Below are 72,089 nucleotides of genomic sequence, written 5' to 3'. Positions count from 1 at the left end.
ATTATGCTCTTGGTATCTACTGCAGCCTTCTAAAGATTTGGAATCTGAACGAGTTCACTGGAGTGATGGGAGTATTCAACTGCCAGGGGGCAGGGTGGTGTAGAGTCGGAAAAACCAATGTCATTCATGATAAACAACCTGATACAATTACAGGATATGTGAGGGCTAGAGATGTAGATTATTTGCCTAAAGTAGCCGGTGATGAATGGAATGGAGATTCTATCATATATTCCCATCTTGGTGGTATGTCTATCATGTTAATTTTATGTTCTTTTTAACCTATTGTTAATAAGATACAAGTATCTGTTGGACATGGATATGTGCAACAATATTTAAGTTTCCCTGAACAAACTTCACTGATTCCAAATGCAGGAGAATTGACTTACCTTCCAAATGATGCAACAATGCCGATCACTTTAAAGGCACGACAATATGAAGTTTTCACAGTGGTACCTGTAAAGATATTAAGCAATGGGTGTAAATTTGCTCCCATTGGCTTAATAAAGATGTTCAATTCAGGGGGAGCCATCAAGGATTTCAGATATCATCATGCAAACATAGACATGAAAATCCGAGGGTGTGGCGTGTTCGGAGCCTATTCGTCAACTCGACCGAAGAGAATAACTGTTGAAACGGAAGAAGTGAGTTTTGAATACGAAGATGCGTCAGGTTTAGTGACACTTTCATTGAGAGTTCCTGAGGAAGAGTTGTATGTTTGGAGCATAGCCATTGAAGTGTGATGATAACAAAAAACCCTTTCAAACGAAAAACAAAGGCAATGTGGGTCTCACGAAGAGCATTGTGTTAGGTGGCTGGGTAGAAAATGTAAAGAAGTTTGTATTTAGGAATTTCTGGGGAAACTGTGAGGCATGGCATGGGATGGGGCTATTCATTATTCAACGTGTTGGCTATTGAAAACAGGGACGTGGGGTTGATCTTGCCATGAGCCAGATATATCAATGAAATGTTTCCACCAATCAATAATAGAAAAAAAAATTATAATGTTTATAAAAAATAAAAACCATGAATTTTATCTTATACATAAAACACTTTTTATTTATTTTTTTACACCATAAATGTCTTGGAATTAAATAAACTTATAAAATTAAATCAATAAGCATTAAGTGTACTGGTAAGTTATATTGCATTTTCAAGGGGAGATATAGTTTTAAATTTTGAAGATATATTATTAAGAAGGATAATCATGATTTCGAACATGAACCGCAAAAATAAACATAAACGATATAAAAAAATATTTATATAATTATACTAAAATATAAAAATTAACTGCCAATGAGGTAGGGCATGCATGTTTGAGTATTTAAGTTCAAACCCTCCATGATTATGTGTGTCTTTGAATTTCGTCATGTACCAATGATAAGTTTTAATTTGGTCCCATTATGTACTGTTGATAAATGTATATTTTTGTGTTATAAAATAAATATACATATTTGATCAAATAATGTTTTACTTTTTAAATAGATCATTTGTCAATACGAAAATTTGCCTGTAAACTTTTTTTATATAAAAGAATAATCTCAAATTTTTCCGAAGTAATTATATGTAAATTATGTTGGAACAAACTTATCCACATAAAAATAAAATTGAGAATCAGGTTCAAAAATTTTATTTATCTATTAATAAAATACTTGAGTAATAATATAAAATTTTATTTAAGTAAATTATATTAATTATCTCTAAACTTTGTTTAAAATTATATTTCAGTTATCTAACTTTTAAAAGTTATATAATAATCACTAACGTTATCAAATTGTTACACTTTTGTCACTTAGCTATTAACTTTAGCTATCAACTTCTGTTAAAAAGTAACGTAGCACCTTTAGACTAATAGCTAATTTGGTCCCTAAGCTATAGTTAAAAATCATTTTGATATTTTAAAATTTTATTAACAATAATTGTAAAGAATTAAAACAAATCTTTAAAATAAAATAAAAAAATCAATTGCAACAAGGAAAAGCCAAGAATTTTGCAATTAAATTTTCCATATTCAATCTCATAAAAAGCAAAGTCTTTGAACTTTCACAAAAAAAAAATAATAAATACCCATTCACTTTTTTTATTTGCTTTGTTGTTTTATGCTCTCTTAATTATCATATTTCTTTCCTTTTTTTCCTTTTTTTTCATGCATGTCAAGATCAGTTCTGCTCTTCCCATATCATTAAAAATAATATATATGTTTTACTTGTAACTGAAATTAAAATCTTAACTTGAAATTTGAGAGAGAAAATGATGGGTTTAGAGAAGAAGAATAACACTTTGTATTATAAATTTTAAAACTGAAAGTTACTCAAAATCTCAATTAATATAATAATTGAAGTTACAGAAAAGAAATGATGGGTTTAATAAAGAAACAAGGTATTTTGTATTATAAATTAAAAGAAAAAATCACAAATTTCAAAAAATTGAAACTTACCATATAACATTTTTCTCTTCTCTCTTACCCTTTTCTTTCTTGCTTTTTTTTCTCCTTTCTTTTTTTTTCTTCATAATTATCAAGAAAATCTTGTAGATAGGTCGTTGATGGTAGAAGTTTTTACGATTCTCAAGAATGAATGCGGTGTTGCAAGCCTAGATTTTGTTTCTTGATAACTCGAGTAGCAATAATCGGTCTAATAGTGAAATTTGAATCTTGCATTGATATGTATTTTGTTAGGGCTTTTAGAAAAAAAAAATTTGCAAAGCAATTTCTAGGTAAAACAACATAAAGTTGTTGATGTGATTGAAGGTATTCATCAACGGTAGAAAATAAATGGAATTTGGTTTGAAAATTTTATGATGTTTTATATAATTAAAATTTGCAAGAAATGTTAGTTTAAAATTTTTTAGTTTTAATTTTAAGAAATTTTTAGATTTATACATATTTAAATATTTTTATATTTGAAAAACATGATTTTTTAATTATTTTTATATATTTTAATAATTTTTAGTCTAAGATTTTTATTTTATTTTTACAATTATTGTTAAGAAAATTTTAAAGATATCAAAATGATTTTTCACTATAGCTCAAGGACCATATTAGATATTAGCCCTTTGAATTAAGGTGCAACATTAATTTTTTAATGATTTGATAACGTTAGTGACTATTATGTAACTTTTGAAAGTTGGGTGACCGAAATGCAATTTTAGACATTTTAGGAACAATTGATGTAGTTTACCCTTTTATTGATTATTCGCTCTTTTGTAACCTTAATATCATGAGGTACCTCCACATCTTTCGGACTAAACAAGACGATGTGGTTAGAAGACGTTAATTGTACTATCGAAAGAAGATTATTTTTCATACTTAGGACATGATAGACATTTTGAAGCAATACCTCATCAACACTAGATTAGGGAGAGACAATTGTACAACCAACATGAACTATTGGTAACTTTGAGTTATTTGGTGTTACCACCACACGACTTTCCTTGTACTCTAATAGATTCTACAACCTTTTCATGTCACTTGTCATATGGTTTGAACAACTTGAGTCACACTCCAATCACTTTCTTAATTAATTCAATTGGATGTTAAAGCTACAAAGGCTGGTTGATTTTTCTAACACTTAATTTTTTTCATGGACTCTTCTCTTTCTTCTACACAAAGAATGCCTCAGCATCTCATTCCGTTTCAACAAAAAAGTAGCAGCATTGCTTTCCATGACATTTTTCTTTGACTTACAATTGTTGGACATACGTTCATTGTTCTTGCAATTAAAGCATTGCCTTTCAAACTTTTTTCACAACTTCGACCCTTCGAACCCCCTTACGTGAGCATTCTTTTTTTTCATCATTTTTTTTAGACCCACTTGTACCACGTTACTCAAAAAGGATTGTCATTTATGAGTTAAAGCTTCTTATCTCGATAGAAAATTCTTGAACTCTTGAAGTGATGGCTAGTTTTGCCATCCTTGTACTCTAACAATGAAGCTTCTTTATTTAGGCATTAGCTCATAGATGACAATCCTTTTCATTCTTATCTCTCCAATTGGATCTTGTGGATATAATTCTAAAATCTCCCAACATAACATATTCATTTTATGGAATTATTGTGTGACTATCATATCGTATTGCACTATCAAGATTCATTCACTCTCTAAAAGTTTAAGCCTTCTATCATTCTTGTTTGCAAATAGAGTAGTAAAAGTGTCCCAAGCCTATTTCGAGGTTGTGGTATCTCTAATGTACTTTATCACATCCTTTTCAATCGCCATCTTCAAAGCAAACATTCCTTGCTTCTTTTATCTTCCCATATTGCAACATGTCATTTTCATCTTTTGTTGTTTATCATATCACCTTACTACCATTAACAATCTACCAGTATCCCACATGTTTTATCCTTGCATGTAAGGCATCATGCAAGTTGACTACATATTATAGTTGTTATTGATGAGCTTTTCATTCTGTAGACAACTTGTAGGCCTGTCATCGTATTGATAATAAACTTTCACAAATCTATAATAAAAGTTTCCAAATAATAATATGGCTTTGAAATCAAAATTTTGAAAATAATAAAGTGACAAAATGGTAAAACATTAAAACTCATGAAGATAACAAAGCTTGTAAAAAGCAAAAGTAAAAAACAAAGAGACAATGAATAAAAAACACACACTATTAAAACTCATGAAGATAACAAAGCTTGTGTATTAATCTCTCAACTAAAAACTCTTGGTAATGATATCTCACAAAAATACAATGAATAGAAAACACACTTTAAATAATAGTGGGATAATTGTCTCTGAATTGATGATTTCATTCAATGCCCTAAGTGAGCTTTATGTAGCCAACAATTACAATTGTTCTCTTGTATTTTAGCAATAACAACGTTAAAAAAAACGACTTTTTTTTCTAATATTTTGATATAGCAAAACAATCCTTAACCAAATTTGATAATATTTCTCAAAGAAATTATTTTCAAGTTGTTTTAAACTCTTGGAAATAACTCAAAAGGTCAAAAAATTTATTTTGAGCCCTTTTAAGCCAAATTTCTACATGTTTTTAGCGCTGGTATCGATACCTTTATCCAAAGAATTGATACCCAAAGAGGCAGTAAGCAATTTACCTCAGGGGTATTAGATAATAAGCAGGGGTATCGAACCCAAACCCTGTATGGTCTAATACCTAGGTGCCAAAAATGTATCATCAATCTTCAAGGGTATCTGACCTTAATTAAAGAGGAATCAGACCCTTACTGATGAGGTATCGAACCACCTCCCTTTCAATTCGGTACTTATGATTATAACGAACATCTTTTTAACCCAAGAATCGGACCCCATAGACACAAGTATCAGAACTTAAGCCTCTGCAACAACATTTAATGCCTGAATTAATGTCTCCAACAATTCAATTTTCCCTTTAAATACTCCAAACGAATAGAAATAAAAATTAGGGTATAAATAAGGACAAAAAACATTAAGAAGAATACAAGAAAATAATGAACTTGATTGTTGTAAATTGGCCTTTTAGAGGCAATTTTTCTTTGATTACTCGTTTCTTAAAATTGTGAAGGTTTACTTAAGTTTTTAGGTAGAAAACCTTAAATGGAAGTGATTTTATCCTTCCTATTGAAAATATAGAGTTGTAAATATTAAACATTATCCTTAAAAGGTCTCAAATTAGTGAATTTGAGAAATTCTTAGTTTTGGTAAGCTAACGTAGTGGAGGTACGCCAATTGAGGCTGAACCACAATAAATCCTTATGTCAATTTTTATTGCCATCTTTCTTACAAAAATTTTAGACACCAATTCACCCATATTTTTGGTGTATATTAAGCTTTACAAACTCATTCCTAAACAAAATGAGTCATTTAAAGAATTTGTAAATAGATAATTAAAGAAATTTCTAAAACTAACAATTGAAGACTTAACCTAAGATACTAGTTTTACATGAATAACATATATAAGATTAAAAAGGACACGTGTCGACTTTTAAGACTTTCTTGTGGAGTTTTCTAATCTCATTCGATAATAATACTTTTCTATATACAAGTAATCATTTATCATTTTATTTATACTTAAGTTTTCAAGTAAAACTATCCACGACCATGATAGGGTATGGTTTGGGTTTATATATGGTATCAACATTATACAAAATTATTCAAGCTTAGTTTAACATTGATTTGAAATTGTATCTAAGCCCGCTATTATTGCATTTAGTTAATTCATTTAAGTTCTTCCATATTTTTTGGTAAAAGTTAAACCAAAAAAAAGTAATTATACTAGCTTAGGCCAAGAAACACATTACCTATCATCATGAAGTGCATGGATTACTTCTATAATTGAAAGCTCAAAAGTATGAAGTGTAAGGTCTCTGTTAAGTGCCAAAGCTACCATGTCGTCTATTTCTCTATTTCCCTCTCTTAACACATGAGTCATTGTTATCTTCCAGCTTTGTTGCATTATTGTTTGGATAGCTCAGACAATGATATTATGGTGGTTTTCTTCTAATCTTCTACATGTTACCTAAGTTGTTGTCAAACTGTCCATTTTTAGTATAATATGTCTAGCTCTTATACTCCAATCTTGACATAAGCCTTCACACATATCCCACAATTCCTTCTTCAATACTAAACAATGACCAATATTCCTAGAAATCCCAACTACCCATTCCTCGTTATGTTTTTTGATCACTTAGTTGCAAGAGGTAACTCCTTCCTCCCCTTTAAAAGCTCAATTGGTGTTAACTCTAGCCCATCCGAAGAGTGGCCTTTCCTAACCAACTTTTTGAATAACCCTATTATGCGTCGTGCAATAAGTGCTACTATACCCCTCATTAGCATAATGTATCTTATGAAGAAACAAAAACTCTTGTCCAAAATTTATCCTACTTCTAGTTATTCTTCATTGAGAATCCTATTATTTCTTCAAAGCAATGAGTTCCAACATATCCCACCAAAAAGAATATCATAGTCCCTTTCGTCCTTTGTAAAATAGAGGGGTTTGAGAAAACAATATGGAACCACATCATCATTTCCATTCCTAAAAACCCATGCATTCTATCACTTTTAACAAGCTTTTTCCACATTGAAATGGTTGTGAAACAACACTTCAACACGTAACTAAAAAATTCAACTTGGGCACCACAGAGTATACAACTTTGTTACCCCATTAAGTGTTTCCGCACTCTTTGTTCATTTGTCAACAACTTATTGTGACAAGCAAGCCACAAAAAGACTTTAATTCTTTGAGGTCCTTTAAAAGACTATATCCATTTTCATCATTTATTGCAACCGACAAATATTCTATCCTCAAAAACCATGTATGTTATTGTGTTTACGTTAAAGATCTGACGACATTATTTGGACAGTGAGAAATTCTATATTTACACCGACCATAAAAGTATTAAATATCTCTTCACGCAAAAAGATTTAAATTTGAGACAACGCAGGTGGATTGAGATACTGAAAGAATATAATTGCGTAATAGATTTTCATCCCGAAAAGGAGAATGTTGTTTTCGATTCCTTAAGCTAAAAATCTATAGTTGAATTACAATCTATGTTTAATCGTTTAAGCATGTGAGACGATGGAGGATTGTTAGCTACATTTTATTGAAATTTAATCTAATTGAGTATATTCGAGAGGCACAACTTTCAGATGTCAAACTAAATGACAAAAGAAGAATGGTTGAACAAGGTGAATTCAGGGATTTTAGAATCAATAATGATGGTTGTTTACGATTTCATAATTGGGCATGTGTGCCAATGATGATGATTTGAAGCATCAAATTCTCCGAGAAGCACATGATGGTTCTTTTTCTTTACACCCAAGAGGTATAAAAATGTATTTTGATTTATAAGAATTGTATTGGTGGTCGAGTATGAAGCAGGAAATTGTCGATTATTTTGCACGATGTTTGACTTGTTCGAGGGTCAAAGCCAAGCATCAGGTTTCTTCAAACTTTTTCAATTCCCGAATGAAAATGAGAGTAAGTAATGATGGACTTTATTTCAAGGTTACCTACTTCACCGAAGAAAAAGAACACCATCTAGGTGTTGGATTTGGTGCCCTTGTGTAGTATATTTGTTTGTAAACTTGTAATTTTTTTAAATAGATTGGTTAACAAAAAAAATTCATTGATTACATTAATATACTTTGTATAATTGTCCTCACATGGTTTATGTACGCAAATCAAAATGGAAGCAATTGTTGCTCATTGGTTGTTTAAATGTTTAACTAATACTAAGTGGTATTACATGATTGGGTCGTGTACAAAAAGTCAACTTGTATTAGTAGGCGAACATAAACATGTCATTAGTCTAATAAAAAGACTAATATTTCATCTATCAAGTCCAATTGGGGAGATGCTTTGTCTTGGGCATCGGAACAGATGACTACCAGAAGATAGAGACATAGATGTGGCTGACTGGATTGACAGTACATTGGATAGGACCCAAGTAGAATAGATCTTAAATTTGTTTATGGATTTATTCACTTGTGACGTTAATAGTGTGGCATACCTAAATCCTGAGAGGATGGTGGACTATGTATGCATGACTCGTTCATTTTAATGTAAGTAAAAGCCTGAGTTCAAATAGATAAGGAACCGAAAGCTGGTGCATTAGGTGTACGACTTCGGTAGTATGTAGCGTCATTCACAGTAGTGGAACTCATAGCCCAAAAAATGGGTAAATTATACTCTTTTATTGGCATTATAGGATTGATAAAAGTAAACGTAGCCACAGGTCGTCCGCCTTTATGATGGATGACTTGATCACTATTTGATAGGGATTGACTTTTCATGAAGGAAGATGTAATGGTTCCCTTGATATAAAATAGGATCATATTAGGAGAATGGATTTTATCCCAAAGATATCAAGGATATCCTTTGAGAGTAACATACTTATGACAAGGTCATTGGATGAGCACTGAGTAGTTTTTTCGTAATGGTATGTCGTTGGGGAGAGCTTAGTCATGATCTTATAGTTGTATGAATCCATGACTAAATGAGTTTATAATTAATAGATGAAAAGCTAGAACTTAATTATAAATCATTTGAGCCTCAACTAAATATGTTCAATCAGTCCCTCCACTAGCTCGTTGAAACCATAAATGAATTGCATGTTTGAATAGAAACGAACGAAATGAATAAGAAAAGAAAAATGAGAAACATTTAAGAATGATTATGGTTTTCTCTGAAATGGAGAAATGGAATCATTTGGAAATGAATGTAGGCTTCCAAAATGGAAATGGAAATGATCCATTTGCAATCTTATATGGATTATTTAAAAAATGATCGGAAGAATGTGTTTATGTTTTTAGACTGTTTTGAAACCCAAAAATAGAAATAAATCATTCTGTCATAGTGAACATATTGAGTTGTGAAATATTGAACATATTTTCTCAAAATTTTACCAGGAGAAAAATCATCAAAATTTTATTAGGGGTAAAATCGTTAAAATTTTACTGGGGGTAAATATAAATATTAAAGTTTATTTTGGGAAATAGAAAACTTGAATTGGGTTGGATCACATTACAGAGTACTGGGTCAAAAATGCCCAGGAAGTACTCGTAATTGGACCCGATGTGAGAGAGGCCCAAAAACCCCTCATGGACATGAAGGGGGTAGGAACCCTAGTTGGAATACTAGGGTGTGTCATCCACCCTAGTCCTATTCTAAGTAGGATGTTGTTTTTCTATTTAAAATAAACCACTACAACTCAACAAGGGTTCTACCTTTTCTTCCTATAAATAGATGGCACCGATAGAGCTATTAACACAACTTTGAGAAATTGTTATTCTACTGAAAAATAGAGAGAATTCACAATGTAATTCTTGTTTGTATCCTTCAAAGGTATTGGTAGAACTCGTCACATGTAAATCTTGTTGAATCAATAGAGGTTCAACCAAATTTATCCTTCGAGGAAAAATCAGTTGAGATTTTAGCTTAGGAAGTAAATGAATTACATAATAAGTGTGTATCACTAGTAAAAGTTCTGTGGCGAAGTTATAGTGTTGAAGATGCCATATGGAAACCTGAGGGATCTATGCGGTTGCAATATCCCCATCTCTTTTTAGGTAAATTTCGATGACGAAATTTCTTTAAAAAGGGGAGAAAGTTAATGATTCAATTTTTACCAACATCGAAAAATCTGATTTTAGGGTCGAATTTATTAAATCGATTTAATTGAAAATTAGAATCGAAAGATTACGTATGAGGATGGAAGTATAAGGATCCAATTATTAAGTGAACTTAAATTAGATCTATTGCTAATTATAGTACACTGGCTAATTTATAATGCATGTTAGAGTTGAGAACAATTATATCATCATTAATCAATACCTATTATCACTAAAGTGTAATTAGCTAATAAATTAATAAGTTAATTTAAGTAAACTAAAACTAAATATTAAGTTATTTATATATATATGAAATTTATTGGGAAAAACAAAAAAGCTATCTTCTCTTTTCTTCCCAATTTAACTAAGGCTAGTAAAAGAAAAAGAAGAAAAATCCCTCAAGCTTCCACCATTCTGAATTCTTAATAAAATTATTAGTAAGTTTTCTTCATAAATTAATGATGAACTTTTAATTGTTAAGGTTAAATTCTTTAAACCCGTTCATTTGATCATGGAATTAATGGAATTAAGATTCAATCCTATAGAAGCTTCAAGAACTTGAATGTTAAAAGATTAAAGGACATGCATGTTAAGGATTAGTTAGTTTATGGAAAATTTATGTTAAAAATGTGATTAAGTTGAATAAAATTTTAGTTACTTGATAAATTATTTGTAGTTAAGGACTAAATTATAAAGGATAAAAACTTTAAGGTTTTTAGTGAATAATAACATAATGAAGTCCTTGTACTATGTTTACAAAGTGAAACTTAAATTTGATCAAGTAAATTGTGAGATACGAGTGTTTCGGATATTAGTGTTTATATGGAGTAAAATGAATAAGTGCATTCATATGTTTATTATCATGTTTCTATGTCTGAATTATATAACTACTGAATTTCCTATATCCAAATTTATCATACGTAGCTAAAGACGACATCAGGACGTCGAAAAGCAAAGAGAAAGCTAAAGTTGCTAACAAATAAATATTTCGGTTTGTGCTTTCATAATTTGCTTTTGATGTATATACTTAGTTAGTTAATTGAATGGAAATGAAAAGATAAATATAGTGTGTAATGCCCCTTACCCAGTCCCGTTGTCGGACCCAAGTATCGAGATATTACAAACAATAATCGAACAAATTCATATAATTTATTTATAATAATTTGTAATAATATTAATTAATTGCATACAGACATGTATATAAACACAATAATCGAACAATTTCATGTAGATATTTAGAATACAGAAGCCTAAAACCAATTTGGTAATGAACAGGGATTAAATGGGATCAAAAAAATAAAATCTACCTATAGGGGTCACACGGCCATGTGCCAAGTTGTGTGAACCTAGAAAATGGCTTCCAAAATAAGTATTCATCCATGAAACACTTATGCCACAATCTACCAATTAGACCAAAATTTAACTCATTCAAAAGCATGTAATTTAATCCCAAATCATCATATAAAACAATCATCCTAAGAGTCTAACCAATATGTCATAATTGGCACCTCAAATCATAATTCAAAACTAGCAAAATGACCACATTCATCCATGTCAATATACCTTCAATGGTTTCTCAAGTATTCAATCTACACATGCATACATTCAACCATCATATATTTAAGTATCAAATTTACCAAATCATTCCCTAATATAACTTAAGCATTTAACTAAGGCAACCTATCAAAATATTACTCACAACTATTGCCATCAAACATATGCATGATTACACAATTTCAAAAAGGCTAACTAAATACAAAATGACCATTTAAAACCTTCAACATCCTAGGTACATGCCAAGACCAAAAAGAACAATTCACCAACATTTGAGTTCGGGATTGCCACTGGATGCTGAGTCGACAATCGAATCAATGAGTACCTAACCTGTACACATAGCACAAGAATAAATCATATGCTGAGTAAAACCCGGTGGTATTTTTTTAACCTGAATATTTAAACATATTACGAAGTAGCCAAGTACACAATTTAAATACAATAAGAGATATGCAGAGAAACATGTGGCTTTCATATTTTCAGAACTACATAAATGGGCATCTATATGAAATTAATACGATTGATCAATAATGGATCATTGGTTTAATGGTATACGTGCTAAAGATATTGAAAGTGAATTAATTGTTGATTCATATGTTTATGTTTGATATTTAGTTGTTTATATGATTTTTGTTATGCTATTTTTAAATTTGAATTATGTTAGCACTACTAAGTATACATTATTCAGCTTATAGATATTTTTTTTTCGTGCACAAGTTTCAGACAAGAGATATAGAAAACCAAAGGTCATAAAACATCCAACTTGACAACTAAGCTCAGAAATCAACTCGTTATCATTTTGTATGTATATATGTATTTTGGGTCATATGGCATGTACCTAGGTTGATTTTGGTTACGTTTTAAGCTAATGTTTTGGGTACTTCTATTATCATAACCTATAATGTTAGGTTGGTGAATTTCATCTCTTGATTTGGAGTTATTTATGCATGATTTTAGGTGTTTGGTTGCATAACTAGTTTGGTTATGCCTTGATGAAATGAATGTTAGGCTATGTTGGTAATTGAATGTGTTTATATATGTTGAATGGATGATTTTGCATTGGTGTTTGGTGTGAGTATGTTTTAGGTGCAGTTTGGTATGATTTCAATGTTTGAAAATATGCTTTTAAGGTAATTTTTCCTTTAAGTCTCGAGATAGCCAGAACATGTCCAGAGACCATTAGAACAAAATTTACCATATTGTAAATTCGATTGCTTGATGTCTCGAGACTTGTCATGCTAGTCTCGAGACAACCTTAACAAGCTTTCGAGACAAAGTGGTCTTTATTTCAAGGCAAGGACACATTGAATCTAAATAATTTTTTTCCCTACTCCAGGTTTTGAGGCATCTAAACATGAAAGTAAAAATAAGAAAACAGGAGAGGTTGGTCTCGAGACCTAGTCTTGGGACATAAGGGATTTTGCCTCAAAACACATCCTTTAGTGTCTTGAGACATGTTATCATTAAAGATAAATTTTCCAAAATAATTTATAGTCTATCTCGAGACATAGAGTCCCCTGTCTCAAGACATAATCTTGAATTTTTAAAAGTGAGTGTGGATTTGTGCCCTAACTTCATTTTTGACTTAGCATAACCTTGTAATTTGATAAAATAAGATCTTAAACCTTATGGATACTTGTTGATTTTATTAAATTATTTATTTTTTTACGCTAATGATAAAAGTGAATTAAAACTGGTGGAATTATGTTGAAATAGTCTGAGTTGTTTCGGCAATGTAATTTGATGTCCCACATTTGGATCCAGTGATCGGATCTAGTGTAGGGTATCACAAGAAAAGTTTTAGCTTATTAACAATGACTTTGGGAACAACCTTTTAGAGAATTTTATACAAACTAATAAGTCGAAATAGTTTGATTGTTTCCAGATAATCAATTTTTAGTATAAGCACTAACAATGTTCTATTGAGCCACAAATTAAGTTCATCACTAGCCATTATTTAAAATATATTGTAGATGATTTTCAGACCAATTAAAAAGTGTCACGTGTCGAGTCAAAATTACCATGGGTGAAAATAATGACATCATATACTATGTCATAATTATTTTTCTTTGATTAATTTAAATTAATTAAGAGATAAATAAAAAATTTAATTTATCAATAATTAAAATAAAATAATTAAGTGGAAATATTAAATGATCATTTTTCTAATTAATTAAATTAATAATAGATAAATAATAAAAAAGGGTTTAATTCTTGTAGAACATTCAAATAGAGAAGTTAAATTCTAGAATAACTTTCTTTTATTCATGTAATTGACAATATAAAATGGGGTCACCTACAAATCATTCTATACATGCACAAGTTTAAGAAGTTTAGAAATTCTTCGTAGAAAGCTATGAAAAAACTAAAAACTTAAAGAAATTCTGATGAGCATTATATCAGTTCTGAAGAAAAGTTGTCTTCAGGTCCAATTCAATTACGGAAAGGAGGTCAAAAGCCATTTATGAATAAATCGCCCTTTAATCATATTCAACCGGAAAAAAAAAGGAGGCTAAACCTATTTTTTCTTTCAAGATCAAGTCTAGAAGGCTTTTAAAGTGGAATCTTCCATCCAAGATCAAGTCTAAATGAACCTTAGATCAAAGCTCTCTCTAATTCAGTTTCTCCAACACAAAGGATACAAAACTTGTTTTCAAGATCAAGTCTTGATGATCTTTGAAGCGGACACCATTGATTTAGGATCAAGTCTCAAAGACCCTCAGATCCAATCAAATCAAATTCTCAAGCAAACTTCTCACTAAATGATGTCCACGAAACTAACTAAAAATTTGACTAAGGTAAGTGTCCCTATCAATTAATAGTATAACTACGGTGAGTAAATATATTGTTCCCACAAAGATTAAAAATACTAGTAATTACTGTCTTTCTATTATTTAACCGAATAAATCAAGTGATGGATTAAAAACTAAAATTAACTAAATTAATTAACTAACGAACACGACAAAGAAAAAACAAAAAATAACTTATTAACAACCAAGAAGCAAAACAGTACCTAAGAAAAAATTCACCTAGATTTCATCTGTCACTATCAATCTAAATTTAGCAACACTTAGCATCTTGATCCGTAGAAATCCCTGAATTATGCCAAGATCTCTTTTGATAGTAAGAGCAATTGACTCCAGGTTGATTAATAGAAATTTCTTTCTAATTAAAACTCATATTATCACATTAACTCATGTTATGAATTCCCCTATTAGATTTTACTCCAATCCAATAGATTTATGTCATCCTATTTCTAGAATTGCATGCAACTCCACTTAACTATGAAGGATCTACTTTTAAACAGGGTCTATTCAACCTCTGATTTAAGTACATCAAACATGGATCAATAGCCTAGAAATATTAAATCAAGAAATTAAGCACACTTAATTGAGAATAAGAAACTAAAAATTTATTGTATAAAATAAAAATCAAACGACAGAATCCATCATAAGGTTCACCTCCCTAAGTATTTATAAAATTAGTTCATACTTGAAAATAAAAACATCCAAGATCAAGTATAACCGAAAGAAAGAAAGATACTCATGATAATCTCGTGAGAAATCAACTGGGAGTCTTCAATCTTGACGGAAATCTACTTCAGAATCGGCTTCAATAGTGTTTTTCGAGTTGTTTTTTGAATATTCTATGACGATTCTCTCCTATCTTCTTATTTTTGTCATATATACGCTTAGAATGCCCGAAAAATATAAAAATTATGGTTTTCGCTCTTATGAGTGCAAATCCGCGCAATCAACACGGCCTACCACATGGTCATGTGGTAGCCCGTGCGGGTCAAACAACCGTGTGGCCAAGTTGTATGGAATGAGTCAGCTCATGTGGCTCCTGTATCTTGCTCCGATTTTCTGGTTTTCACTCATTTTTCGCTCATTTTGCTCACAAGTGCTCTATTAAGCATTAAAACATGAATTTAAAGGATAATGAGCATAAAATTCACAATTAATAATGAAGAATCAACAAAAAAATGCATTAAGAATGAGATTAAAATATGTTACTTTTAGAACTTATCGCTAAACTCAACTTGAAGATAAAATATTTACAACCCTTGAAGCAAACCACGTCCTTCCACGATCAAGTCTTGACGAACCTTGGGTAGAAGCTCCATCGAAGAGAAGAACCAAAGGAGTTTTCTTTGTAATCAAGAAATCTAGAGATTTTACTCTTTTCAAAGTTCATAAATAAAATATGACTCCAAATTTTCTAGTCAATTTACGACTCGAAATATGTACACACTGATTTCTAGCATGCTCGGTGGGACAATCTCTTCTTTTCATATCTTCTCTCCAAAAGTCAAAGTTCAAAGTTACAATGACATCTAAGAATATCATCATCAACAAACCAGCTCGTAAGCCTACTCAAGCTAACCCTATTACTCATTCAACTTCATTGACAAGCATAATTGTCATTTCCCATCCCTATGGTATTAGGTAGAAAACGAAAGCACTTTTTGAGTTATTTAGTTAAAATTCTTCGATGCTTAGTGAGAATCCACTCTATGATTCTTTTCCACCAAGTCGTGACTTAGAAGAAGTTTTTGTTCATAGATCAAGTGTAGCTCACTAATTATCATTCAAGGAGAAAGATAGTTACAAATCAACAATTTCATTCCAAGATCTCCCCCAAAACAAAATTTTTGAGTGATGAATGTCATGAAAACTGGTGCCACATCCTTAGAAGAACAAATGTAATCTCTAATAAAAATGATGGAGAGTCTTTCTACAAGCATCAAAGGAATAGATGATCAAATCGCTTTCATGATGGCTTAAATCAATCATCTAAGTGGAAGTAACAAAAATTATACAAATGAAATTCAACGAAAAGCTCTTCAAGAAGTTTCTGGAAATAAAGTTATTGAAGAAAGATTTCAAAGTGTTTCTTCAAACCAACTCAAGGAGCTCATCAAAGAAGCCATCAAAGATCAAGTCGAAAGTGTTGCTCCACCTTCATATACATACGCAAAGTCATACACTCAGAGTATTGATCATTTGAAGATTCTTAAAAATTATCAACCGCCAAAATTCCAATAGTTTGATGGTAAAGGAATCCACATCAAAATTTTTCTCACATCGTGAAAGCTTGTAATAACGTTGGAATTGCTGGAGATCTCATGGTGAAGTAGTTTATTCGTTCATTGAAAGTAAATGCTTTCAATTGGTAGATCAACCTTGAGTGAAATGATTGAAAGCTAGGAATAACTTGAGTAATAATTTCTTAATAGACTATATAACACTCATCGCATTGTCAGCATGATCGAGCTGACAAGCTTAAAACAACATAAAAATGAGTCAATTATTGATCGCATCCACCACTACAGAAATCTAAGTCTAAAATGCAAAAGGAAATTACCAGAATTATCTATCACCGACATGTGCATACAAGGCATGAAACATGACTTGATCTATATTCTCAAAGGCATCAAGCTAAATTCCTTTGAAGAATTAGCTACTCGAGCTCACAAAATAGAGTTAAGAATTAATATTGCTACAAATAAAGAGCCTCCTAAGCAAGTAATCCATAATGAGGGCAAAACTTTAGTTGATGATGAAAATGTTGATTAGTCTATAGCTATGAATGTGAAACCATTTCTGCTCAAGTTAAGTTAAAGAAAAATTTACTCTAATGGAAAGGCGAAAAATTAAGTATCATTTCCTTGATGTTGATGTTCCAAGCATGCTTGAAGAACCTTTAAAATCTAAGTTAATTCGGTTGTTCAAAAGGAAGTGACCAAAAAAAGTCAATCGAGTAGATGATCTCATCTATTGTAAATATCATATGTTGATTAGTCATCCTTTCGATAAATGCTTCATTTAAAAGACAAAATTATGCAACTCCATGAAGAAGGAAAAATCGAGTTTGAATAAGAAACAATTATTGGATCTGGTGCCCTAAGTTTAGTATTTTCGTCTATATACACTTGTATTTTTTTCGAACAGATTGGTTTAATAAAATTATTCATGAATTACATTAATACCCTATTTATATTGTTCTCACATGATTTTTGCATGTAAAGCAAAATAGAAGCAAATATTAGCTCACTGGTTGTCTAATGTTTAGACTAATACTAGGCGGTATTATGTGGTCGGATCATAATACAAAAACACAACTTATACTAGTAGATGAACCTAAACATGTCCTTAATCTAATCGAAAATGTGAAAACTGATTGAATGACTAGTATTTTGTCTATCAAGTCCAATTAAGAAGATGCTTTATCTTGGGCATCGAAGCAGATGACTTCTAGAAGATAGAGACATAGATGTGACTGACTGGATTGGTAATACATCGGATTGAACCCATGAATAATAAATCCTAAATCTTTTTATGGATCTATTTACTTATGACGTTCATAGTGCGGCATACCTTAATCCTAAGTAGATGATGGGCTATGTATGCATGATTCGTATAAATTGATGTAAGTAAAAGCCTAAGTTCAAATAGATAAGGAACCGAAAACTAGTTCGTTCATGAGTAAATGATATCCTCTCATTTGCATTACATGATTGATGAAAAATAAATATGGTCATGGGTCATTCATCTTTGTGATTAGCGACTTGATTACTATTTATATTAATTGACTTTTCATGAAGAAAGATGTAATGATTACCATGAGATAAAATAGAATCATATTGGGAGAACGAATTTATGCCAAAGAGATTAAGGATATCCTATTAGGGTACCACATTTATGATAAGGTCATTGGACGAGCACTGACCGAGTTGCTTTCGTAATGGTATGTCATTAGGGAGAGCTTAGTCATGATACTATAATGGAATGACTTCGTGACTAAATGAGTTTATAATTAATAGGCAAAAAGTTGGAACTTCATTATAAATCATTTGAGCCCTAATTATATATGTCCAATTAGTCCCTCTTTTATCTAGTTGAAACCAGAAATGAATTGCATGTTGAATCAAATCAACATAAATAAATAGAAATGATAAGTTGGAGAAATGGGAAACATTCGAAAATGAATGCAGTTTTCTCTCTAAATGGAAATAACCTAAAAAATTAATTTATGGTTTTCAAATTATTAATTAATTAATTAATTGAAGTTTAAAAATCAATTAAATTAATTGATCCTAGTGAATTCGTTGAATGTAGAAATATTAAATATATTTTCTCATATATTTTTACAGAAAGTTATCATGATTTTAACAAAATTAGAATTGGGTTGAGAAAATAATTTAATTGGGAGATTTATTTATTTATTTATTTAAATTAGCTTATAATGTTTATTTTGGAAAATAGAAAAACATGTATTGGGTTGGATTGAATTATAAAGTACTGGTTAAAAGTTCAGGAAGTATTTATAATTTGACCCGATACGGGAGAGGCCCAAAAGCCCTTCATGCTAATACTAGGGATGACAAACCCTAGTATATTTAAATAGGGTTGTCGCCCCTCTCTCTCCTAGTTAGATTAAGATTTTGTTTTTCAGTTGAAATAGACTTCTACTAATTCAACAATGATTTCACTTCTCTCTATAAATAGATGGCATTGACAGAGCTAAATATACAACTTTGATGTATTGTTATTCTGGCTAAAAAATAATGAGAATTTATTTTCTAATTATAAATTCTATTTTCCAAAATAACAATTCTACCAGTTTCTATTAAAGAGAGAATTTTACTTTCCCATTGAAAATAAAGTAAATAGTTTCTGGTTCTATGTTTGATTCAGATTTGTTCGAGCCTACACCCGAAGCAATTCATTGTATGAGAATAGTGGAGAAGGTCGTTTGGTGAAAGCCAAGAATGACAAGGATCTGTCTAGCTGAAAAAACATGTGTGATTTTGGTAAAGGGTTTATTGTTTTAAATATCACAAATCGACTCAATTTTTTAAATTTTAATCTTCCACTATGCAATAAAATCGTTTTTGAACCGGATTTTTTCTAACAATTGGTATCAGACCCAAGTTGTGTTATGTTTATAATATAAACCAATACCGAAATTTTCTCTCTTCTTCATGTGTGATTAATTTTGATAAAATGCGACATTCTTATAATTATATGCATGTTTGGAGGAATGTATGCGAATGAATATATGTTATTATTTTATTATTATGTATGATAAAGTAATTTTGCCAAAGTTGTGATTCCTGGAAAATTAAATGTAATTATTATTAATTTTTGAGTATGTATAATTAGATCATGGACTATTATCTCAACACAGGATTTATTTTTATTATTTTAGAATAAATTATGTGAGCTGAAAATAAAGATAAGACATCTGTATCCTATATTTTTTGACGAAACTCGAAGAACCTAGAGCATCCAGGCAAATCAACACGACACAAACTCGATCCAACTAAACTAGTAGTAGACTGACGATGGTCCAACAGCAAGAGGTTATCAGTGGTCCGACAGTGATGATCGATGGAAAGGGATACCGGTGGTGGCCGACGATGGTTGGCGGCATCCTTGCGATGGCGGCAACGCAGAAATGGTGACGGAAAAACAATGACGACATCAAGGTGAACAGGTACCATAGAGGAAGTCTATGGTGGCAAAATAGAATACCCAAAGTATGCTTTGGGGTAAATTTTATAATTTTATTGTTTTTCCAAGATGGAATAATAGAAACTTTGGTTGGTCAGGGTCATTTAAATTTTATGCTTTTATATGTGATAGCATGATGATATTTATTTGACTGCGAATGTATATTCATACATATGTATGATAAGCATGCCATATAGTTTAGGTAAAGAATGCCACATGTACTTGTCATGCATATATTGATCATTCAAGATTAAGTGGGAGAAGGTCCATAACTAAGACCTACAGCCTCCATCAATGGTCTCTTGTGATGCCATGACAATCTAACTGCCCCACGGTAGGATTGTCATGTGGATCTCACTGAGGAGATTTCTTGAAAGTAAGTAGAACTATATTATAATTGTATGATAGTTGGTCGGCCTTGTTATAGGTATTATCATACGATATAACATGAAATTTTTCTTTAAAGAAGACAACAAGTCACAGCATGTTACTCAGTGAAATTGTCTCACGATGACTCATTTGTGGTACATGATGTAATAGGTATCGAGTTTATGGTTATACACTCAATATCTTCTAGTTAAGTAACTTCCCACGAAGCTTTACTTAAGTTAGAACGATGACCAAACGTTAACTAATTATTAGTACGTGAGAATTCCTAAGGAATTAGGTTCGTGTACTAATTTGATGAAAATCCATGTTCTTACTAGTTGGTCGATATTACCCCACAGTGACTTGATTTAATGGGTGTAGGGATCGTTGTTGCAACGACTTACAAATGTTTTCAATGTTTAATGTAAGACGCATGCATCATCTTAATGCATATCGTGAAGTTACAAAATGTTTTCAAATAATTTCTTAATACGAAGATATTAATTAAAGAATATTTTATTTTCAGTTCGAAAATGGCACATACTCCCTTATTAAATATACTCACTGAGAACAAACTGAATGGAAATAATTATACGGAATTGAAAAGGAACCTCATGATTGTCCTGAGCAGTGAGAAACTAAAAATAGTCCTTGATAATAAATGTCCTCCGACCACACAAGTCGAGGCTAGAAAATGCTGGAATGAGTCTGATAAGATATCTCGTAAACTGCCATCAGTGTCACGACACCGCCTTGACGAGGAGAAATAATGAGCCAAAGGCGTTTTGGTCCGTTCAATAAACTTTAAAGTAAAAACACCAGCCAAATTAGGTCAATGGACAATGATCAATCCTAGGCCTATAAATAGATTGCTTTAAACACTTCATAAACAGTTTTTTCAAGTTTTAGGTTACGACTTTCATTTAGTTATATTTTCAGTTTCTTGCTAGTTTATTTTGTACTTAGGTTATTTTCATTTGTAATTTTATTCTAGCTTTTATTTTCATTAGTTGTGGAACTCGATTTGTGGATTTTTGTTCTTGCAATTATAAATACATATTAGGATTCTTCTTAAACTTTATTCTTGATCTATTATTTATACTTATCTTTTTAATCAAGTTTGTAATTCTTATTAGATCCATGAGGAGCTAATCCTTTTATAGGAGATTAGCGAGTGGACGTAGGAGTAATTAACTTCTATGTTGGGTTTCTTAGTGGATCAACTAGTTAGGATAAGAACTTAAAACCATTAGGCTTGACAACCCTAGGAAGCCATCTAGGTGGGAATGAACCCAAAATCGGTATTGCCTATCCGTAAACACCTTGCCCCAATCCGGTCTGGACTATGAGGTTGAGCGATAATTAGTTTTTGCTGACTCATTAGTTTAGTGGAAGATCAAGAAATCCTGCTAGGTTAATGACTAGTTGATTGAATAAAACCCGAAATAGGATTTAGTTATAATCACCGAAGCGAGTTAGTCTTCCGTCGCTAAAATTTATAAAGTCTACAAATTAGTTTCCCGTCTTTATTTTATGCATTTTAATTATTTTAATACAATCTGATTTTTCATCACCTTAGGATTTATCGTAATATAGTTTAATTAAATTACTAATTAGATCTAGTAATATTGAAGTTAGAATTAGTTTAGCTTCGCCTCCCTTGGTACGATCCTCGGAGTACTCCAATACTTCGTTGTATAAATTTATATTACAACCTGACTCGTATACTTGCAAAAGTCGCCTAATGATAATATTTGGTTGCAAGATTTACACTCTAGAAGTTAGTACGTCTGGAGGCGGTCAAAAGGCATTTCGGTCTAATCGAGGTGGAGAATATTTATCAAATGAGTTCTTAGTGCATCTCATAGAAAATAGGGCTCTATCCCAGTTAATCGTGTCAGACACTCCACAACAAAATAGCATGGCAGAGAGAAGAAATCGAACGTTGTTAGACATGGTTCGTTTGATGTTATGTTATTCGAAGCTACCAATCTCTTTTTAGGGATATGCATTGCAAACGGCTTGTTATATTCTGAATAATGTACCAACTAAGGCAGTATTTAAAACTCCATACGAATTGTGGCATGGTAGGAAGCCAAATCTAAATAAATTAAGAATTTGGGGATGTTCGACCCATGTATTAGGTAAAGATTTAAGGAAGTTGGATTCACAAACATAATTGTACATTTTGTGGGATTATCCAAAAAGAACAAATGGTGCTTTGTTTTATAAATCGAAATAACAAATTGTGATAGTGTCAACTCATGTTACTTTTCTTAATGAAAGTTACATGAATGACTTCAAACCCTGAATTAAATAAATACTCGAGGAACTTTCGGGAAATCACAAAGCCCTATAGAAATGCTTCCAAAATGAACTCCTAATAGTAGACCTACAAATGATCAACGGCATAGGGTGCTTCGTCGTAGTGGGAGGGTATCTCGTAGGCTTGAGTTCTTCAAATCTGGTGGAAGTGTTTTAAACATTGAGTCTGGCAAATTGGAAGATGATAACCCCCTCATATATGATGAAGCGATGCAAAGTGTTGATTCAAAGCTCTGGGAAATAGCTATAAAGGCTGACATGAATTTTATGGATTCCAACTCAATGTAGGAACTTATAGACTTACCAGATAGGATAAAACCCATAGGGTGTAAGTGGATCTATAAGAAAAAAAGAAATGTGAATGGAAAAGGTGAAAACTTACAAGGCCAAACTTGTAGCAAAAGGTTATACTTAGAAAGAAAGTATCGATTACGAATAAACCTTTTCTGTGGTTTTCATGCTCAAGTCAATCTGCATATTTTTATCCATTATGACAAATCTCGATTACGAAATCTAACAAATTGATGTCAAGACAGCGTTCTTGAACGACTATCTTAAAGAGAGCATCTATATGATGCAACCTACTGAATATATAGCTAAAGGAAACAAGCATTGACTTGAAGAGAGCCACCGTAATGGATAACAATATATGAATTAACTTTAGCATGGCAACTGGAGAGAAGGTTTCTTCATAATCGATATCTTTTTTCTAAGATAACCTTTTGCTACAAGTATGGCCCTATAAGTTTCCACTTTTCCAACTGTATTTCTTTTCCTCTTGTAGATCCACTCACACCCTATGGTTTTATCCTTTCCAGTAAGTCTACAAGTTCCCACATTGAGTTGGAATCTATAGAATCCATCTCAGCTTTCATAACTATTTTCCAAAGTTTGGAATCAGCACTTTGCAACAGTTCGTCACATGTGACTGAGTATTTATCTTCCTATTCAGCAGACTTAGTGTTTAAAACACTTTTGCTAGATTGGAAAAGCTCAGGCTTATGAGAGACCCTCCCACTACAATGAAGCACCATATGTTGCTTATCATTTTCAAGTCTACTATTAGGAGTTGGTTTTAGAATCATTTTTGTAGGGTTTTGTATATTTCTCGAAAGTTTCTCGAGTACTTCTTTACTCCGAGGTTTGAAGTCATTCATGTAACTTTCCTCAAGAAAAGTAGCAAAAGTTAACGCTATCACAATTTTCTCTTTCGAGTTATAAAACAAACCACATTTGTTCCTTTTGGATATCCTACAAACATGTACAATTCTGTCTGTGAGTCCAACTTTCTCGCATCTCTATCTAATACGTGGGCCAAGCATCCCCAAATCCTTAAATAGTTTAGATTTGGTTTCTTTCCATGCCACAATTCGTATGGATTTTTCGACACCGTCTTAGTTGACACATCATTCAGAATATAGCAGATCGTTTATATCGCATATCCCCAAAAAGAGATTGGCAGCTTTGAATAACTTAACATTGAACGAACCATGTCTGACAACGTTTCATTCCTTCTCTTTGCCACGCCATTCTATTGTGGAGTGCCCGACACGGTTAACTAGGATAGATTCTCATTCTTTATGAGGTACCATAAGAACTTATCTGACAAATATTCCCCACCTCGATCAGACCAAAGTACCTTTATGGGTAAACCTAGTTGTTTCTTTGCTTTCGCACGAAACTCTTTAAATTTATCAAAGGTTTCACTCCTACGGTGCATTAGGTACACATATCCATATCTGGAACAACCATCAATAAACTTTTCAAAATACTCATAACCACTTCTTGCATTGTTGCTTATAGGGCCACATACGTCAGTGTGCACAAGTTCTAGAGGTTTCATAGCCCTCGTTCCTTTTGCATTAAAAGATCACTTAGTCATCTTACCTTCCAAGCAAGATTCACATTATAGAAGATCAACTTCTTTAAGGAAACTTAAAGTGCCACCTTTCACAAATCTAGTGATTATTTCTTGTTTAATATGACCAAATCTCAAATGCCAAGGGTAAGCCTCATTAGAGTGAGAAGTTTTAAGTTTTTTATTCGATATTTTAGTCTTAAGCAGTGTGTACATCTTCGGTTTGACACAATAGAGATTATTTGACATTCATCCATTATAGATAAGTTTACGATTTCTAAATATTGCAATACTATTATTAAAAGTCTCGGTTAAGTTATCTTTATATAAACATGCAACAAAAATTAAGTTTGTTTTAAAATTTGGTATATAGAAAACGTCTTTCAAAATTATCTTCCTAAAATTATCAAAAGAAAGATGAACATCTACCACTGCTTCAGCTGCCATAGTTGTCCTATTTTTGGTTTGCAACGGTAGACTTTTATATATAAGATATTTCGTCTCCTTCAACCCCTGTAGAGAAACACATGCATGATTAGTGGCTTTCGATTCAATGATCTAGTGGTCTATTGAACCTTCCACTAAATAAGCATCTATCATAAAGAGTTTCATACCTTTGTCTTTAGTGGCCTGGTATTTCTTCCACTCTTTACAGTTCGCTTTTAAGTGCCCTTTCTTACTGCAAAAGAAGCATTTAGAATTAGAAATGAATTGCATGTTGAATCAAATGAACAAAAATGGATAGAAATGATAAATTTAGTGATCTGCCACAATTTTTTGTGGCAAATTAAACTTTTTTCAACACTTAACGAGCTTGTATTCAAGTAAGTTGATGTCTTTTTAATTAGTTTATAGATTTAGTAGTTTTATCATTGAATTTAATAAAATGGATTTTTAGTGTTTTATGACCTGTTAGGCCAACCTGTGCCCAAGAAAGAACTAATGTGTTGGTTGAGTGCGCAGGACGACGTTTTAGGCCAATGAGTCACTGGACTGCCCCGGATGTCGCAACACTCAGAGAGAATGTCGTGACAACAAACTTCAAACCTTAAAGGAAACATCCAACCATTGATGTTGCGACATCAACTTCCATATGTCGTGACAACAAACTTCTAACCAAGATCTAATGTCGCGACAACAACCATAGAATGTCACGACACCGGTCCGACAAGGCCCATTTAGCAGCCAAGGGTGTTTTTCATCCGCAAACCCTCATTAACATGTTTAGTAGCTTACAATTAACCTAATTTGGTCATCTAAGAACAACACTATAAATATTAGTGCTCAAAATTCAATTATGGGGCTTCTTTTGATTATTGATTTTTTTTTCTTTGTAGATTTAAGGTTTTTAATTCAGCTTTTTTGTTCAAATACTATTTTGCTTCAATTCAAGTTTAAGTTTTGCTCTTTTTAGCAATCAACATCCATTCAAAGGGCTTTGAAAATCAAAGCTTCAACAATTATCTGTGGATTTAGATTTCTCTTTTTTCCTTCTCTTCTTTTTACGTTTCTTTCGAATGTGCAAAATCGATTAGGAAAAATTGTATCTAGAATGACCATGAACTAAGAACCCTAGGAAGATTGACGAGCGGAAGCGGAAGTGATTAACTAAGGGTTAGGGTATTATCACAAATTAGTTAGTATAGATTAAGCAAAATTAAACCATAGGATTAAGGACCCTAAGAAGTAACTTAGGTAGATGAAGTTGAAAGGATAGTCTACTTAGCACCACTTAATCTATCCCGATTTAAGATATCATAAGATAAGTAGGTTAAATCAATCAATTAATTTAGTTATAGGCTGAAAGGTATTAACTAGGTTAATCGTTAGCGAATTTGTTAAAAACCTGAATCTGACGTTAACCATGAAAACAAATGCAAGTTAATCTTTTGTCTGCTTAAATTGATTGAAATTCGATTGTTTATCTTAGAATTTATTTTGATTTTATTTTATATTTTCTTCTTATTTGTTTTGTTGTAATATAATTAGTACGAAAATAGTATTTAGACCTAGTTGTCTGATTATTTGCAATTTAGTTTAGGAAAGCCTCCCTTGGGTACGATTCTCGGAATACTTCCTACTATTCTGCTGTAACACTTTTAACTATATTACAATTTGATTTATATGCTTGTAGATACCGCAGTTCATACTCATATATTTAATTACAGATTTACAAGCTTCGGTGCACGCACGTCAAGGTGCGGTCAATTAGAGAAATAGGAAACATTCATAAATGAATGTAGTTTTCTCACTTAGTATGAAAATAAGTTTTTTGAATTATTATTTAATTAAATAATTGAAGTTTGAAAATGGAATTAAATTAATTGGATATTATGAAATCCGTTGAATGTAGAAATTAAATATTTTTTCTCATAAATTCTTTTACAGTAAAGTTGTAATGATTTTAACGAAATTAGAATTGGGTTGAGAAAATCATTTACTTGAAAATTTTATTTATTTAAATTAATTTAATAAATAATGTCTATTTTGATAAATAAAAATATGTATTGGGTTGAATTAAATTATAATGTGATGGGTTAAAAATCCATGAAGCACATATAATTGAAACCAATAGAGAGGCTCAAATCTCCATCATAATACATATGAGAGGAAGCAAACCCTATTAGCCTCTCTCTCCTCTAGTTAAACTAGAAGATTATTTTTCTATCAAATAAGCATTAAATGTTTCTACTAATTCAACTAGGGTTTCACTTCATATCGCTATAAATAGATAGCACTGATAGAACTATAAACACAATAAGTTACACATAAGTTTGAGATATTGTTATTCTACCCGAAAAAAGTGAGAATTTATTTCTAAGTATAAATTCTATTTTCCGGGAATAACAGTTCTACCGATTTCTATTAGAGAAAGAGTTTTACTTCCCCACTGAATGTAGTAAATAAATTCAGATTTTGTGTTTGATCCGAATTTGTTCGACCCACACTCGAAGCAGTTCGTGGTACGAGAATAGCTAGAAAGGTCGTTCAGTTGAAAGCTAGGAACGACAATGATCTGTCTAGCCCAAAACACAAGTGTGATTTTGAGAAAAGTTTATTACTATAAATATTACAAACCGGCTCGATTTTTAAATTTTTATTTTTTCATTGTGCAAGAAAATCGTTTTTGAACCGGAGTTTTTCCGACAGTTGGTTCCTAAACTGTTTTTTTTTTTTTTTGTCTCAAGTGGCACTTAAACTATTCTTCTGTTACTCATTTTACACCAAATTGTTATATCCGTTAAAAAATATTTAGCCAATAATAGATTGCCACACCATATAAACTTTAAAAATAAATTTTAATTCGTTTATTTTCTATTACATTATTTCTCCTTTTTTATTTCTTTTCTATTTGCTCTTTTTTTTTTCCTTTCTTCTTATTTTAAAATGTCTGACAATGTCAGCAATGCTCGAAATTGGTCCTATTGAGATCGAGACACTAGCGATTAATTTTGTCTTCGAATTTCACCGCCTAACAGGATTGAAAAAGTTCTTTCATCGATCAAAACCAATATTTTTAGAACTGGATTGGATTGACCGGTTAAACCGAGAACCGATCAAGAGATAATGGTTGAACTAGTTGACTCGTGAACCAATACAAATCAGTTGAATCAAGCTAAAAATTAGTTGAACTAGTCGAATCAGTTTTCTTTATTTTTTAAATATTTTTTATTTTTAATATTTTTTAAGAATATATATAAGATGAAAATAATACATTGTCTTTTCTTAATCGGTTATCTTTTTTTAAAATAAACTTAATGGTTTGACTGACAATTGAACAAATAGAGGCACCACTTGGAGAAAAATAGTTTATGTACCACTTGTGACAAAAAAATGTTTAAGTACCAAAATGAGAAAAATAACATAGTTTAGGTACCAATTTATGGGTTAATCCATTTTTTTAAAAAATAGACTTAATACTTTAACTAATGGTTTGACTAATGAAGATATATCATGAACTTGGAAAAAAATAGTTTAGGTAATACTTGTGACCAAAAAATATTTAGATACCAAAATGAAAAATGACATAATTTAAGTACCAATTTATGGGTTAATCTTTTTTTTAAATAGATAACATTTTAACTAATGGCCTGACTAACAAAAATACCAACTTGAGAGAAAAAAATTAACAACACTTGTAAAAAGAAATATTTACATATCAAAATTGAAAAAAGATATAACTTAAATACTAGTTTATAAGTTAAACCATTTTAATTTCTCAAACGAAAATTTTCAAAGTTATAGGCGAGGAAGATTAATGCGGTACATCAACTGAGACTTTTAATTGATTAACGACTTTCATTAGACGAGATAAAAGCCTGCAATGACTGGAAATTAAAAGTTTTATCTTGATACAATTTTCTTTCGAGGTTTAAAAGTTTACATGAAATTATAAGTTTTTTTATTTATATTTATTAGGTTATTTTACTGTTTATGTTCGAGAGTTTGTGGGTATTTTTTTAAGATTCGAATTTAGATCCTCCTTTTGAAAGTGTAATATATTTTACTACTGCGCTTGATAAATTACAAATATTTATGAGCTGCCTTTTGAAGTTTAAATTTTGGTGAGGTTAAAAAATGTTGGACCGACTAAATTATTCTAGAAAGAAGATGTCATGGCTATTTTCTCCTTCAAATTTATGTAGCAATTCTTGTGAAATTATTGTACATGAGGACCAAATTAAAATTAAGATTAATTTATTTTTATATTCCAAAATTCATATAGTTTTGAGAGGATATTTGTAAAGGACGAAATTTTAAATTAATTATAAAATATTCATGTATCAAGTTAAAATTTTGGTGGATTAAAATACTCTTGAAACAATATCTTTCATTTGAAATCATCTAAACGATTCCAAGTTTGGGGGTGAAAGGAAGGACTTGTTGCGTCATTTTGTACTTCTGAAATGCCTCGTTGGAGCATCGTCAAGAACCTAACTGATGGTGGGGGCTCCAAGGTTCGAGACTTAGGTGAGACGGGCATTTGATGGGCGCGGGCAATGGCGCTCACAACCTCTTTGGCGCTCAAGATCTCTTCTCCCTTAAAAAGCATAAAAGCTTTTATATTCCTACTACCAGCAGACATTTTTTTTTTTGAAAGTGCCACCCTTAGACGTTCTTTTGCCCGAAATGGGGATGCTTTTTAGACCACTTCCACTTTGAATTTTTAGCTGAATTCTTTTCTCTTTTTTTTTTGAGTTAAACAAAAATATAAGTGGCATGCGTTTTAAATTTGGGTTCAAGTTCCCCGGAAAAAAATTAAAAAAAAATCACGGATCGCAAAATATTAAAAAAATTCTGAAAATTAGGGTACGAGTAAGATGATCATCTCCAATTCGGTTGTGTCAATATAAAGGAGACAACTCATTTTTAAGATCAAGTTCCGATGACTTTTAAAGTGAAAATCATTGATTCAAGATCATATCAAAGACCTTTAAATTCAATCAAATCAAATTTTTAAGCAAACATCTCACTAAACTCAACTTCAAGACAGAGGCGATTCTAGGGGGCTGGCATGGGCCCCGGCTCCCCTAAAATAAAAATTTGACATTTAGGCTCTCTAAATTTTTTTAAAATTTTAAATTAGTAAAGGTAAAATTACACTTTGCCCCCCTAAAATTATAAAAATTCAATTTAATACTTTAAAATTTACAAAGATATAGACTATAAAAAATTAAAATTTCATTCGCCCCCCTAAAAAATTGTTCTGACTTCGCCCCTACTTCAAGATTAAGTCTTAATGACCCTTGAAGCAAACCACATCTTTCTAAGATCAAATTTAGATGGTTTTTGGATTGAAACTCCATCGAAAATAAGAATTAAAAGAGTTTTCTTTGTAATTAAAAAATTCAAATATTGTACCTTTTTCAAAGAACACAAATAAAATTTGACTTCAAATTTTAAGTCAATTCTGATCGAATATTTTTGTGTACATGTATATATAAACTTTTATTAATATTTAGGAATTTTATATAATTTTAATTAAAATTTATATTATTAATAAACATAAACAATCACATATATCATTAATTTTTATATTATAATTTTTATGTGACATAAATTTTATAATATAAAAATAAAAAATAATGTCTCGTTGGTTCGAGCGTGCTCAACACATTTTTCTTCTTATTTAAGGGTGAGAAGGAGTTATGAGTAGGTTTATACTTTGTATCAAACCAAAAAAAAATTATTTGGATATGAGTTGAGATTAGAGCTCCCCATGAACTAAGCCGAGCCAAGGCCTGGTTTCAAAAAAAATTTCACGCTCATACCTGTTTCGGGCTGACACGATCCACTAAAAAAATCATTTTACTATTAAAAATAATAAAATAATAAAAATATTTTTAATTAATATTTATAATTAAATTTAAATTTAAAAAATAATTCAAACCCAAAATAGAACATTCCTGTCCAAGTTTGATCCAAATCAGGCTGGGTTTATTAGACCGAGTGGGCTACCCGGCCATTGGAAAGCTGTAGTGTGGCACTCAAATCACCTCAATTTTCTTGACATTTCATTTCAGTACCAACGGTGAATCATGTTTTTGCCTTTTTGGTAAACTAGCGGCTTGAAACCAACAAAGGGATCCTCCAAACCCATCAAGTCCCAATGTAGAACTGAGCAAACCCTTTTTACAGTGTCGTAAAACCTCCATAAACCCACAGTTTTTTTTTTCTTTTGAGAATCATAAACCCACAGTTTTAAGAATTAAACCCAAGAGAAACCCAGAGAGAAGACGCTAATCCCCCCCCCCAAGCAAAAAAAAAAAAATGTTTCAAAGCAGAGTAGTTGCTTCAATTCTAAAGAGAAACAAAGCTATAATCAACAGCTTAACATCCAATCTCAAGGGAACCTGTTCCTCTCGTTGTTTTACGCCTTCTTCTGCTAATGCAGTTGCTAGGACCTCCTTTTATGGCTTTAGATCTCTGCCTAAGGTTCTTTTATCTCTCGATTTTGATTCTTTCTTCATTTTATTGATATGGGTATCGTTTTTTTTTTCGAATAAATCTTTTGTAGTTAATTTTTTAGTTCTTGAGAAGGGATGTGATTGGATTGATCACCTTCTTTTAGCGTATTTCTTTAAGTTTTTTGTTGAGTAATTGGAATTTGTATTTCTCTACTGTGATGCTGATAGATTGTGGTTATTGGTGGGAGAACAAGTGATTTGGATCATCCCCTTTTTTTGGATTTGTTTGATTTAAGCTTTTGGAGTGTGGGATGAATGATGGGAATTCATTTAAAATTAGAAACATTCATACTAGAACCATAATATGAGTTTGATGACAGCACTTGGGAATAGTTCTTTATTCTAGCATAACAGATGCATTCCCTGGTTCTAATTTAAAGAACTATTAGGAATTTTTGATCTGTATTGCTTTTTCTATATTCATGGAGAGGCTACATTTAGCGTAAGTACTTGAAGGTGAAAATGGTGGTTCAAGTATTGTTTTAACATCCAAGGAAAAAAAGTTGTTTCTGCTGTAAATTTTCTCTTAAAGTTACGTAAAAGAACAATGGTGATATGCTCTCCAAGTGGTATGTGAATGTGACTAAAAGGAAGATCTTTTATTTGTTTTAGGGACATCATGTGCCGTCCTTCAGGAATATGTCCACCGTGGCTTCTGTTGGCACTGAGAAGCAGGGATTGAAGATGCTAGTAACTGCAGGTCCACGTGCTCAGAAAATGGTGGGGATATGGCTTTTTGGTTCTGCTGCATGGGTTTTTAGTATGGTGGTACTAGGTGGTGTCACACGATTAACCCGATCTGGCCTTTCAATGACTGATTGGAAATTCGCCGGGAACCTTCCTCCTCTATCTGATGAGGAGTGGCAGCAAGAGTTTGAGAAATACAAGCAGTCACCAGAGTACAAGCGGTATGAGCAAAAATCTGTTATAATGATGTATTTGCTACAATAATCCTAGTTTCACTTCTAAGTACTTTGCAGCCCTAGGTAGAACTTCTCATGACTATATTTTACCATAATCGATTTATTTTTATAACTTCTATTATGTTCTTAACAAACATTGCTAATCAGCCAGGAGGGGTGAAGATGTGAAGTTTCATTCTTTTTAGTGCTTACTGCTTAGAATGAAAACTATCTATTAATGATTTAGTTTTGATTTGAATAATCTGTATCATGCAGAGTAAACAAAGGGATGAGTATTGAAGAGTTTAAATTTATATACTGGATGGAATATGCCCATCGAATGTGGGGGAGAGCCCTAGGTGTCATGTTTGCATTGCCGTTCTCATATTTTCTTCGTAAGGGATATATTACCATGCGCCTTGGACTAAGACTCTCTGCTCTATTTGCTCTTGGTGCTGGTCAAGGTTTAATTGGTTGGTGGATGGTTAAAAGTGGATTAGAGGTGAGAAGTAATTTGTTTTAATTTTATTTCACCGTTCTTAGTACATATGAGTTTAAATTTGTAGAATAATATTGTTTCTTCCTACAGGAACCAGCTTCGGAATATGTTGAGCCCCGAGTGAGCCCTTATAGACTTGCTGCTCATCTTACTTCTGCATTCGTTATTTACAGTGGCCTGTTCTGGACTGCTCTCTCTGTTGTAATGCCTGAACCTCCTGCTGAGTCATTAGCTTGGGTTCAAGGTGCTGCCAAACTCAAGAGGCTTGCAATTCCAGTGAGCCTCATTGTAGGCATTACCGCTGTTTCAGGAGCATTTGTTGCAGGAAACGATGCTGTAAGTAACTTATTTTGTTCATTTCTTGCAAATTTTTTCTTTCACAATAACCTTTTTAAAATCATTTGGGGTCTTTTCTGATTAGCAATCTGTGTATCCTTTAATTTCTAGGGCCGTGCATACAATACTTTTCCAAAGATGGGAGATGTGTGGGTTCCTGATAATATATTTGAGTTGAAACCAACAATCCGAAACTTCTTTGAGAATACATCCATGGTGCAGGTAATTTGTCTTCTCTATTATTTCCTGGTGCTCTTATGATTGCTTAAATAAGAAAATCAATTTAAATGCTGGTATCAGTTCATATATAGAGGGTATAATGTATTTCATTTTACAGCTTGACCATCGTATCCTTGCAACTACCACTTTAATCTCCATTTGCGGTTTATGGTGGTCAACCAAAAAGCTCGACATCCATCCAGCTATTCGAACTTTGGTTGGAGCCACGTTTGGCATGGCTGCTCTTCAGGTGATTCTCCTTCATTTAGACCCTGTTTTTTCTTTCAACAGTTTAAACACTAATAACATTATTTTTCATTCTTGTAGGTAACCTTAGGTGTATCAACACTTTTATCATATGTGCCTGTTTCAGTTGGCACTGCACATCAGGCAGGGGCCTTAACCCTTTTAACACTGATGCTACTTCTCAATCACACTGTGAGGAGGCCATCAATGTCACTTTTGAAAACACTGCCTGAGGTGACAAAGACAGCTTGGTAGCCATTGTCTTTTAAGTATATTATTAGTTAGATTAATCAAACACATCGATTTGTTATTTGGTTCACATATCGTTCCATTTTTTAAGGTCATTTTGATTGTAAAGACCTCAACAAGGAGAATGCATACTGATTTGTAATTTGGAAACTTGTTTGCTAGCACTGAAATAAAGAGTCTTATCGGCATATTTATGAAAGCTGTACTTTAATTCAATAACTAGCACGTGTCGTTTGAATGGACTAATGACGGCCACATGGAAGAGCCAAACCCCCACACATAGGTTCCAAGAAAAGCCTAAACGGCACGTCTTTTTAACCTCTTTCGGTTATAAAATCAGAGAATCAAGCCCTTTTTTAAGGGGAAAAATAACCAAAAACAAGGAAAGTTGAGAACAATGGCGGAAAGGAATGTGGTGTATGGCAGGTCAGTGATGTTGGCAGCACTGGCTGGTATGGCACTGGCTGCACCGCTGCTAGGAATGATGGGGTTCAGCTTCTTGGCAACACTGACACTGCTATTTATAACCTCACCTCTGCTGCTGATTTTCAGTCCACTGCTACTATTTGCCGGGTTGGTTCTCATGGGTGCTTTGGTTGGTTTCGCCATTGCCGCAACCATGGCTTTTGCAGGTGTCTCAACTTTGGTATGGATGTATAGAGAGATAAGAGGTAGTTTAGGATTTGGTTCCAGGAGGGGTCAATTGGTGCCAGGGAGGTATTTGCAGCAAACAATACAGGAGAAATGAATCGCTTGAAACATTAGTCAATGTTCAATAACTGAAACAAGGTCATGGTCTAGTCTGAAAACCATGTACGGTGTATTGTGTTGAAGTTTCTGTCAGCTTGAAAATGGAAATAAGTTGGTGTAGTGTTGTAAAGTTTCTTTCACATAAATTTAGAAATGGAGGTGTCTTTTTTTTTTTTTTTTTCTGGCTGGCTCAAGACTTGACCCAACAACACCAGACATTGAACATTGGTTGTTTTTTTCCCATAAATAAATATATAGGCAGCATTGTCTGGCTTGACCATGGAAATGGAAACTCACATATTTTCTTTAGAAAAAAATTAAAGCTTTAAATTTGGGATAAAAGTTAAATAAATATCTTTAAATCAATCATTACCTTATCATGAATAGCTTTGTGAAATTTGAGATGGGTTTGTATAGTGAAATCTGGATTCATATATTTCAATGTTTCCATTTTTGGAATTTTAGAACAAAATTTGATCAATCAAACAAATACAAATAACAGATTATTTGGTATTAAAATAAAAATGGTGATCCGATCCGCCAGATCACATGGATTCATATATTTTTACTTAATTTAATCTAACATTAGTGAACTTTTCAAGTTTAACCCTTTTTTTTCCTTTGTTTTCTCCAACCTTCAATTTAAGGGGAATTTTTTTTTTTTTTAAAAGGTAAACAATGAAAGACAGGCAATTCAAATTAGTAGGAAAAATTATACGAAGAAAACGGAAAATCAGAACTTAGCTACACTACATATAACCCCCTAAATACGAAGTTAGAATCCAGTCTCATTCATACGGTCTCGTCGTTAAGGGTTCTCTTTCTTACCAAAAGAAAAAAAAAACAGCATTTTTTTTCTTTTGGGTAAAGAATATTATTTTGTTTCTTTTATTTTTTATTTTTTTTTGGAGGGGGTTTTCTATTCATACCCAACTCAGATTTTCTAAAGATTTATAATAAAGGTTAGTCCTTTCTCAGATCCATTGATGTATTGACAACTTTTGTTGGTTTCCCTTTGTTCGGGAGATTGTTTATTTAAGCATTCATTGATGTTAATATTTGATGCAATTTTAGGCAAACAGGAATCTATATTTCTTGTTTCTTCATTCTGTCTTTATTCTATTGTATGCTATTGATTGTTTGGAAACTTGAATCTGTTAAATGTTTTCATTGATTTGATGTAGCTGGTTTCTATTTTTATGCATACAAGTCTTAGAAAACCAATTTCTTAAGTTTGATTTTATTATAGCATGAATTGATAGACAAGTATGGCAGGGGGATAAACTTGAAAGATGAGATCTTGATTTGGAATTTTATTTCATTATTGCAATTTCAGGGTATTGTAAGCGTACGTGCTAATATTATGCTTTTTTTCCTTCATTGGAATAAATTTCAATTGGGCTGTTGTTATTTAGACATCGAGGAATTAAAAATTTAGCACATGATTTTGTAATGCTTTTATGTTAATGGCCATGGAGAACTTATTGCACTTTTGATATGTGAAGATGGATTACAAGCTGCAAGTCGGAGTTCAATCCCACCTTGAAGTATGCTATTCTTCATTTTTAATGTTTTACCCTTCTCCATTTCTTTCCCCCTACCCTGCATTTCGAGTTGCTAATTTGATCTTTCGAGTATATTTTACTCTGTGTTTGTAATGTTCTCTTGAAGCAGATGGGATCACTAGAAGATAGGTCAATGCAAGATCTCCATGATGAATGCCTCCATTCCCCTGAAACGGATGCTCGAAAAAATCAAATTACTTATTCAAATGAATTGTTACCATTTTCTGATGGTCGTCTGCCTGTTGGCCGTAAAAATATGATAGGACATGGTGTCTATAGGAGCATAAAGACTGTAGTTTTCTCTAATAAACTCAACTTGCTCATGCCTTTCGGGCCTCTAGCAATCCTTGTTCACAAGTTGACTGCTCATAATGTGAGTTTTTGGTTTTGATGCTCTTTCCTCCGTTGCTTTTCTGTTTTTTTTTTGGTATGCATTGTTTAATTGCGAGGTGGATTGTAGGGGTGGGTTTTCTTTCTAAGCTTACTGGGTATAACACCTTTGGCAGAGCGTTTGAGTTATGCTACCGAGTACGCAGTCTTTTTCTTTCATTGAATTTGGTTTTTTTATGCTACTAGTTGTTTTATTGTCACCTTACATTGCCTTTTCTTTTGAATGAATGTAGGCAATTGGCTTTCTACACTGGACCAACAAGTACTTATTACTCTTAATTGTTATGGATTTCTTTTTGTTGTTGTTGTTGTCTAGATTTTTTTTAAAAAATGGTCTTTAATTTGTTGAAATCAATTGCAGTTGGTGGTCTTCTAAATGCTACATTTGGGAATGCAACGGAGCTGATTATTTCAATATATGCACTGAAAAGTGGAATGACCCGTGTGGTTCAACTGTCATTGTTGGGTTCAATTTTGTCAAACATGCTTCTTGTTCTTGGATGTGCGTTCTTCTGCGGTGGGCTTGTATATCATAGAAAAGAACAAGTTTTTAACAAGGTAAAGACACAGCAGTATTTTGCCTGATTTTTATTTCTGCTATTTTGTTTGTTTTATCACTCTAAACGAACCTAAACTTTCATTCAGGCCACAGCTGTTGTCAATTCAGGACTGCTGCTAATGGCAGTCATGGGTTTACTCTTCCCGGCTGTCCTCCACTACACACACACTGAACGGCAATATGGGAAGTCGGAGTTGTCTCTTTCAAGATTTAGCAGTTGTGTTATGCTTGTAGCATATGCTGCCTATCTTGTTTTCCAGTTAAAAGGTCAAAACGATCTATATGCCCCTATCAATGAGGAGAACTTAGATGATGATGATGATGATGATGATGATGGTGATGATGATGATGATGATGATGAAGCTCCAGAGATCTCCAAATGGGAATCGGGGATTTGGCTTGTAATCTTGACTGCTTGGATCTCTATCCTATCAGACTATTTGGTGGACACAATAGAGGTATCATGTCGTTTTTTATATGCATCCGCTATATTGTGTTTATAAGAGCAAACAGTTGGTAGGGTGGGTCGGAACAGGTGATGGATTTCCTCTAGCTTTGAAGCATACTTTAGGGATTGACTTGAACCAAACTGAACATGAATCTGTGACATTGACAGTATGTAGGATTGTTGGAGGACCATGTCTGCTCCCACTGGCAGCATATGTGTTAGCACTCAACAGGCTTTAAGATTTTTCCAATTTTTTTACTAAAATTATATTGGTAAGGGTATATTCTGATTGCTTTTACATTATCTTTTCTGATTATTGTTTATCAGGGAGCATCTGAGGCCTGGGATGTATCAATTGCATTTATCAGTGTTATCTTGCTCCCCATTATCGGGAATGCCGCAGAGCACGCAAGTGCTATTATGTTTGCCATGAAAGACAAGCTTGTAAGTGATTCTCTTTAACTCTCATTTCTTAGAATTTGTATATCTTGCAAATTAATAAACTTCTTTGCAGGACATATCATTGGGAGTGGCAATAGGGTCATCGACTCAAATTTCTATGTTTGGGGTAGGTGTTGTACACTGGATGTGCTCATTGTGTATCAATATTACATTTTTTCATACATACCTCCCAAGGTCAGGAGTTTTTGGGTTTACTTTTATTTTCTCAGTAGCAAGTACTGAATCACATTCTTATATGTGTTCTTTTATTTCGTCAATTATTTAGTAATCTCCACTCTTTTTACATGACAACTCCCAATGAGTGTTTAAGTCGTGGCATTGTGGTTAACTTCAAAGCTTGAAGTTGAAACTGAACCATGATATATAAATATTTATAATTCTAATGTGTTGTTTCTTTTCCTTGGTGTGCTAATCCGGTATTCTTGTTGAATACGCAGATTCCTTTTTGTGTGGTTATTGGGTGGATGATGGGACAGGAAATGGACTTAAACTTCCAGCTTTTCGAGACAGCAACTCTTTTCATTACTGTTATAGTTGTAGCCTTCTTTCTGCAGGTTTGTGTATACCAAGAACTTAGGAAAATAATGGCCAATGGGTATCTTTACCATCAAGAATGAAAGCAATATTCAAATACTATGCTGCGGTGACTCTATTTTTCTTGAAATACTGGTGTCTGACGCATACAAGGACATGTATCTTGGAATATGACTTTCCAAATACATTGAAAAACTTGGAAAAAACTGAACATACCCGTCATACCATAACCTATATCTGAAGGCTCATTTAGGCCAGAAGGCATTGTGAAGTAAATGAATTAACTTTCCTGTTTTGTTTTGTGTCTGCAGGAGGGAACATCGAACTACTTCAAAGGATTAATGCTCATACTTGCATATCTGATAGTAGCTGCAAGTTTCTTTGCACACGAAGATCCTACATCAGCTAGTAAGTTTTCCCATTTGCCTGTTCCATCTCTCTCTTTTGGTTTCTCTTTCATGGCTCTCTTTGTCATTGTTTTTATAACGACTGCACTGTAATTGATTCAACCTTACAGACGAAAACAAGCAACTGTGAATGAAGCGGTGGAATGAAAGGGATGGTTTGGGAAAGAAGTTGAGTCCCACGTTGCTGCTGTAAATAATTGTTTTCTATAACAGATGCTCCATTTTTCCAGCTGCTTATGCTTGTGCAGATAACATGATTGTGGAGACACAAGGGGTCTTTGCTCACTATACGGTTCTAGTTGTGAACGCCAAAACAACTGCCCAAAATGGCAAATTAGGAGAGGCTGTGTATAACGTAGGAAAAAAGAAAAAAGAAAAATGTGTTACTCTTAAATTTTGATAGTTAAGTATGTAACACACTAATTCTTCTGAACATCGTTCCCTTTGGGATTGTGTGCAATGAAATATATCAGTTGGTTTTCAATTTTTACTACTGTTTATGGCACCTGAGAATTGAACCCTTATGCATGATATCAGTTGTAGAGATTGGTGTATGTACGTTTTGTATGAACAAAAGTGAAGCTTCATAGGCCAAGGTTGATAAATATTTTGTAAGATATTAACATGCAATAGGAAGATCTCTCTTTGGGAATATCATGGAGTTAAAAATTTAGGGTGTTCCGTAGGATAATTATGCAAAATGAAAAATATCCTGTAGGTAAGACCTATCATTACCGACTACACTAATATAAAAGAGACAATGTGCATATTTTCCAGGAAATATTTTATTATTATTTGCTTAGTGGATTATGAAAATTTTAATGGACCGTGACTGAAAATATATATATATAATAATCCATAATTAAATTCATTAATTAATCGTGCAAGCAATATACCTTGCGTCATTAGCTGCCATTTTTTTTCCAAATTTTGCTTATTTAATCAGGGTTAAGCTAATTCCATTAACCTCTAACCCAACTTACGTTTTTTGTTCATTTAATCAAATTTCCCACTTTACATTGTTTTCAGTAATTGATATCTTGAATTAAGGTTCTTCAATTGAAAAAAAAAACACTGTTGTAGCACCAAAGACATCAGACATGGGTGAAGAAGAAGAAGACAATCAGTTGTCTCCATTGCTGCCTAGTTCTTCAACAAGCTCTGTCAAAAGAACTGGTAGATGACCCTTTTTCCTTTAACTTTATGGACATGCAGTTCATGGTTTTCATATCTCAAATTTGTTTGCCTGTCCCTTCATGAAGTGCTATTTTGCTTATAGTTGAAGGTCTGAATATTTTATGTTTGACATGTGTTTGTAAAAGGGACTGTGTGGACAGCAGTAGCACACATCATAACAGGAGTGATAGGGGCAGGTGTTTTATCCCTTGCGTGGAGCACCGCTCAACTTGGATGGATTGCTGGCCCTATATCCGTGCTTGTGTTTGCAGCAATCACCCTTGTTTCCACCTACATTCTATGTGACTGCTACATGTATCCTCACCCTCACTATGGCCCCAACCGCCTTAGATCTTACATGGATGCCGTCCTTGTCTATTTGGGTAACCAAATTTCTTTTCTTTCATCACCAACTTGTTTCCTCCGTCATTGTTGATGTAAGGATTGTTGTACCATGTCCATTATAAGTTATTGATGCATTATTTAGCTATGAGCTACTGTTGGTTTTAAAAGTAAAGAATTCAGCCCATAAATAATGCAAGAATAGCCGGATTATGTATGTTTGTTATATGGTATTTAACGCTTTAGAGGTCAAAATCATCTACACAACTTTGTACTTTAAGTACACACATCTTGATGGACGAAAAAAAAAAGTGACTCTTATTTTGCAGTCACAATCCAATGTTTAACTAGTCGATATCAAAGTTTTTTTTTTCATTAACTTTTTTCGGTTAGGATAAACCCAGTTTTATTATGCCACTATATACTGGGTTGTACATTTGCAAATTTTATGAATGTTTCAAAATTTAAATTTTTGGAAGGAAGAATTAGATATGAAAAAACATGGAAAATGCATATGCAATGCAGGAGAGAAGAACCACAAAGTGTGTGGAGTAATTTTAATGGAGACCTTGTATGGGTCCACACTTGCCTATGTCATAACCTCTGCTAGCAGCATCAAGTATGATTCAATTCTGACTCTTTACTACTCTTCTTTAATTAATTTGTTTCCTATTAATATAATTGTACTGCAAAATTACGAAGTTCCCATACCATGTTTCTTACAATTGCTTCAAGCAGATGCCAACTTGGACTAGGTGATGTATATACACACACCATGTTACTCAGATTCTGGTGTATTTGCCCAACACGGGAGTCTTCAGTTCATTTCTCATCAAGTTTTTCCATATATTTGGAGAGCATTTAGAAGCTCGTATATCCAAACTAATATTTATATATACGTCAGACATGGGTGTTGGATTTGTCTGTGTTTAGGACCGATAAGGATCAAATGTCAAGTGTTTTATGTTTATTTTGTGCTTGGCTTACATACAGAGCAATTCAGAAATCAAACTGCTACCACAGAGAAGGCCACAATGCTCCATGTTCGTATGAAGATACTTCCTCTATGCTTCTATTTGGAGCTGTTCAGGTTGTAATGTCACAGATTCCAGATTTCCATAACATGAAATGGCTTTCAATGTTAGCTGCAATCATGTCCTTTGCTTACTCTTTCATCGGATTCGGGCTCGGGCTCGCACAAGTGATCAGTATAACTCCAAATTCACCTTCACTTTTACTCATCTGGAATTCCTGATATCATACTCATGTTCCCCATTGCAGAAAATGGAACAATTAAGGGGAGCATAAATGGAGTCCCCGCTGCTAATATTGCTGATAAACTATGGTTAGTATTCCAGGCACTTGGGGACATTGCATTTGCCTATCCATACTCGGGCATTGTTCTAGAAATACAGGTAAAAATGGCTTTCATTTTCTTTAATAAATGAAATAGAAAATATTTGACAAATCATAAAATTCAGGATACATTGAAATCACCTCCACCAGAGAACAAAACCATGAAAAAGGCCTCAATAATTGCCGTCTCCTTGACAACCTTCTTCTACCTCTGTTGTGGATGTTTCGGATATGCTGCCTTCGGGAACAACACGCCTGGAAACCTCTTGACAGGATTCGGATTTTACGAGCCATATTGGCTGGTTGATTTAGCCAATGCTTGCATTATTCTTCACCTTGTGGGAGGATATCAGGTACATGTTTTCGAGCATAGCTCAGTGGTCGACAATCTGAATCTTTTTTCTTGATATAATCGAATGACAAATACGATGGCATCTGGTGTTCTTTCCTCAGATTTTTGGTCAACCAGTGTTTGCATTTGCGGAGAGATGGTTTATCAACAGGTTCCCAAACAGTTGGTTCGTCAATAACTATTATACGAACAAACACCGATGGTTTCCTTCGTTTCAGACTAATCCCCTCAAGATATGCTTTCGGACAGCCTATGTCGCATCAACAACAGCCATTGCAATGATGTTCCCATACTTCAACCAGGTTTTGGGAGTGCTGGGGGCTTTGAACTTTTGGCCTTTGGCTATTTATTTTCCAGTGGAAATGCGCATTGTGCAGAAGAAGATTCAATCCTGGACTAGAAAATGGGTTGCTCTTAAGAGTTTCAGCTTTGTTTGCTTGCTTGTGACAATAGTGGCCTTTATAGGGTCGATTCAAGGACTAATAAATGCAAAATTTGAATAAGATATCATTGTAATCACATTCATCACACGTTTAAATATTATTCTTTTAATAGAAATTAAGTTTTAATTTGAGAAATTTATGACTAGGTTTCAAGATCTCTCCTCCTACAGACCAATCTACGTACCTTTAGATCAATGGTATTTTGTCCACTTTAGCCAATTCATTATGTACCTTTAGAAACAAGGGGGGCAAGGGAAATAAAAGCTACAGATTATCAGGTGGAATTAAGACATCTTGCCATATTTACTTATATTATTCTTTCTACATTCAAAAGATTCCTCAAAATGGATGAATAAATGTTTCCCACCCTATTTTCTGTAAACTACTTCCACAACGAACAAAATTTTAATGTGTTGGCAAATTTTTTACCCTCATAAAGAGAAGCAAGTTTCTTCTAACACCTCAATATTACGGGTAAGAAAAAAAAGCATATAAATAGAATACTAATCTCAACGTTTAAAATGGTGGCTCCTTTGATCATGCAGCTCTGGGGTGCTGGATATCAGACAAGAACGACAGCTCTGGCTAACGGTACATCAATGAGGATTTGACTCTAATCAACCTGCTTTGAAGCTCTCTGACAATACCTTATAGAACTGTTTTTGCTGTTTCAAGAAGATCAAGATGATACAAACAGGTTAAATTAACCAGTCACTGCTATCAAAGAAACTTTGCATCAGAAGCAGAAGTTTAGTGATTGAAGGTAAATGATACCTTATCAGAGACCGATGGTGAGATTTTACTTAGTGCACGTTCAAAATGGCATGTCTTGATTGTGCATGAATCCTCAGATGTCTCTGTTGAACTGAGTTTATCATACAAAGCAACCATGGCAGCTTCATTCATCTGAATATTTGCAAGCCCAATGTTATTAAAATCAGTCCATACATGGTACATATATTTTAATGTAGAATGAACAGGCATACCAGTGCAGAAAGATCAGCCCCGCTTAAATTCTCACAAGCCTCCATTCGTCCAATGGCACTCAAATCCACACTCTCATCTACCGGCTTCTTCCTAGCAAGAGCTTTCAAGATCAACCCACGTTCATCTGGACTGGGGAGAGGTACATAAAGAAGTTTACCAAATCTACCAGGGCGTAAAACAGCACGATCCATCACCTCAGGCCTGCCAAAACATAAGCCAAAGCCAAAAAGTGTAAAGAAATGATAAGCAGTGATCTTCCTCCAAAAATGGAAACAACAAATTCTACCTATTAGTGGCACCAATAACAAAAACACCACACCGCTGGTCTGCACCATCTAACTCTATGAGTAACTGAAAACAACCGATGCTTCCACGTCATTATTTGCATTTTTTATATGGAGAAGATGGGAAATATTAATTTGTTTGTTTAGAGGACTGCTTAACAAATTGACTAACCTGGTTCAGAAGTCGCTCAACGACCCATCCCCCCTCTTTTCCCCGCTTTGTGGTCAAAGCATCCACCTACATTTTACAGAAAATCCTCAAAATTATCAAATTCAACAGTAGCAATTTTTTTCCAGAAATTTTTCCTTTCACTTAGAAATAAAAAAGAGAGCCACAAACCTCATCAAAAAAAAGTATGCATGGTGAACATGTCCTAGCACGGCTGAATAATGTCCGAACTGCAAGCTCACTTTCTCCAACATATTTATTCAAAAGTTCAGGACCCTTAATCAGCAAATAGATTTATGATCAGTAAAAGCTCAAACATAACCAGTAAACATCATCTTTAACAAACAAAAAACAAGTTGAAATCCATGCTCTAGGCTGACCTTTATGTGAATGAAATTGGCTCCAGCCTCATTAGCTACAGCCTTTGCTATCAACGTTTTACCACAGCCTGGTGGCCCATAAAGCAAAAATCCTGTCTCCAAGTCCACTCCAAATTCCTGACATTTTGAATAACACAAAGATTTACTAATAGCAACCCCACTAACAAAGTAGATATGGGCCTATATTATAGTTTCTCTAAGCTTACAAAGATTTACTAATAGCAACCCCACTAACAAAGTAGATATGGGCCTATATTATAGTTTCTCTAAGCTTTCAAATCAACTAAGTTGGAGGACATGCAAGACATGTTTCAATTACCATGTTAAGAAGGCCAACCCTAATCCCTTTATATATTTCTATGTTTGAGGGTTTTCTCCCCCCTTTTTTGAATCGGCAGAGAAAAAGAGAGACTATAGAGGCAGCAAAAATCTATAATTACCGCATATTTCTCGGGAAATTTAATGCGCCTAACTATGTATCGCTCAAATTCCTCCCTTAGGAAATCAAGCCCGCCAACATTCTCCCACGTAACATTTGGAATTGAAGAGAATCCCTCTCTTCTTGATGAGGGTTGAACCATTTTAGTTGCTTCCTGCAAGTAAAACATTTTTAAGCAAATACATAAATACAAGGGCATAACTAAATTTCATCTAAACTTTCTAGAATAAAAGAAATACTTCTGCGTACCAGAAAGAAATATACAAGCTTTGTTTCAATTTTTTTGATAAATCTTTTTTAATTGGAACAATTTCTGTCTTATTTTAATACTAAGAATTGTCCCTTAAATAGAGGTTATTCTTGTAGTCTAAGAAACTAAAATGATCTTGTAGAGTAATAAACTATAATTAAGGAAACTAAAATTAAGAACTTTTAATTACATTAAAATACTTCCTAAATGAATATTCTAATTAAGAATATTATTAAACAAAGTTGCTTAATCTTTCCATCTTTGGCGCTTTTAACTTCTTTTCTTGCCCATTAAGGCATCAATAACAAGAAGACTTAAGAATGACAACTATACTATATTGCATGCCAGTCAAAGTGATATTGCAAGTAGTAAAACCACATTTTGAACTGACAATAAAAATTCATTTCCCATACAACTTTTATATTTAAAACATTGACAGCAAAATAATAGCATATGGAACATGTAAGCCACTAAGCATACACAACAGCTTACTTTTAATCATATAAATAAATGAAAACAGAATAAAAGGTATAGCTTTCATTACCTCAAAATCAGCCATAGTGATTGCTAGCTTTTCCATCTCGTCGGGCAACCAAGGCTGCCTCCACCACTGATCAGCTTGTTCATCATCTATTGGTTCTCTAGAAAACTCATGCTTTCTTTGGTCTATGATCCTCTTCATGGCCAGATTACCAGCCTTGTTAGCCAAGGCAGACAAATCCGCTCCAACAAACCCTGGTGTAGCCCTAGCTATTTTTAAAAGATCAAAAGACCCTTCAAGTCTAAGATTGCCTGTAAGCACAGAAAGGATCTCAAGCCTAGCGTTTTCATCAGGAACACCAAGAACAATCTCACGATCAAATCGCCCAGGCCGACGTAGTGCAGGGTCAACAGCATCAGGCCTGTTGGTAGCTCCAATTACAAGCACATAACCGGGCTTGGAATCAGAGTTCTCCAAACCAGAATCCTTATCATTTGGTTGCACAAGTCTATGAGATTCATCCATGCAAGTCATTAACTGGGTAACGATTCGGCGCTCCATCTCCCTCTGCAGATTTTCTCTTTTAGATGCAATGGCATCAATCTCATCAATGAAAACAATTGAAGGAGCAGTCCTATATGCTTTTGAGAAAAGATCCCTAATATTTTCCTCTGATGCACCTAGAATATTAAATATGAAAACATAATCATCAGCAAATAAATTTCATTTATCCAAACCCTAAGCAATACTTCCATGAATAGTGCTCTGAGTCAAACGGAAGAATCAAAGAACGAAAAGAGAAAATGAATACCTGAGACCCCCGAAACCACCTCAGTAGCTGAAATTTTATAGAAAGGAACACCAGTTTCATTGGCAATGGCGTGAGCCAGTTTGGTCTTGCCGCAACCAGGCGGGCCATGGAGCAGAATGCCGGCCATTGGCCTAACTCCCAACCATCGTGGTAAATGTGGATGGTAAAGAGGCACTATGACTTCCATCTTCAGCTCCTCTAACACTTCCTTCATCCCACCCAAATCCCTGAACCTTGGCCCCTCTTTCCCATTAACCTCCATACCATCAGCATCAGCAGCAGCCGTAAATGAAGCCTTTGCATCTTTTTTTGCAGTCCCACCTCCATTGGTCATGTCAATCTTGTCCTTAGTCTTATTAATTGCAACCTCCATCTCCATGTTCTTCTCTTCAAGCTTGGGTTTTGTGTTATTGGATTGATTGTAACCTTGTCGTAACATTGATTTCATTAAATCAAACTTGGGTTCCTCTTTTTCTCCATAAACAGCATCTTCAGAAGTTGAAACCCCCTCATCTACTTCTTCAGATGAAGATGATGAGTCAGTGTCCGAGTTCGAGCTTGAATCGTAACGCTGATTCCGTCTCTTTTCAATGTGTAACTCCTCGAAATGCTGTAACCTTTCTTCTTTCGCATCGGTTACCCTAGCCTTTTTCCGCGAACGTGAATGAGGAAGCGACGAAGAAGAAGAAGCTGCAATGGCATGCTCGTGTTCATCACTATCAGCATCGAAGTTTAAATTAGAAGGTGAATGAGAAGGCTTTTGGGTGCATTTGGAAGAGGATCGGAGAGCATGTCGGACAGCGATTGTGAAAGGTTGTTGCTTCATGCGTTTGTAATCGGGGTAGTTAGTTCGAAGGTGGTCGACGATTTCTTCGACAGTGGAGTAAGTTTGTTGACAAGATTCTAGTCGACGGCTGAGAATTCTGCGGTTAAGAACGCCGGAAGCGGCGGGGGAGCGGCAGCCGCCCGATCTTCTTACCATAGTTTTTTTTTTTTTTCTGGAGAGCAACGCCTGATACAACTTAGGAAAGAAAGGGTGGGCGAGGGTTTCTTCTGGGGAATAAATAAAAGGTAAACTCTAAGAATAGTGACCCAACTATTAACATGTTTATATTTTGGTCATCCAGATTTAAAAATTTTTATTTTAATCACTAATATTATTAAAATTTAATATTTTGGCCGCTCCTCACTTAAATCATTAATGGAATATTAACGGAATGTTGATGTGGTCTTTTATTGGCATAATAATAAATTTAGCCCTATAATATTTATAAATTATATCAATTTAATCTTAATTCTAAAAATTTAACAAATTCACCCTCAACTTTATAGATTATGTCAAATTAGTTTTTATCCTTAAAAATTCAAAATATAAAAATACATACAAAATTATAAATAAATGAATACCTAATTGCTCTTTTTCTATCATGAAATTTATTTATTAAAATAATAATATTATAAATAAAATATTTTTTAGAAAATCCACAAGATTTAAACCATATTTAAACTTTTTCTTTTCTTTTTTAGTTTTATTTTATCAATAATAATTTATTTATTATACGACTAGTTTTATTTCTTAGTCCTTTTTAAATTTGTCAGGCGTTGGGCATTATCTTAACCAACAATCACTTGCACCAATAACCCTTACGCTTTAACTCTTCAATATTCATATCCTTCGTTGTTGCGTCATTTAACTAGGAATCAATTGTGGAGCTAGTGGCATGCACTTCCACCTACTAGGTCTCCAAGACTTATTTCTCACTTGCATATCCCCAATCATGTCCTCTCTCAAGCGCAACGACCTCGTTATGGGCAACAACCTAAAAACATTGATTCTTACCTTTTTCAATCCCAAGCTATAGTTTTTAACCCAACCTGAACAGTGATTGTTACGGTTGAAAAAAGAGAAAAACTAAATTTACTTAGGTTTTCTTCAATGTTTTCCTCTTGATTGTTTTATTTATAAAATTATTATTTTAATAAATATCATGTTAGAAAATGAGAAAAATAAATATTCATTTATTTATACATATTTTATAATTTTGTATATTTTTATCAAAAAATGAATTTTTAAATAATTTTGTTTTTAAAGTTTTTAATTTTTATTTTTAAGAATTAAAACTAAATTGATAGAATGTGTAAAGTTAAGGGATAAATTTGTTGAGTTCTTTTAAAATTAGGACCAAATTGATCAAATCTATAGATATTGGAGGCTAAATTTGTCATTATTCCAATAAAAAGATCACATCATCATTTCATTAGTAATTTATTGGAGGAGTGATCAAAATATTATATTTTGATAACGTTAGTGATTAAAATAGAAATTCTTAAACTTGGATGACCAAAATAGGAACAAAATAATAATTGGTTGACTATTTATGTAGTTTACCCTAAATAAAACTAAGCCTTATATATTAGAGTAAACTAATGGATGAGGACTCAACTGTATGTATGTTTTCATTTTGGTCCTTTAATCATAAAAAGTTACAATGTGATTATTTAAGTATTCGAGATTGTGTTTTGTGGTCACACAACTATTAATTGTTAATAGAATAATTATGTGACCTTTTTAATTGGTATAACAAAAAAGTTAACTAACAATATTAACATATTATATCAATTTGATCTTGATTCTAGAAATTTATATATATAATTTTAAAAATACAAAATAAAAATAAAATTCAAAATTAATCATTAAATACTAAGGGTGAGTTTGGATGGGCGGTGGGGTGCGATGCAGTGTGTTTAGCTTACTTTTTGTCTCATGCTATAGTATCGCTACATATATAATATCACCGTCAGCGTTGTTTTTACACGAATCGCAAGTAAACACACCGACCATCCAAACTCACCCTAAGGCTCCGTTTATTTCACTGAAAATGACTTCCGAAAAATTATTTCTGGAAAATTACTTACTTTTCTAGAAAAACTAATATTTTCTAGTATTTGGATGAATCGATGTAAAATATTTTCTGTTGTTTGTTAGATTTCTTGAAAATATTTTATAAAAGTTATTTTCAATTAAAAACATACATTTGAGATTTTATTATCTTTTCATTGTTTATTTGAGTTTATTTTATATCTATAAATTTATATTTATATTTTATGTTTATATATATTGCAATGATTTATTTATAAATAAATACATCAAATTAAATATATAATATTACTCAATTATTAAGCTAGAATATTAACAGACATAAATTGAAAACAATCAAAACGAATAAATGATTCTTGATTGTATTATAAACACACACAAAAAAAAAAAAAAGATTGAATAATAATAAATTAGCTTCCAAACAACAATTAGTACTACATAACATTAAATTAATAATATTATCCGAGTGCATAATTAGTAGTACACCACATAATGACTACAATATTTGTTTGAATAATAATAAATTAGCTTAAAAAGCAGTTGAATAAAGATTAAATAAAAGCTTTTATTATTTATTATTCAATTAGTAGAATAAAGGGGCTCAAATCTATGTTAAAATTGTAAAACATGAAGACAATTAGGGAGATGTCATTCTTAGGGCTCCAAGCTTTTAACTTCAAAATTCAAGTAAGTTCTTGGTTATTTTCTTATAATTTCTATAGATTTGAGGTCATGGAAACTTGATTTAGCTAGCCCATGTACCAATTTGAAAAATTGTTAAAGTTTTAGAAAGTTGTCATTGTTGATTTCTTGAAGTTTTAGGTGTTAAATTGATAGATTTTAAGCTTAGATGTGAGAAAAGATTAAATTGTAAAGCTTAATTGATAGTTTCGTAAATTAGGGACTAAATTTAATAAATGTAAAATTGACTGTAAAAGTAAGAAATGAGAGGTCCCTAATGCATAATAGTGAAATCAAAATTCAATTTGAAGCTTTAAATCGAAAGTTATGTTAGTCCCAATTTTAGGGACTAAATTGAATAGATAACAAAATTTGTATAAATTGATAATTGAATGTGAATTGGTTGATTATTGATAGTGAATTGGTTGATTATTGATAGTGCTATATATTTTATGTTAATCCGTAGCTAACATCGACTGGAAAATATCCAAAGACATTTTGGTAAACAAAGCCTTTTACGTTAACTAGAAAACATTTTACGTTGACCATCCTATTTTACGTGAAACAAACATCGGAAAAGGTTGAAAATATTTTCCGTAAAACCTTTTACATGAAACAAATGAAATAAATTAAAAAATGATTTTTTTAAAAATCTCTTTACCTTCTTTTTTTTAATGTACAATTAAAGAGTTAGTACTTACACACCCACGATAAGGACACACCCATACCCCACTCGCACACACTACATCCAAAGAGAGTTACCCAAATAAAAACCTACCACTTCCCCAAGATTTAAATCCTAATGAATTTTAAGGGTGAAAAACCCTTAAGAAATTCCCATAACTTTCTTTTTAACTCTTTCCCATGCTTATATTGTCAAGATCTTGAGTTTGGGAAACCTAAGTGGCTTGTTTTCCAATATGATCAAATTTGGTGCTATTTGTGTTCTTTATTTTTCTCTTTATAAGATCCAATTCTTCAAAATATTTAGGTAATAATCATACAAACCCCAAAATTGCCAATATACTTGTATTAAAATTTTCTATTATACTTTTAACTTTTATGATATTTCAACCTAAATTATGAAAAAAGGAATAAATATTATGGCTCAGTTTGTTTCACTAAAAATGGTTTCGGAAAATGATTTCGAAAAAAAATTTACTTTTTTGGAAAAACTAATATTTTCTAGTGTTTGGATGGATCTGTAAAATATTTTCTATTGTTTGGCAAATTTCTTGAAAATATTTCATAAAAGTTGCTTTCAATGAAACAAACATACTTTTGAGATTTTATTATCTTTTCATTGTTTAGTTGAGTTTATTTCATAAAGCTTATTTATATTTTAATTAATCATGTTTTAGTTTTAATTAATCTTAATTTACTCAATTAAGCTTAATTATTAATTTAAATACATTAGGGAATATAAATTAGTAGATAAAATTTATGTTTAATTAAGTTGAAAGTGGTAAATTTTATTTTGAATATTATTTGGATGAGTAAGTTGAAAATGATTTAATTTGATAAAAATGAAGTAAGGATTGAATTGTAAAATTTGTAAAATTTTGAATTCTAAGGGTTTAAGTAGTGAAATCTAAAACATTGATGTATTAACTAAATTATATGATTGTGAAATATGAAAATTTGGAAAGTTTAGCATAAAATAGTAAAGTTTTAAACTATAGGGTTAAATTCTAAAGATTTCAAAACTTGAGTTTTAGGACTAATTTACATTATTTGAGAATTTACAATTCTGAAAAATAGAATATGAAAGTTTAACTATTCAAAATCAAGGACTAATTTTTGGAAATTTTGACAATTTTAGTTGTAAGGACTAAATTATAAAATCAAAAATTTTAGAAAAGGGACTAGTTTGCAAATCTATACAAAACGAGGTTTAAGACTAAACTGTAGAATAAGAAAATCTATTTTTGACGAATTAAATTGTAGAATAGTAAAAAATTGGATTTCAGGGACTAAATTATAAAAAAATATAAAACTAAAATATATGATTGTTTTCTTCTACATTGAAGAGAGCTTCCTCTTTGTTGCTCTGAAAGCTTCCCTTTTTTGTTTCTTCGATAGTAAAGACAGTGAACAGAGCCTTATCAGTTTGGAAAATGTCTTACGAAAAAATTATTATAAGACATTTTCCTTAGAAAAGCCTTGATTTTACCATTTTTTTGGAGAATGATTTCCTTTTGGTAAATCATTTTCCACCAAACAAACACTGTAAAACAATAAAAATATTTCATGAAAAATATTTTAAATACAAACAAAAAGACCTTATATTCAAATATTATTATAATTAAAATATTAATATATGATATGAAATGCATATTTCATATGAAAAATAAATTAGATGAAAGATCATTTTCTCATATAATTATAAAAATACATAATTTTATGTATTTTAATTTTTGAATCATAATCAAATTGACACAAAGTGTAAACATTGATGGCTAATATTTTTAGAATTGGTACTAGTTTGACATGATGTGTAAATATTGAATACTAAATTTATTATTATGTCAAATAAAAAGGGTCGCGTGATATTTCAATTAGTCATTTAATAATTAAGTGATCAAAATATACTCGCCTAACACTTGGGGTTAGTCATATTGGCTATAATTTTATTGTAGAGAAAATTAGAACTAAGTTAAGCTCGTGGAAAAGGAACATTTTCTCTAAACTACCCGTCTAACCCTTATCTAATCCATAAATTACAATTCCTACTTACTACATGCATAGTGGACTTTACCAACATTGATCACATCAGTTTTATAGATTCCTAAAAAAATATTCACCTTCCAAGATGAGAAGAAGTGACAAAAACAAATAGTAAGGGTAAACTAGATCTCATGGAAGACAAAATTCAGAAACCAATCCCTTGTCACGAAGTTGGGTTGGTACATCATCAATGAACCCGTTAATCTTTGGGCATGAATTCTTGATTCTAAATACACCGAAAGGAACTCTAACCTTAAATTTGCAAACTTAATTTTTCCCATTTAGAGAATCCTTGAAAATGCCTTTGTTGGACTATGCATGATAGGGGTTCAATTAACTTCTAGATAAATAATTGGTCAAGTTTTGACCCTTTGAGAAGGTAAATTATTGTACTTCTCTCAAGAATGGAAGAGACTCGCATTGGAATAACTTGAGACCTCTTTGCACCTCCTTTGATTTCTCAATCACTTTGTAAGTACTCTAATTATCCTTCATGAGGAAAGCAAATACCTGATCTGTTAGAACTACTCCCCAAATAGAGAACTTACACTTAACAGTTCTTACAAAGTTGCAATTTACTTCATAAAGCCCCCAACCTGACTTAATTGAAAATGTCAAGGAATATTTTATCAAAAAAAAAAAGAAAATGTCAAGGAATAAGTCAATAATTAAATGATAGTTTGTTAATCAGTTAGCAGTTAAAGTAGTTGTTTCTGTTAACAAGCTATTGAAGTAGTTCAGTAATAAATGTTGTATAAATGCAGTAAGTTTAATCTCTTGGATGTATTGTTTTTCAATGGAAAACATTTGTTTGGTCTATCATTTTGTTACGTTTCTCAACATAGCATCAGAGCTAAGGTTCTACTATTTTTTTTCCTTTTATTCTTGCGTTGTGTTTAATCATTATGGCATTAGAGGTGGTTGCAGACAGTCACCATATTTCTTCCAATGGTGCTGGAGAGCAAGTCAACTTTCCTTGTTCAGATCCTGGTTCAGTAACTTCTGTTGTTGGGAAAAAGGTTCAACAATTTCCTAAACACGATACTGTTAAACTTGGTGAAAGCAATTTTCTTCTATGGAAGCACCAAATTATGTTGATTCTTGAAGGTTATGGTATGTAAGATTTTGTATTGGGAACTGCCAGTGTTCCTGCTCAGTTTATTGTTGATATAGATGGGCAGTTAGTTAAGAATTTCGATTATGTGTTGCATGTCCAACAAGACAAATTATTGGCTTATTGGCTACTATCGACTGTGTCTAATGAGATCTTGATCTATTTTACTAGTACTCATACTAGTTTTGATGTGTGGGCTACAATTGAAAGAAAGTTCACCACCAAGCCTACTGTCAAGATATCAAGTCTATGACATGTGCTATATTCTCAAAAGAAGGGTCACCTATCAATCAAAGATTATTTGGCAAAGATTAAGTTAATGAGTGATACATTAATTGCTGCAGGAAACATAATATCGGAGCAAGAACAGGTCAGCATTATTCTTGCAGGGCTATCAGTTGAATATAAGTCAGTACGGGTGGTAGCTTCAGCTACTTGTCTTTCTCTTGATTTGTTAACTGAAATGCTGCTAGACTGTGAAGCAAGACAAGTTAAGTTCCTGGCTAATATCTCTGTCCAAGCTAACTTAGCTAGCAAACAAGCCCGTGAAGATGTAGGTCCATCAAAGAATTCTGACTATCAAGGGCATAAGCAACAATATCGTGGTGGTGATTTTCAACGACATAGAGGCTTCCATTGTGGTAGGAGTCGTGGGGGTCGAGTTTCTCATACTCGCCCCCAATGTCAACTATGTGGTAAAGTTGGCCATGTTGTCCAAAAATGTTATTATAGATTTGACGAAAGTTTTGTAGGTGTTTCTGATGAAGTTCAGTCCATGTCAGTGAATCATCATCAGCTTCTTGATTCACGATAGGTAGAAAAATCTACATCAAACTGTGCAATACATCAATGCTGCAATAGAACTCCTAGTTCTCAAGAACGTGGTAGTCAGCCAGGGTGTCATTTTTCAGTAACTTCCACCAATTATGCAGGTCAAATTTGGTACCCAGATTCAGGTGCAACAAACCATATTACCAATGATGTTTCGACACTCAATCATCCTACTGAATATACAAGTATGAGTCAACTTCTAATAGGCAATGTGCTTCTGTTCCTATCACTCATGTAGAGACCTCTTCGATTATTACTAGTAGTAGGCTTTTACACCTTAAACATGTTTTACATGTTCCAATGTTTGCAAAAAGTTGATTTCTGTAGCTTAGTTTGCAAGGGATAATCAAGTATTTTTCAAATTTCATCCCGTTCATTGTGCACATACTGTTGAGGTTCACACTCATGATGGTTTTTAGTGTGCACATACTGTTGAAGTTCACACTCATGATGGTTCTTGTTCTATGTTAGAGTTGTGGCACAAAAGGCTTGGCCACCCTTGTACAAAAACTTTGCATCAAGTACTTCAAAGTTGTAATATTTTTCCAAATAAATCCATGTTGCCTAGGGTGTATGCTCCTTGTCAGTTAGGAAAATCACAAAAACTAGTTTTCAATAATTCTCAGGCTGTATATTCTTCACCTTTTAAACTTGTTGTGTCAGATTTGTAGGGACCGACTCATCTTCCTTCTGAAGGTTGTCTCTATTATCTGTCTTTTGTTGATGCATATAGTCGATATACTTAGATTTATCTCTTAAAGATAAATTCTGAAGTTCTTGCCAAGTTTATTCAGTTTTAAAAGTTTGTGGAAGTTCAGTTTGGGTTCAAAATTAAAATGCTTCAAAGTGACTGGGTTGGTGAGTACAGACCATTGGCTAATGTCCTCTCTCAGCTTGGTGTTCAACACAGGTTGACTTGCCCCCATACTTCTGAACAAAATGAAATTGTCGAAAGGAAACACAGACATTTGGTTGAAACAGGTCTCACGTTGCTTGCTCAAGCTTCCTTGCCTATGCATCATTGGAGTCATGCGTTTTTTCATGCTGTTTACATGATCAATAGACTTCCTACGTCTGTTCTAAAAGGGCAATCCCCTCATAAATAGTTGTATCATACTTTACCAGATTATATATTGCTTAAGGTTTTTGGTTGTTGTTGTTACATGTATCTTAGTCATTATAATAAGCATAAACTTCAATACCGGTCTCGAGCTTGCACTTATCTTGGTTATAGTCCTAATCATAAAATTTATAAATGTCTTGATGATAGTGGTAGAATTTTTGTGCCCAAGCATGTGATATTTGATGAAGCTTTCTATCTGTTTGCCAAGACAGAGACTCATTCTACAAAGACCGTCTCATCAATGATGCATCAACAATCAAGTGTTCCTTTGTTGCATAAAATTCTGAATGAATGGTCTTCTGGTATTTCAGTTGCTCAATCATCTAATCCCGGTGCTACTGGTTTTTTGTTTGGTTTTGGTGATGCATTGAATGCTAGAGTCTTCACACCTGTCAATCAACCTAATTTTTTAGCTGTTCCATCACCTGATACCGGTACTGCTACTTCATTGTCCGGCTCCATTCAAAGGTTGACTACTGAAGTTTTCACACCTATTAATCAATCAAGTGGTTCACTCGAAAAGTCACATGGGACATCCTCTTCTTGTTCTGAATCAGTTTCTACCAGTGTTCCTATGGATCAATTTGGAGTTGCTCGTGCATCTTCAGTTGCACCTGTTAGTTCCAACACACATCCTATGCAAACATGGTATAAGCATGGTATTTTCAAACCAAAGCTTTATACTACTGACTTAGCTGAACATGAGCCTTTGACAATTGACGAGGCATTTTTAAGTCCTGAGTGGACTAAAGTTTCCCAGAAGGAATGCAATGCACTCATGCATAATTAAACATGGGAGCTTGTATCTTTACCTCTTAACAGGAGATCAGTAGATTGTAAATGAGTTTTCAAAATCAAGAGACATGCGACTGGCTCTGTGGCTTGTTTTAAAGGCAGGCTTGTTGTCAAAGGGTATATTCAGGAATCTGGTATTGATTTCCATGAAACCTTTAGTCCGATTGCTAAGCCTACAACAATCTGAGTGGTTCTTTCCCTTGCGGTTGCATTTGGCTGGGTTTTGAGGCAAGTAGATATAAATAATGCTTTTCTTAATAGGGATCTTAATGAAGAAATATACATGCTTCATCCCCTAGGTTTTGAACGCCATAATAGAGGTCAACCATTGGTGTACAAGCTTAAGAAGGCATTGTATGGCCTCAAACAGGCACCTTGGGCCTAGTTTCAAAAGTTGAGAGATCATCTTATCGCCTCTGGTTTTGTGTTATAAAAATATGATGCCTCTTTGTTTATTAGATAGTCTGGTAAGATTCATCTATATGTTTTAGTCTATGTCGATGACATTATAGTCACAAGCAATCATCAATCAAGTATTGTTAACTTTGTGGAGTCCTTAGATTCAAGATTTTCTCTTAAGTATTTGAGACAGTTGAGTTACTTTTTGGGCATCGAAGTCACACATACAGCTTCGGGGCTCTTTCTCAGTCAACGAAAATACATTCAAGATTTGTTGCAACGAATTCACATGAAAAATTCCAAAGACACTCCTACTCCCATGATATATTCTTGTATGTTGTCTGCTTATACGAGGAGTCCCATTGACAATGAATCAGAATATAGGAGCATCGTAGGGGCCCTTCAATACATCGTGATTACCAGGCTAGATATTACGTTTGTTGTCAATAGGGTCTATCAATTCATGCACAAGCCCCTCGATTATCATTTCAAAGTTGTTAAACATATTTTAAGATATTTACAGGCAACGATAGATCATGTTGTTTATTTCATTACTGCCTCTCATCTGTCTCATGTTGGTTACTCAGATGCTAGTTGGAGAAATGATCCTGATGATAGACGCTCCCTTGGTGGGAATCTTGTATCTTGGGGTTCAAAAAAACAACACGTGGTATCTTATTCTTTGGTAGAAGTAGAATACAAGAGCCTTGCTCATGCTATAGCAGAAGTTACTTGGCTGGAGTCTTTGTTGGGAGAATTAAGATTTCAGTTTGCTGGAAAGGCAGCTCTTTAGTGTGACAATTCAAATACAGTGGCTGTATCTACTAATCCAATTCTACATTCCAAGTTCAAGCATGTGAAGCTTAATTAATTTTTTGTTCATAAAAAGGTGACCACAAAAAAGCTAGTTGTCGGTCATGTTCCAACTCAGGACCAGGTGGTTAATGTGCTTACCAAACCTCTTTCAACTAGGTATTTTACCATATTCAGGACACAACATAAAGTTGTTAGCAGACTTGAGTCCTTACAAAGCAGAAGATGATAGAGGTCCATCAATTGGGTGAAGGTCAAGGAATAAGTCAACAATTAATTGATAGTTTGTTAATCAGTTAGCAGTTAAAGTAGTTATTTTTGTTAACAAGCTGTTGAAGCAGTTCAGTAAGAAATGTTGTATAAATACAGTAAGTTCAATATCTTGGATGTATTCTTTTTCAATGGAAAAAATCTGTTTAGTTTATCATTTTTTTTGCGTTTCTCTACAGAAAACAAGCAATGGCTTTGGAAGTTAAAACTTATCCTAACCATATACTCTTCAATTGGAAATGTTTGCACAACATTTTACCCATTAGGCCTCTCCTTTACAGGAAAGGTATTCACCTTTAAGGCATCTATCTTTTATGCTTAAACCACTGCGAAACAGCTAAATATTTACTTCGCGTCTACTCTGTTAGCAATAACTGGTGGAAGAAGCTCAACCCAAACCTCTTCACCCACTCACATTTTTCCTCAGTTGGAAAGATTGGCTGAAAATCAATCTATCATTAAAGAGTTGGTTCTAGCTTCATAAACTCTTTAGTTCCTTGTCTTCAACTTTTGTCTTCCTGAAATTTGGTTGACAATAAATCCCCTTATCTTCAATGACAAAGAAATTAACGATACTTCCATCTCGAAAGCAATGGAATCTTTTGTTGTTGTCTCAATTAAATAAAAGACCTAATTCCCACCAGAATTATCATTGGAGTCATGTGGAAAAACCCTTTATTGAATGGTACAAATTAAGCTCAAATAGTTTCTCTATTAGCCACTTAAGGATAGGAGACACATATGCTTTGATTCGATATTTTAGAGGAAATTAGGTCATTGGTTCCTTCGACTATATCCCCTATGCCACTAGTGTTGAAATTGAATTATGGGCACTCTGCAGTGGTCTTAGACTTGCTTCCTCTACTAAGATTTCACAATTGAAAATTGAGTTAGATGTTACTTCTATGAGTAACTTATCTTATGCTTGTTTTGGTTAAGGATTGCATGACTTTCCTATACCAATTTGAATAGATTTCCATCAAGCATGCATTTACGGATGTTAATAAAGTGTAGATGCACTTGTATTGAAAGCAACTTTTTAAATCTCCTTGGATCAAATATTTTTAATTGTTTCTATCACTTTTGTATCTATCATCAGTCCCTCGATTGCTTCAAAGCTTTTCCATTTGCTAATGCTCATGGCTCTTTTATGTATCAAACCGTATTTTAGTTAATGCAAGTTCTTATTTGATAATTAAAATATTTTTATTTATCTTAAATATAAAATGTATAAAAATTAATATAAAATTATTTTTTATTTTTGTGTAAAGCCCATCGGAATTAAAACAAAAAACACTTATCTTGGCAAGTACAGCACGGTCGAAGGGAGGAGGCAGCCAGGGGCCCTAGCCCCTTAAAATGAAAAATTAGGCTTTTAGCCCTTGAAGATTTATAAAAAGATTAAGTAAATAAATGGTAAAATTATAGTTTGACCCCTAAAAATGATAAAATGTTGATTTAGTCCTAAAAACAATAAAAATATATGTCAATACAAAGGTGAAATTGCATTCTAACTCTTATAAAAATATACAACTCAATTTCAACCAAAAAAAAATTCTAACTTCTCCCCTGGGATAAAGTAAATTTGAGTGTAGCATTACTTATTGCTACTAGTACTAACTTGGTTTGAGAACCACCTTCCTGCAATGAGTTGAAGATTAATTTTGATGATTCAATAGTTGTGAACTAGAAGTTGGAAGGTGATGGGATAGGTATTATCAATAAATTTTTAAAATTTTCAAGTTCAGATTTTAAATTTTTGGGTTAATTTAAAATTTTAAATCTCTAAATTATTTCGAGTTTATTTCATTTTAGGCTTAAATCATTCGAACTTTTCATATTGGGTTATTACGGATTCAATCATGACACTAAAGTTATATGAGTCTAGATTATTTTAAATTATTGAATTTATGCCTATTTTGAATCTAATATATATTAAAATTGAATTCTTTAAATTATTTACACTTTTTATTGTACATATGGAGGGGAATGAAAACAAAAAGAATTGGCCTTAATATTTAAGGTGTAGGGCTTAACCATTGCTCCATTATGTTGTCAATCATTTATACTTTACTTCATAATTTAACTTTTTAAATCTTCATATTCTAAATCAAGACTTTATTAAATGTCAAGTTTTATTTTTAATTTTAATTTAAAATTCAGTCAGTTTACCCAAATGGGGTATTGAGCAAGGTTTTCATAATTAGATCAGTGGTCTAATTGGTCAGACCACCGATTCCCGATTCAACCACTTCATTTGGCTCAATTGAATGAATTATATAAAAAAATTATAAAATAGAGAAAATTAGTTCAATCAAATCGCTCGATCAATTCGATCAGTTCAACCAATTCACGGGGTCAATGGGTCTAATCTTTTATTTCAAACCACTATCCAACCGATCTGATCAGTCATTCTAGTTCGATTCTAAAAAAATAGTATTAATTCTAAAACCTTTTTTACTTCCCCTCTTAATAAAAATACCTTATCCAAAACAAAGGAAATGAATAATCCCCCATTTTCCCTCATTTTACTTAGTTTTCTTTTATTTATTTTTAATCTAAATATGGTGTTAATGATGCATGTTCCATTTATTTATTTTTAGGAGTGTATGGGTGAGAAATTATAGAAGGAATTTGATTTGTATCAAGGTTTTAAATTTCTAAAATGAATTTACTTGTTTTGATAAATATATTAGAGAAATCAAAATTTGTGAGTACTTTCAAAATGAGATTTTAATAGCTCATTTCCTTTTTTTCAAATTCCACCTAGATAGGTGACTTTTAAAATTCCTCACGATTTTACTTGATTTAATACACATGGTTCCATTATAAGTTAAAAAGGCTTAAACATCAAAAATCATTTTTATTTAATTATAATATATACTTTTTAAATTTTATTTTATTAAAACTTATGATATTTTTTATATTATTCATTTTAATATAATTATTTTATTTTTTAATTTGTAAAATTCCAGCAAATTAATTTTTCTAAATCAATTATTTAAGCAAAGAAAGCGATTACAAATGCTAGCATTTCAAGATTTTTAAAATTTAGGCATAATAGTTTAAAAGGTAATTGAAATTTTTTTAGAAAGATAATTGAGTATCCCAGCTATGAAAATGTATCAAAAAAAAGCTCATTGACGGGGATGAGGTGGTGGCTCCTCTGTTCCCTTAAAATATTTGTTCATCTTCTTTTCTTCTTCCCACTATTTTGTTTTTATGTGCTTTTTTGAAAATGATAGGATTCTTCCATGCACGCACCACCAGTTTGAAACGAACACAACCATCACCAAGCTCGGGTTGCAAACCCCAACGGTGGAAGTTTGATTCATGGAATTAAATAAATATAATAATGGTTTGGTTGAATAGAATGAAATAAGTATGTAGTAGTATTCATGTGTTTAGTTGGGAAAAATAGATATGTAATAGTAAAAAGAAAGAAAAACTCAAATGACGAATAAACCCTTTAATATTTTAATGTATTTTTCACGTCAATTTAATATTAAAGAATAATATTTTCTATCAAAAGAATACTCTTTTTATATTAAATTATTAAAAGATTTTTTATTTTCTCCATCTTCTTCATCTTCATTGGTCCCTCTCTCCCCAAATTCAGCTTCATCTTTCTCTCAACATTTTTCCAAAATTTTTACCTAAACTTTATTTAACAAAATCATTTTGATATAACAAATACTATGTTTTGAATAAAAATCATTTTAAACAACACTTGGCAAAGCGTAATTCAAATTATTTCTAAAATACAAAATGTCAAATTTATACTTAGAAAAATTTCAAGGCCGTAAATTAAAAACAATACTTCAAAATATTTTCAAATAAGTTAAAAATGCTCTAGGCCAAAAAGTATCGATACTTTTTGTCAGGTATCGATAAATCTCTAGAAATCGATACCAAAATAGGCTACTAACTTGCAAATGAGTTACCAAATATCAATACGGTACCTATATCTTTTTGCTAGGTATCAATAACTTTTTAAATGATATCGATTTTGACACGCTTTATCGATACATTTTTTAGTATCGATACGAAATTAGCATTATGACATTTTGAGGTATTCATTAAGTATCAATCCAGTATCGATACATTTTATTTGGTATCGATAATTATATCTTGGTATCAATCTTATCAGTTTTAACGGTCACTGAATCAAGGAATTAAATACTAAAATTATCGATATTTTCCAAATAGTATCGATACCTTTTGTTGCAGGTGAATTAAATGCACTGATATTTTTATCCCAACGGCTCTATTAACTTCCACAACAACCCCAACAATTGGAAATGAATTAGATGGTATAAATACCATCTTCTAAAGGTCCTACAACAATAAGATAGAATGTTCAAGCAAAAAGATCAATCAAATAACTTTTGTGCAAAATATTTCCATACTTTTCTTTCATACATTTGTGAGGTTCATTGCTATTCTATTAGCTCAAATGTTTTTCTTTGTAATTGAGCTTAATGTGCAAACACCTTGATCTTGTAAGGACTATTTCATTATTTGCTTCTTTGTACCTCTTTGAAAGGCTTTGTATCTTAAGGTTTAGGTAAAAACTTTAAGGGAGGTTGTAAGGTTAAACCTTATCCTAAAAGGTTATCAAATTAGTGAATTTGGGAAATCCTTAGTAGTGGAAAGCTAAGATAGTGGAATAGGCAATTGAGGCTGAACTACTCTAGATTCTTTTGTTCAATTTTCTATCCCTTCTCTTTAGTATCCACAAAATTTTTAAAAGCCAATTCACTCCCCTCTTGGCAATTTCAATTTGATTATTTGAGCTAACAATTGGTATTTGATGCCCAATACAAGACATCTATCCTGTAACACCCCCAACCCATATCCCTCGCCATAATAGGGTTACGGAGTATTACCGGAGTTTGCAGATCAAACAGACATAAATTTAAACACATTCAAATCATGTCAAAACAAATCATCCTAAGTGCCTAACCAATGTACCCTCATTGGTACCACATTTATATCATCTATTTATATTATCAAAAAATCATTCAAATCCAAATTATAAACATACCAAATTTAATCCATTTTGCCTAGTTTATGAACACTTAAACATCAATTTAACATGCCATAATATGACCTCAAACATAAACACACATATATATAACCAACCAATATTAACTTATAATCTTATTTACAATCAATCCACAAAATAATTAATATTTAGACACCCTAGGTACATGCCAACACAAAAGGTAAACATCACCACATTTGAGTTCGGGATTGTTGTTGGATGCTGAATCGGTGATCAAAAGTTAAGTACCTAACCTGCGCATGGAAAACAAAACCGTACGCTGAGTAAAACTCAGTGGTATTTCTATAATCCGAATATCAAAAGATATGAAATCACAAATATACTATCTAAATATTACAACAACCATATCACATTTCGTTTGTTTCACAATATCTCAATTTTCATACTTGCTATATAAATAGCTTTTCACAATATAATACACATATCATTTAAACAATAATATTGTTCATTCCATATACAATTCATGAATACTCAATTTCATGTATCTCAATTCATATTTCAATTCACTGTCCCATTTTCATTTCACATACAATATCATCTAACATCAATCATAATGCAATTTCAATTAATTACCCTATTAACACTACTCGGACTCAGATGGATACACGGATCCAACCAAAACACACAGTTTGGCACCCAGTGCCTCATAAGATAATTTGAAGTAATAATTTGACACCCAATGTCTCATCGGCTAAACCGAAGTAAATTGGCACCTAGTGCCTCATCGAATTAATCTGAAGTAGTAAATTGACACCCAGTGTCTCATCGACTCGAAGTCGAAGAAATCCATGAAATCTTCCAATCCTATAGCATGTCATCTATATTCGACTCAGCCCGATACAGTTAATAGGGTTGAAACTCACAATTCAAAAACAATCAATATCCAATATCAATTTTTCATATAATCACATATACATATAAATTCAATTCAATATCAAAATGCTAAATACTCACCTCAATCACTTACCATAAACATTTAATCAAAATACAATAATTAATATGTAATACCCCGAAAATTTTTACAATAAGATCTTATTTTTGATATAGTAAGGAAATAAAGTGACAGAAAGGAGAATTTTGAGTTATGACAACATTGGGAAGTATATTATGACATATTAATTCAAGAAAGGATTAAATTGTAAAAGTGAGAAAAGTTTTGTTACCCAATAGTAAATACTCAAAATTTGAGGGGTTAAAATGTAAATATGAAAAAGTTGAAGGATCAATAGTGTAAATATTTTAAGGGTGGAATAATCTAGAACCTAAGGAAAATGGACGAATTGGGACCAAATTGAATAGATGAAGAATTATGAGGGACCAAATTGTAATTTTACCAAATTAAGTGATGACTCAAGGATGGAATTTTAGAAGAGCAAAATGGTCAATTAGAAGAGAGAGAAAACTATAAAATAATGATGATGTTGGAGATATTTTAGATCAAATAAATAAATAAATATTAGTTTATTATATTTTGATTTGATTTTTTTTCTTAATGATATTTTATTATTTTATTTAGTGTATATATATATGTGTGGAAAGAAAGATGGAAGCCATCATCCCACCATTTTTCCATGCATCAACGTGAGAAGAAGAGAGAAAGAAAGAAAGTTTTGCTTTCTTTACAATTTGGTCCTCACACCAAAAATTCACCATTTTCACTTAGAATTCAAAGAAATTTCCATAGCCATCAAGAGAGAAAATTGATAAGGAGGCTATGGGGAGCTAGAATATCAAGTTAGATTCAAGAAATAGAGGTTGGAGGAGAGAGAAAATCAAATTAAAGATTGAAATAAATAGATCAAGGTAAGAACATCAAGATTTCAATATATTTTGAGTTTGATATTATTGAAAAGTATGAAATTGATGTTAATGTATGGTTTTATTATATAAGGTTCTATGTTCTTGATATTTTAGTAAAGAAAAATAAGAGAAAGGGATGGGAAATACTATAGAGAAAGGGAATAAGGGTGTTATAAATTTAGTAATCAACATTTTGCACTAAAACAATTTTGGACAGACACAGTAGGTTAAATTTGAAAAATCACCATAAATCATGGAAATTTAATTAGATGATTAAAAAATATGAAATTAAATCTTATTGAGTCTAGTTTCTCATAGAAGAAACGATGAAATCAATGGAATTGTAAATTATGAGATATATTAAATTTTGTGATACAAGGTCAGAATGAATTTGGGTTCCCTGTTCTAAATTTGGAAAATCATTAAAAATTGTACAAAAATTATTATGACTTATAATTTATATTATTAGAATCCTTAATAAGTCTATTTTAAAAAGGAACAAACGAGAACATCATTCAAATCCTGTACAAGGAGATAATTATTTTTTAATGAAGAAGGGTCAAGACTGTCAGATAGCAGAACAAGGATGACTTTAAAGAATAAACTGAACTTATTGGATAAACCAAAAATTATGAAAATTTTATGGTAAGAATATATGTGAGTCTAGTTTTAGATAAAATTTACGGATCTCAATTCAGAGTTCTGTAGCTTAAGATATAATTAATTTAGTGACTATAACTCAAGTGAACGGCTTGTTATGAATAAACAAGTAAATAGTGGTAATATATGTATCAAGGATGTGGAATGGAGTGGAGGAGGAGGAAAATAATATATGTGAATATTCAGATAATATGAGTTTATTTTAAAATAGCTAATTTACATGTTTTAGGTTCAATGACTAAATTGAATAAAAGTAAAATTTTAAGGGTAATTTTGTAAAATGTAAAAATGACCAAATTGCATGAAATGAATTGTTTTATCATTTAAATTAATAAATTAAATGAAATATTAATTTAGATCAAGATTTGGGTGGAAATTCGAGAAAATTGCAAAATTATCAAAATGTCCCTTAATTTTGATATTTCTGCAATTTAGCCCGATAAGTTCGTGTAACTTGAATTATATTCTTATATGCTTGAAATGTATGTTATTGATGAAACATTGATATATTTGATAAAAAGAAAAAAAAATCCTGGTTGAATGGAAGGAAAATTCGATGGATCTTTGAAAAGGAATTGACGGTAAAAAGGATCTAGCCCGGACGGGTGATCCTATCCTGATATAGCCCTCCCGAAGAATATGTGTGAAAAAGCTCTAGCCCGGACGGGTGATCTTGATATAGCCCTCCCGAAGAATATGTGGAAAATAGATTTAACCCGGACGGGTAATCCGAATTAGGGTCTGAATTTAGCCTGGATTGGTAATTCAAATCCAAGCTCATTAGAGTAATTGTCGTTGCAGGGGATTTAGCCTGGACTAATAATCCCGACAATACTTTATGAGTTTATATTACAGGGGATTTAGCCTGGACTGATAATCCCGCTGTAAGAAATGAGGTTTGTGGGAGTGTGCTCTCTGAATTGAAAAATGTGCGCACATGAATATGAATTGACGGATCCGAATTTGTACACTAAAGTGTACCCTTGAAAATCCATCGAAATTCCGAGAAATTCAACGGGATAAAAATAGAAAATGATAAGTACATAAAACCATGAAATTAAACTTGAAATACATAGAAATGATAATTATTTGATATACTAAAATATGACATGAAAAATACATGTATGTGAAACTTGCACGATAATTATGCATATTCAAGATTATGAACTCTCATGGAATAAAGATACATTGAACTTATAAAAAATTATGGTACATGAAATATTGTCATAATGAATTGAATAATTAATATTTAAGAAGAAACAACAAGAAAAGGATATGTATCATGACATGTAAATATGAGACTATATTTGATACGTTGATACAAGGAAAATTATGTGTATTAAGACGAGTAATAAATTTAAGTGAGACATGGCGAGAAAATAAGTTTGTCAATATTAAAGTACGCTAACCAATGTTGTTGCTTGAAGTTTAGGCAAGTGCCAAATTACTGTTGAATGATAATATGTTTAATTATAAGGTGCATTGGAATGGTAATGCTTAGATAAAAATATAATTGAGCTTATGAAAGAGTAGAAAGGTTTCAGTTATGCAATTTCTTATGAAAAGATTTGTTATGTGATATGCCCGTATGAACCCTGCACCTAATTCGGAAATAAAAAAAATAAAATCTATATATATATTTAGGATTCTGCCAAAAATTCCCTATGATTCCGATTTAATCCCAGTAGGTTCCTAATAAATGTTTTGGGCTTCGAGAGCCCAATAGAGGGACGTTATGATTATTTTCAGAATATGAATAATAAATGATTCAGAATTATTGAAAATGTTCAGTAAACTCCGGTAATGCCCCGTGCCCTATTCCGACAATGGATACGGGTAGGGGGTGTTACAAAATAATTAAGTTCGGATTATAGAAATACAAACCGGAAATTTCGAGCTATTCCTCGTCGACTTTATCTTTTCCCTATTTAGTCAAGGTTTTCGGTACGACGTCAGCTACAGAATTAAAACAATTAAAAATCATCAATACAACACAATTCAATTTCATATTGAATATTTCAATTTTTTCTCAATATTTGCCTAAATTTCAATTTAGTCCCTAAACCGAGACTAACATTATTTTATTCACAATTAATCTTATATTTTCATACAAATTCTACTTTAAACTAAATTTAACTCTCTAATCTCAATTAAATCCCTAATTTTTGAATTTTTACAATCTAGTCCCTATTACTCAAAATTTATAATTTATTCTACAATTCAATCTTTTCATTTCTAACTTAAAATCTATCAATTTAATCTCTAATACTAAAATTATTCAACATAGAAAACACTTAAAAACTCAATAATTTCTAAAATTTCGACATGAGTCCGGTAGTATTTAACACGAGATTCCAAAAACATAAAAATTACAAGAAAATGAATTAAATTGACTAACCAATTGAACTTGAAACTTTCAAACCCCTAGCTTTGGTCTTTCTCTTTTTCTTTCCTTTTTCTTTCTTTTTCCCTTCTATTTTGTTTGTCCTTTCTTTCTTTTCCTTTTATTTTATTTTATTATAATATATTTACTTAACATTTAAGGTTTATTTTATAATATATATAATAAATTTTCACATGTTTTAAATTTTATGTGGCCTCATTTAATGCCAATGGCATAACTGCTTCTTTGGTCCCTTAAATTTTCTTTAATCTATAATTTATGCAAATTCACCTGACTAAAACCTGATTAATCACACGACTAACTTATATTTACGAGTCTAATTTACGAAAACGGAGTCTCGAAAATGTATTTTTCGACACCCGTGAGTATTGGGTTGTTACATACCCAATTGGAGTTGATAGATGGCATATTAGTCTTTCAATTAGTTTACTCATTTCCAATTAGACTAAGGACATGTTTAAGTTCATCTACTAATATAAATTGTATTTCCGTATTACGATCTGACCACATAATATCGTGTAATACTAGTTTAAGCATTAGACAACCAGTGTGTCAATATTTGCTTCTATTTTGCTTTACATGCAAAAACCACATGAGGACATTATACAAAGTAAATTAATGTAATTCATGAATTATTTTATTAACCAATCTATTCGAAAAAATTACAAATTTACAAACAAATATACTACACTTAGAGCACTAGATCCAACATTTTAAACTTTTTACCATTTATAGCTTTAAAAGATTTTAGTGTTTTGTCATAGTATTTTATTGGAATTATGCCTTCTCTTATACAATTTTGATCTGCTCCTGTGTCAAAAAGGACTATTGTTTCTAATTGAAATTGAATAGGTTAGAAAAGATGGAGATGAACAGGAGTGGTTTTCTGCAAAGAAAAGACTGAGGTAAACAATAAAGATTCTCTGCAAAGAAAAAACAAAATTGAATAGTAACAATTCTCTACAAAAATCCTCTCAAAAGAAAAAAAAGATGAAGATACAATAGAGATTCCGTATAAAAGTTTTGTAATTCAGAGCAATTGTAATAATTCTCTATAATTGTAATAATAGTACTGAAAATAATAATTGTGTAATCTTAATAATAATGTAAGGGATAAAATTTCCCAAGAAAAACGTTATAAAGAGGTAAAAGCCCTCTATAAAAGACTCAGTTTGACAATGAAAAACACGACTCGCAATACAACTCAAAATAGAACTCAAGAATTATCTTTAGTGAAGTTTCTCCAAATAGTTTATTAACTTTTTAAATTTCCAAATTTCACTTCCATATGATTCTCAGATTTTCGAGACTTTGAAATCGAGTCAAATAATAATATTATTTATTATTTATTTTTAATATAATTATTTTGAACTTATTAAATTTCATGAAATATTCACCAATACTAATGTTAACGTTGTGAAAATTTTCAAAATTTTAAAAATCTTGATCGAAACATAACTTAAAAAATTATTTAGGAATAAATATACAACAAGGCTTAGAATAGTTTACTCCATCTAAAAATAATGGAGGATAGTAAAACCCATGTACCATTGAAACTATTTAAGACTATGCTAACTAATTTTGTTAAAAAATTTGACCCCATAAGCCCCCTCAAACAATAAAAAATGTAATCTTTGTATTAAATTTGTATACAGTTAAGTCCCTATCGTTAACAAAAAAGTCAATTAAGCCCCTCCATTAACGATTTTTGTCATTGACTAAATTGACCGTTAAAATAAATTGACGGACGAATCAGATGGTGTAGATGGCAGCTTTTGGTCTAATTTAATATTTTCTCATAAATATATTAAAAAATCAGAAAAAAGTTATAAAAATAGGAAATTTTCTAAATATTAAAATTATTTTTAAATAAACTTATAAAACTTATAATAAAATAATAAAACCTTATAAATATTTTTAAATTCTAATAAATTATAAAAAATAAAAACTTGAACCGGATCGGATCAGTAGGTCAGCCGAACCAATTAGTCTGAAATCAACAAGTGTATCGGTCCGAAGAAAGCCATTAAATTGGTTGACCTGGGAATCAAGCGATTGAACCAATTTTTTTATTTTTTAAATATTTTTATTTTTGTGTTTTATTTAATTGAATTGGATGGACTAATCGAACTGACTAATCGGTGGCCTAAACGGTTCGACCACTGGTTTGGTTCTAAAAACCTTGGTCAAAATATTTCATTCTAACATACGTTAATAGTTAGATAATGAAACTTTGATTTGACAATATCTAATTATACTAAAAATCATTTATATCATACAATACTTAGCAAACAATTTTCAAATCCAAACTATTGTACTCTAATTAAAAATTGGAGATAAAATTTAAAAAAATTATCAATAAAGGAGAGGATCCCACAATTATCATTTTATTTGTGGCATATCGAGAACATTTTATTTAACATGGAAATTATACTAACAATGTGATAACTATTTCATTACCCAACGATTAGCGTGAGGTCATGTGTTCATTATGATTTTAAGGGTTTAAATGATTTTTATAATTTTAATATTTTTATATTGTTTATTAGTTTTTTAAGTTTTTATAGAATTAAAATATTTTAAATATATTTTTTAATAATTTTTATATTTTATATTTTTAATAATTTTATAAGTTTTAATAATTTCTTTTACGTTTTGTAAAATTTTATATATTTTAAATTTGTTTTATTAATTTTAAAATTTATTAGAATTTATTATATTTTTATAATATATAGTTTTTATAATTTTGTGTCAATTTTAATAATTTCAATATATTTTTATTATATTTTATTAATTTTTATGATTTCTTATTGAAAATATTATATTAAACTAGAAATTGTCACATGTCAAAATTTGATTGATTCATCAATTTATTTTAACAGTCAACATTACTAACAATGAATTATGTTAACAAAAAACTTAATTAATTATTTTAATTAACACAAGTGACACAATTGAGTGCGAAATTAATATAGGACTTAATTTATTTTTTTTGCATTTTCTTAATGCCTTTATATAATTATTAAATTATATGCCCACGTGTTGTAATGTCATGGAATTATAGGATAATGTGACAAAAGATATTCAAAAGGTTATAAAAATTCTAAATATATATAAATAAAATTGATAAAATTTCAAAATTATGTAATATTAAAAAAATTAATATATAATTTTAGTCAAAGAATGCGTGTGATGGCAAACGCGTATTGGGTCAGAGGATGATCAATATGAAACATATGGTGAACTTACAATGCATTGCCAGATTTTATGGATAAGCCATGGTTGCCACGTTATTAACGTGCTCAATTTGATTTTCTTGAAACTAGAATTATAATTATAAAATTAATACATTTAAATAATTATAACTAAAATCAATATTAAAAAAATTGTCTTTTTAAAAAAAAATAACCCTTTTTAATTCATTAATTATGAAAATGACTTAAGGTAAAAGTCATATACGTAAATAACATGATCTCAACAGTGATTGTCGGTGCCACCTGACACACCGATGGTACCGTCTCTCAATTATGACCCAATCATCACTTTATTTTAAAAAAAATTAGGCGTTGCCACTATGTCAGGCGGCACCTATATATATTTTTCAAAATACCTGTTAAAAATACGAGTATCTAAGAAGAAAAAATATTATTTTAATGGGTGTCGTTGGTGTGTCATGCGGCACTGGTGGAAATTTTTAGAGAAAATTCAAGTGAAAAAAAAAAGCTAGAAAAAAAATAGTTGAAATAGAAAAATAAAAATAAAAAAGGAAATCCGTGAGCGATGCTTGCTTCATAGGTGGTTCTTATTTTCTTGGCTTGCCAATACCACCATTAATAGAT

At 31.9% G+C, this 72,089-nt stretch overlaps 6 protein-coding genes across 7 annotated transcripts in view; 5 read left to right on the top strand and 1 right to left on the bottom strand.

Moving 5' to 3' along the window:
- Positions 1–1,021, top strand: part of LOC105783700 (probable galactinol--sucrose galactosyltransferase 1) — a 4,236-nt gene extending 3,215 nt beyond the window's left edge. The window contains exons 11-12 of the mRNA XM_012609291.2: positions 26–243; positions 373–1,021. Of these exons, the coding sequence (XP_012464745.2) occupies positions 26–243; positions 373–740 (586 nt within the window). The 3' untranslated portion in view covers positions 741–1,021. The remainder of the gene's footprint in view (positions 1–25; positions 244–372) is intronic.
- Positions 1,022–31,160: 30,139 nt separating this feature from the next.
- On the top strand, positions 31,161–34,301 carry LOC105782362 (cytochrome c oxidase assembly protein COX15). The gene is made up of 7 exons (XM_012607050.2): positions 31,161–31,619; positions 32,264–32,559; positions 32,830–33,055; positions 33,143–33,388; positions 33,500–33,610; positions 33,726–33,857; positions 33,935–34,301. Exons 1-7 carry the CDS (start codon positions 31,455–31,457, stop codon positions 34,106–34,108), a joined length of 1,350 nt encoding a protein of 449 aa, XP_012462504.1. The 5' UTR covers positions 31,161–31,454; the 3' UTR covers positions 34,109–34,301.
- A 144-nt stretch (positions 34,302–34,445) lies between these two features.
- On the top strand, positions 34,446–35,025 carry LOC105782363 (oleosin H1). The gene has a single exon (XM_012607051.2). It carries the CDS (start codon positions 34,500–34,502, stop codon positions 34,848–34,850), a length of 351 nt encoding a protein of 116 aa, XP_012462505.1. The 5' UTR covers positions 34,446–34,499; the 3' UTR covers positions 34,851–35,025.
- Positions 35,026–35,491: 466 nt separating this feature from the next.
- Positions 35,492–39,707, top strand: LOC105782364 (vacuolar cation/proton exchanger 5). 2 transcript variants are annotated; one of them, XM_052626453.1, is made up of 12 exons: positions 35,492–35,814; positions 36,358–36,399; positions 36,524–36,790; positions 36,878–36,945; positions 37,041–37,069; positions 37,169–37,365; positions 37,453–37,824; positions 38,142–38,258; positions 38,329–38,382; positions 38,714–38,830; positions 39,122–39,218; positions 39,328–39,707. In XM_052626453.1, the coding sequence occupies exons 2-12, from the start codon at positions 36,358–36,360 to the stop codon at positions 39,345–39,347; spliced, it is 1,380 nt and encodes a 459-aa protein (XP_052482413.1). In that variant the 5' UTR covers positions 35,492–35,814; the 3' UTR covers positions 39,348–39,707. The 2 variants fall into 2 exon arrangements, with proteins under 2 accessions (XP_052482413.1, XP_052482415.1); XM_052626455.1 differs by having other exon boundaries at positions 35,497–35,814; positions 36,527–36,790.
- Positions 39,708–40,171: 464 nt separating this feature from the next.
- Positions 40,172–43,021, top strand: LOC105782361 (probable amino acid permease 7). The gene is made up of 7 exons (XM_012607048.2): positions 40,172–40,393; positions 40,540–40,776; positions 41,261–41,354; positions 41,729–41,943; positions 42,017–42,150; positions 42,217–42,444; positions 42,545–43,021. The coding sequence occupies exons 1-7, from the start codon at positions 40,318–40,320 to the stop codon at positions 42,944–42,946; spliced, it is 1,386 nt and encodes a 461-aa protein (XP_012462502.1). The 5' UTR covers positions 40,172–40,317; the 3' UTR covers positions 42,947–43,021.
- A 144-nt stretch (positions 43,022–43,165) lies between these two features.
- On the bottom strand, positions 43,166–47,727 carry LOC105782360 (cell division control protein 48 homolog C). The gene is made up of 10 exons (XM_012607047.2): positions 46,688–47,727; positions 45,940–46,556; positions 45,147–45,299; positions 44,707–44,823; positions 44,498–44,602; positions 44,330–44,395; positions 44,160–44,224; positions 43,873–44,074; positions 43,661–43,792; positions 43,166–43,551 (listed from the first exon to the last, which is right to left on the bottom strand). The coding sequence occupies exons 1-10, from the start codon at positions 47,667–47,669 to the stop codon at positions 43,504–43,506; spliced, it is 2,487 nt and encodes an 828-aa protein (XP_012462501.1). The 5' UTR covers positions 47,670–47,727; the 3' UTR covers positions 43,166–43,503.
- Positions 47,728–72,089: the final 24,362 nt, after the last annotated feature.

Source organism: Gossypium raimondii, chromosome 13 (genome assembly GCF_025698545.1).
Source record: "Gossypium raimondii isolate GPD5lz chromosome 13, ASM2569854v1, whole genome shotgun sequence".
Classification (NCBI taxonomy): domain Eukaryota; kingdom Viridiplantae; phylum Streptophyta; class Magnoliopsida; order Malvales; family Malvaceae; genus Gossypium; species Gossypium raimondii.
This window is presented reverse-complemented; position numbering and strand designations above follow the sequence as displayed.

Bases quoted from the DNA above. Each gene is read 5' to 3' on its own strand.
- LOC105782362 (XM_012607050.2), top strand. From the start codon at position 31,455: ATGTTTCAAAGCAGAGTAGTTGCTTCAATTCTAAAGAGAAACAAAGCT. The intron at 33,056-33,142 runs GTGAGAAGTAAT...TTCTTCCTACAG, and splicing joins TGGTTAAAAGTGGATTAGAG to GAACCAGCTTCGGAATATGT. The intron at 33,611-33,725 runs GTAATTTGTCTT...TTCATTTTACAG, and splicing joins AGAATACATCCATGGTGCAG to CTTGACCATCGTATCCTTGC.
- LOC105782363 (XM_012607051.2), top strand. From the start codon at position 34,500: ATGGCGGAAAGGAATGTGGTGTATGGCAGGTCAGTGATGTTGGCAGCA.
- LOC105782364 (XM_052626453.1), top strand. From the start codon at position 36,358: ATGGATTACAAGCTGCAAGTCGGAGTTCAATCCCACCTTGAA. The intron at 36,791-36,877 runs GTGAGTTTTTGG...GGTGGATTGTAG, and splicing joins ACAAGTTGACTGCTCATAAT to GGGTGGGTTTTCTTTCTAAG. The intron at 38,831-39,121 runs GTTTGTGTATAC...TTGTGTCTGCAG, and splicing joins TTGTAGCCTTCTTTCTGCAG to GAGGGAACATCGAACTACTT.
- LOC105782361 (XM_012607048.2), top strand. From the start codon at position 40,318: ATGGGTGAAGAAGAAGAAGACAATCAGTTGTCTCCATTGCTGCCTAGT. The intron at 40,777-41,260 runs GTAACCAAATTT...TATGCAATGCAG, and splicing joins TGCCGTCCTTGTCTATTTGG to GAGAGAAGAACCACAAAGTG. The intron at 41,944-42,016 runs GTATAACTCCAA...TCCCCATTGCAG, and splicing joins CGGGCTCGCACAAGTGATCA to AAAATGGAACAATTAAGGGG.
- LOC105782360 (XM_012607047.2), bottom strand. From the start codon at position 47,669: ATGGTAAGAAGATCGGGCGGCTGCCGCTCCCCCGCCGCTTCCGGCGTT. The intron at 44,603-44,706 runs GTCAGCCTAGAG...TTGCTGATTAAG, and splicing joins CCAATTTCATTCACATAAAG to GGTCCTGAACTTTTGAATAA. The intron at 44,396-44,497 runs GTTTGTGGCTCT...TGTAAAATGTAG, and splicing joins GCATACTTTTTTTTGATGAG to GTGGATGCTTTGACCACAAA.